Genomic DNA, 72,089 nt, shown 5'->3' on the forward strand with positions numbered 1-72,089 from the left:
TTATGATAACGTAATGACTTCCAAAATAGATTTCTTCTCCATAATCTCAGTCATCTGTCTTTGTCCTTAGCTACTTCTTTTTACTCTTTCTTCCCTAATCTCATATTTCATCTTTGTAAAAAAATTATGGACAGAATTATCTCAGTTAAAAGAATTATTCTGATCAATTCTCTGTCCACACTTTGCCACTGGTATCATACTTAAGTCTATCAAGTTTTCATAATAAATACTATTAATTTTACCACAATGAACCAAATGACTTAAATCCCAAAGTTAATGTCAATTCAATCTGAATTTCCCATTTGTTACTTCATCAAAATGCAAGAAAATTGGCTTCAGGGAAAATGTTTTATTCTCATCCTTCTCTGCTCTTGCACTACTTCTGCAGACTACCTTCATTCGAATAAAAGAAAAGATTTTTCTAATGTACCTACATAATTTTTTTAACTTTTCCCTAGGGCTAAAATCCAGATTCTCCACCAAGTTCCCAACTCTTCTATTTTTTCATTTAGAAGACTTAAAAAATGTTTTAGTTTTCAGTACTGTAAAGAATAGCAGAAGTACTATTCAGTTGTTTTCTCTAAAGTCAATATAGATTAGGCAATGGTTAATTAGCTAATCAGCAGACTATCTCATGCTGGTAGTTCACCTTTTTTTTGATAGTCATAGAATCATAGAATCAGCTGGGTTGCTGTACCCCATAATATCTAAACAATATTATTATCTTATATTAATTAACTTTACACTAGCCGTGAACTATATGGGTGTGAGACTCTGAGGGCTGGCACTATTTTCTCTATTTTCCAGTATAGACATAGACACTGACACCAGTCTCTCTCATTAACAGACAAATGCAAAAAGTCTACAGAACTGCTGTTGTACATGATCCTACTGAACACTTGGAACAGCCTGCAGTTGTGAACACTTCTAACATCCTGTAACAATCTAAACATCTGAAGTATGACCAAGTAAAAAATAGATGACACCATAATGAGGCCTGAAGTCTGCCAAAGCAGAGAATTTGGGATCTGACAGGATGATCCTTAGGAGAGGACTATGCCTCATGGAAGAGAAGACAGAAAAATTGTCCAGGACTCTTTGCAGATATGAAAATTCCACCATGATCCAAAATTTGATTTTACAGTTGACTAGACATCTGAAAGATCCTTTGCAACAGGCTGCAGTTCAGAACTGTTACTCTCAATGACCTCTGCGTTGTTTGTAAAAGACGTCAGATATTGCTTTAACCTGTAATATTGCTTTCTTAACCTATTTCAGGAAAAAGGTACGTCTTTGCTTTAATGCAATGTAATGATTTTGTTATGAATATGCATCTTCATTCGTGATCCCACCAACATTTCCGATTGTAAATTGTAACTGTGAAGCGGCTCTCTTAGAGGTGACAATAGTTTTAGCCCATTGTTAAAAGAGACTCTTTTTTTGACAGTGGGTAACCCTGGATTTACCAACATAAGTCTATGATATCTCTTCTAATGTCTTTCTATATCTTTATGAACATTTCGACCTGTTAAGAAGCTTTATCCTAGCAGCATTAATTGTAGGGGTTTTCTAGCTAAATCTTGGAAAATAATTTTAAAACCTGAAAATCAGTAGTACACTCTCTTGAAAAGCCAGAAAACTCTTCTCAGAAGAAGAGTTTATTGCATTTATAAGTTTACAAGGGAAATATCATTGTGAACACCTGTGTTTAAACTTACCATGCCTTTACAGAACAATTTGATCATAGTGGTAACTGGGCATTATGTAAGATGTTTTTAACAATCTGGGGAGATTGGTTAAGGAGAGGAAAAAAATAGGGAACAAGTCAACTGTATTTCTCAGAGAAAGGCTAAGCCCTCCAACTGGAGGATAAAGGCAAAAAAAAGAATGTAGATCTGTAAGAAGAAGTGGGTTGAGATAGATGTTACAAAAGACATGGTTTTTGCAAAGAAACTAATTTTTTTTACACTGAGTGAGGATGATCTACAGGCATCTCATTGCAAATACTCGCATTTCTACAGTGTCCTATGGCCATTTATAATCAATGAAAGAGATTCAGGCACTCATTCTGTACAATTTGTTTCACAGTAAGTAATAAAAAACAGCTCAGATAACTCACACCATGATAGTGGAATACTACCTATGATTTAGACACTTCAAAAGCTTCAATTAAAGTGTTAAACTAACTGGGAAAAAAAAAAGATATTTTCATAACCAAATTATAAGAAAAACACATTTTTTCTATGTGAAATAGTTCAAAGAAAACTTGTTGATTTCAAACAAATGTTTTCTGTATTTTGCTCCATAACATCGAGCTTTCATGGTTTGTTTTTGCTTTTCAACTGAAAACCAATCTGTAACTAGAAGCTGATTTAGAACAGGTTTTTAAAGCCTGAGATCTTATTTTACATTGATAGTTTACTTTTTTCTATGTGTTGTGAGTTAACCTTGCTTATAACCTGGTATAATCCAAATTATACCCTGAAAGACAAACAGGCATTGTGCTGCTTCTGATGCATTTTAAATAGTTTAGATACATTGTAAGTGTTCACATACATTAGGAGAGAAATAAAGTAAGAGAATTTGTAGTGAATAGGTAGTGACCATGTTTCGGTGTAAACCAGTTTTCATGTTTTCCAGAAACTTTATAACTTTCTGACTTAAGCACTTTCATAAATGGAAAATTGGAAGTTCATGAACTTTGTTATTGTGAATGTAAATATAGACAGAGCTTAGAGGTTAGACTTGCCAATTAACAGGGAATTTCAAGGCAGAATTAATTCCTTTTGAATTAAGGAACACAAACCTTTCAAATTTAGGCGCACAAATAGTATGGTGGGAGTCTGAGCTATGTCTCATATAGTAAAAGTACTACACTAGTAAATGAAGCCATATTAACTTGGTCCAGACTATTTTAAAAATCATTTATTAGTGAGTCAGTGGCTATGATGTGTTCTTATATTTCTACCAAAAAAAAAAAGAGAGAGAAAAAAAAGCAGAAAATATTGCTATTTTGACAAGGTAACATACAATTGTTGTCAAGAAAACAATATCATCTGGTTGTAATATCAATATTATATAAGACATATGTTAAAATGAATAAAAGTAAAAAGTAAAATATCTTTACAAACATTATTCTTATGGTAGTATAAAATACAGAGTACAAAAGTAAACAGAAGGATTTGAATTTAAAACCTCAAGTCCTTCACATTTCAACTATTTCTGTGGTAGAAGCACTTTGTGACTGCTTTGATCTACAAGTTTTAGGTAAACAAAACTCTACAAAATTATTAAAACTAGGGTTATGTTTTTATTCCGATACATTTTCTATGTATCCACAGAAGTTAAAACTTCATTTACCACCACCCACACCATCGAATCCAAAAAAAGGAGGTCAGCTTTTTTACTCTCTTCTAACAGCGCAAACATTTACAGTCTACTTTATTGACTTGCTTCCATGCTCATAGTCTTCATTTGCCACTAAAAGTTTTTTTTTTTTGAAAGACTCAAGCTGTGAGCAGGTGTTGATCTTGCTGGGGAAAGAATTAAATATCACTTATGACAGTCAGGCACAGGAGCTGTTATTACCTTATTCTGTTGAAAGAAGGCAATAGCAAATTTTCTGACAGAGAAGCCAGAAAACTGGTTTGATAGCCCTCAAGGAGAAACTCTTTGAATCAGCTGAATATCAGAACACAATTTTCCTCAATTTAATGTTATACAAGAGTACATCACCCAGGGTGAGATCTGCTAAAGTACTCTATGTAAAGAATCTCTTGGAGAATCTCATTGGAAGTAGTAGAGATAGTCCAGGTATGAAGAGGGGAATATAGCTATGAAGAAGGGATTATAGGAAATATGAATCTAGTTGTGTGTTGCTGCACAGGAGTGAGTTTTAGGTAGCTAAAACTCATCAGGTTAAGATGGCTGTAACAGTCTTTGCCTTCTGATTAATTTTCTTTGATTGAAGGACCCAAATTTTCTTCAGCATCCACCCTTGTAGAGATACTTGTTCTTAGCAGAGGGGTCTCAGGTTTGCTGCATTCTACAACTGACAGCATTACTTAGTATTCAATATACCTCTATTGGTTTCTGCATTGTGTGAAGCTTAGATGAAAGGAAGTTGACTGCTCTCTGAAATGTTTAACAGAGGATTTCATACACAGTGATCCTACTCTAATGTCAGCTCAGGTGTTTTTTTGTTGCTGTCAGGATTTGTTTGTTGGATCCTTTGAAACTTCTGATTGAGTCTATCTTAAATTTAGCAGCTGTACTGTAGACAAATACACTGATTTTATTTTCAAATTTTAACTATAATATTTATCAGAACTGTGAAACAGAAACTGTGGTTACAAACTTGGAGGACAAGGTTACTTTCAGGTATGAAACGGAGTCTAGTTTTGTATTAATATTTACGTTCCTCAGACTGTACTAAAATATCTTGTAATAGAAAAAATGGTTTACAACAGACAATATAAAACTTGTCAACCTGCCTCTTGTAAAAGGCTTGACCCTACTGTTGGCAAAATTTTTGGAGTTCCAATGATATTTTTGCTCAAATAAAGTCTGCAGAATCATACAATCATAGAATATCCTGAGCTGGAAAGGAAACACAAGGATCATTGAGTCCAGCACTTAGCCCAGCACAGCACCATCCCCAAGATCATTCAAACGCTTCTTGAACTCTGTCAGGCTTGGTGCTGTGACCACTTTCCTGAGGAGTCTGTTCCAGTACCCAACCACCCTCTGGGACAAGAACCCCTTTCTAATATCCAACCTAAACCTTCCATGATACAACTTCAGGCCATTCCCTGGGTTCCTGTCACTGGTCACCACAGAGAAGAGATCACTGCCTGCCCCTTCACTTCCCCTCATAAGGAAGCTGTAGACGGCAGCAAGGTCTCCCCTCAGTCTCCTCTTCTCCAGGCTGAATAGACCAAGAGACCTCAGCTTCCCCTCTAGACCCTTCTCCATCTTTGTAAGTTTTTATTGAATGCTCTCTAATAGCTCTATATCTTTCTTATTTTGTGGCACTCAAAGCTGCAGGACTCAAGGTGAGGCTGAACCACAGAGCAGGACAATCACTTCCTTCAACTAGTTGGCAATGCTGTGCTTGGTGCACCATGGGACACAGTTGTCCCTCCTGACTACCAGGGCACTGCTGACTCATATTCAATTTGCCATTGACTGGGAATCACAGGTCCCTTTCTGTGGCACTGCCTTCCAGCATCTCATTCCCCAGTTTGCATGAATATTTAGGGTTGCCCTGTCCCAAGTGCAGAATCTGGCACTTGTTGAATTTCATACTTCACCCAGTCCTCTACTTTTCAAGGTCTCTCTGCAGGGCCTCCCTGCCTTCAAGGGAGTCAACAGTTTCATCGAATTAAGTATTGTTGGTAAACTTACTAAGTATGCCTTCAAGTCCTACGTCCAACTCATTTATGAAGACATTGAACAGAACTGGGTCTAAGATGGAGCCCTGAGGAACCCAGCTAGTAAGGGTTGCCAACCTGAAGTAACCCCTGAAGTAATCCCATTGTCTATTACCCTCTGTACTCGACCCATGAACCAATTGCTCACCAACCATATGATGTGTTTTTCCAGCTGTGCTGGACATTTTGTCCATAAGGATCCTGTGAGAGACAGTATCGAAAGTTTTACTGAAATCCAAAAGGATTACATGAAGTGGCTTCCCTGGATCAACTAGGTGGACTACCTTGCCATAGAAGGAAATTAAGTTTGACAAACCTGACTTTCCTCACATGAAGCCATGGTGTCTGTGACCGATGTCTTTCAGGTGTTTTTCAATACCTCTCAGAATAATCTTCACTATAATTTTACCAATCACTGAAGCTTCAGGTCTATAGTTCCCAGGGTCATTTTTCTTTCCTTCTTTTAAACTGGGACAACATTAACCATCTTCCAGGTCACTGGGACCTCTCCAGATATCTAAGACCATTCCAAAATCCTTGAGGCCTTAGTATAACATTAACCAGCTCTTTGAGTATCCTCTGATGAATCCCGTCAGGGCCCATAAATTTGTAGGGATCCAGACGGAGGACTAGATCCCACACAAATTCAGGGTCAACTTTAATTTTTTTCTCACAGTTATGGTCCTCCAGCTCAAGGCACTGGGACACCCTTAGCCCACCAGAAATAAGTCATAATACGCTATATATTACCCCAAAACACAATCCTGGTTGTAGCTTTTTATTCAAGTAAGAAAATACATTGTGTTCTATAGAGAGAAATTCAAATTTCTTTATAAAAAAAAATGTTTCAGCTGTCAAAAAAGATGTGTAGTACAATCTATCTTCTATCTTCTTTATGTAATTTTTGCATTACCTAAGACTGTTTCTTGAGGATCTCCCAAAGTTATTGCTCATGACTGTAACACAATAGTTCTCTGTTTTTCTTCCCTCTTGGCAGTAGAAATGTGACTCTCCACATCATTTTTTGGTTTGTTTTCATATATATTATGTTGTGGTGACAAGGTTTAGTCCAAGACAAACTTAGATTTGGTCTCATGGTTGTTGTCATTCAATTATCTTAGTGTGTGATTAAAGCACACACAAAAAATAATTTCTGTACTAATCTCTCAATCAAGATGTTTCTATCCTAAAATATGCTTTGTATCTGAAAGTTGGTGTCTAATTTTGACAGAACCACTTCTAAAGGCATCCAAAACTCTCTTGACCTAGAAAGCATCAGCTTTCAGTGTCCAACACTGAACTCCTCAGGTGTTTTCCAATTATTTTATTAACTTAGAATAAAAAACAGTCCTGTGAAAGGAATACTTGATCTTTCTGTTTCTCTCTTTATTCTTGCTAACAAATATGTTTCAGATAATTCTGTTAGATATAGAACTCAAATTTTGAAAACAAATTACAAGTAATGAAAAAATAAATTTTTTTGAACATTTGATACCATTTTGATTTGCTGATCAGAGTATCCATCAGATAAAAAAAGATAATACCTAATATACTTTCTTTTGTATTAATCAATCCCATTATTTGATTAAGTCTGAATCAATTTCTGATTTGATGTCCCAGCACTAATATATGGGTAGTTAACCTATCATACAATTAATTCAAACAAATGTGTAACATTTATGTTTAATTTAATTATATATAAATATAATTTTGGAAGGCAGAGAACTAGTTTTCTTTCTAGCAGCAAGTATGGTGCTTTTGTTTGGATTCATGATTAATACAGTCTTGATAACATAGCGATGTTTAAGCTACTGTTGAACAGTGTCATGTTTTTCTTTTTCTAGTCCTGCTCTGCCAGTAGAGCTGGTTGGGGGTTCACAAGAAGTTGTTAGGGGACACAGCCAGGACAGCTGCCCCCAACTGACCAAAGGGATATCCCACACCATATGGTGTCATGCTCAGCAACAAAAGTTGGGGGAAGTGGAAACATTCAGAGTGATGGTGTTTGTCTTCCCAAGTCACCGTTATGCATGATGGGACCCTGCTATCCTGGAAATGTCTGAATACCTGCCTGCCCATGGTTAATCAGTGAATGAATTCCTTGTTTTGCTTTGTTTCTGTGTCAGACTTTTGCTTTACCTATAAAACTGTCTTTACCTGAAGCTACAAGTTGTCTCACTTTTACCCTTCCAATTCTCTCCGCCACTCCATTAGGGTGGGAAGTGAGTGAGCAACAGGGTGTGGACCTAGTTGCCTACCAACACACCACTGACCTGTCAAAATTCTGCATACTAACAGAAAACTCAGTCATTCCTGCTCATGAAATACAATAATTTAAATTGTTTGCATTTGGCTAAGTCAATATAACCTTGTGCAGACATTTGATGGCCAAGAATAGCGCTATTTTGGTTCCAGTTACATTTTATTTCTCTCCTTGCCTATTCAATGTGTAGCCAACACAAAGATCCAAAAACCATACCCCAAATTTCATTAGATATCCTACCTAATAGGCATTTATTTCACCCACTGAAAAATACTGAGGCAATGCCAAGTATTCTAGCAATGCCAAAAAGGTGTCAGTGATGGTGGTTTATGGTAGGTCAGTTTTCACATTCTACTTAATTATTTTTTCTATACTTTGCTAAACATCTAAACTCTGATTTTTCTTGCTTAAGTATATTTTTTTCACATTTTACACTGTTATTAAAAAAATATTTTAGATAAAAGTTCATGAGATTAATGCAAAAATAAAAATAAAAATGGAGGAATATATAGGTTAGATGCAATTTTTCTGTATTTTGTAAGGTTTTGACTAATAATTAGGTAAGAATGGCTCCTAATCCTATGATTAGATCATGTCCTACCTAGGAAATATGTGGATATTTTTCTTTGTGATTTGACCTTCTGTCAATCTCTTGTGAGGAAAAGAATGCAAAAGTGGAAAGTGAATTGGTTTCTAATAGCAAACCTGGTGTTACCGGTAGATCTGTACAGCCTGATGTGCTTTTATGAGCATTTTATAAATCCAGGAACAGACTTTGTTCACTTTCTGAGGTATAAGGTGACAGCAGATAATGCACACAAAAAGCTGATCAGTTTAACCTATCCTTTGGTAATATTCTTGAGGTGAATATATCAGATGCTGATCCCTTGAATAGCATTATGTGTTAAATGGATATAATAAAGCAGTTACAATGAGAAAACAATTTACATGTTTCTTAACTCTGGTGGTTTTAAAATCTCAGTCTTGTCTTTGAATAGACTTCTGCAGTGTCCTTGAAAAACAAATTTCCTACTCAAATCAAGGAGAAGGATGTGCCAGTATGGTAATTTTGCTCCTACTGAGAAAAAGAATCTGTATCTCAGCTAAACAAGATTGATTTGCATTTTTTTCACGCAAAAAATGTTCATTATCGTATATTAATATTCATGATAGTCTTTTAGCATAATTATAAATTGTCTTATAGCTGTTATAATTTAGTCAATAATTACAAGTCTTCTTCCCTATAAAAATTACTCTAAATAATTGTTTTTTAAAATATGAAAATTACCAAATGGAATGCAAAATATATAGTAAAATATATCAACGATGTATTGAGCAAAATATGACTACATGATTAACGCATAAAAAGTGCATAGCATAGATCACAAAGTAAAAGTGTTATATGCTATACAGAACTTGCATGGGAAAATCTAACTATTTTTTCATATCTATGTTTTCAGAATTTGTGGTACAGACTTTCAAGGCACTTAATTCCAAATATATGTCAACATATATATGCAAACATATATATAAATACATAAATGCCTTTGCATGAATAAAATGAACTGAAATATTTTCATTCATATTTTCCATTGCCACCTTCAGGGCAAGCAAATTAACAAGCAAACCTTTCTTTGCACAGATTTTATCAGAAGACTGTATAAGAGAGTTCCTATTTAGCATGACATTCTTTCCTAAAAACTTTACTTAAAGACTACCACTTCTCTTTCAGGAATTCCCTTTGTTTTGCTCACTTTTAGCCTTACGCCTTTCAACTTGCACTTACAGCAAAGGTACTGTAACTTTTGAAGGATCCTGTGTGAAAGGAGGTGAAGTTCATCTTAATGCAAATGTTGGAATATTTAGTTTAAATTTTTTTGGGCAAATAAGATACCATTTTAGTTTTCGGGATACCAGTTCAATAGTCAGCGCTTGTATGGGTCAGTACTTGTATATGTTTGCGTGTGTGTTTGTGAGTGTAGGTGTACTTACACATAGAATGAGGAAATGGAATGTAAATATTCTTACTCAACTGGAAAAGCTCTGAAAAGCATCATTTCCTCCTGCTCTCCAAGGAATCTTGGAAAATTTCTCCTTAATGTAAAAAACTAAGAATGTGAAACTATGCCCTTTCCATTACTACCACTTTTATGTTTGTTTACAATCCACTCTTCAGCATATAAACTCTGTAATGCAATGAAGAGTATTGAACAGGTATCAATTTCCATCTCCTGACAACCCTAAAACCAGTGGGTTATCTATAAAAACATACACCAAGGAAAGGGAATTTTAGTCCACGCTTTGGAAGAAATGGATGTTTGCCATATATTCTGTATGAATTCTCACTATTTTAGAAGGCCAAACATAGAGTTCCTAATGGCAATTAGGTAATTTATCATGACTTTGCTAAATGCCTTGGAATTTACTATGACTTGTCTTGTTAGTGCATTTTTCTGCCTTTGAAAATTTTTTGTGGAAATTTAAAAGCTCTGAAAATATCTTTTTGCCTCAAACAACTCATGGTAATGCAACTCATGGTAATGCCTTGATTTCTAATAATAGATTTATTCTCAAAATCTTTGACTGATTTAGTATCTGTATGGTTGATTGAATCCAAGAGAGTAAATTAAATGCCTCCAAACTTTCTAAAAGATATTTTGAATGCCACTTTTACAATATATTTTAGTGTTGCTGCCTTTTCAGGAGCCACAGACTAGGACATTGCAGCCGTTTATGATAATGAACTAATGAAAATTTTAATAACTTCATGTAACTACAAAAAAAATTTCAAAAAATGCACAAATTTCACAATAAAAATTTACTGGTTTAGGTACAAAACAAATGTATTGTTTATCTGCAAGCAAATTAAAAAGAGAGGAATGGATAGATATAGATATAAATGATATAGATACAGATATAGATATAGATATAGATAGATATAAATATAGATATCTTTGTAGTCTGGCTACAGAAATATATATGCTTGTTTCAACAAAATAATTTCTAAAATTGAAACAGAATTATTGCTGCTGTATGTCCTTTGAAATTTCTAAGCTTTTCAGAATTCTGGTATTTCAGGAAATTGAGATGATTTTCTATATATACACAGAATCATAGAATCAGCTGGGTTGGAAAGGACCTCCAAGATCAAGTCCAACCCTTGATCCAATTCCACCGTGATAGCATATATATAGATAACATTTATATACTCTCACACGATTCAGCAGAAGTATACACAGTTGTCATAAATAGCACTTGTAGGCTGTACAGCTTTTAAGGTACATCTTTAAAGGGAAACATTTTCATGTCACTAATACAGCTATGAGAACTCAAGGAAATTAGTTATTTGGCCTCATCTCCATTTAAACCAGATAACCTGGTATACAGGATTTTCTTTTCTTTTTTCTGTTGTGGAACATATGGAGAGAATTCTCACCATTTGATACTATGACTCTACCACTCAAAAGTAGCCACAGAAAGTGAGACAATTCAATTTCTGTTTTAATATCTTTACTAGCAAGATAAGACATATGAATGGTGCTAAAAGTAATGTATGAATTACTGTTGCTTAAATCTGTCTACTACAGCCCTTTCAGTGATAATGGGGTCCTGTAGATAGGTCTCTTGAGGCTTTCTCCTATCTAACTTCACAATGGCTAACATAATGATTTTCTGAAATCTTTAATAACAAGAATACTCCACTCAGATTTTTTAAGGAGACCTATTTTATGCTCTTATCTATTTTAATTAATATTAGGCTTTTTTTCTTTTTTTTTAATCTAAAACAAGAAATCAGCGTCTCTAGGAAAAGAATGTATATCTTATATTCAAGTATATTTTTCTGTGTTTCCCAACAAAGTTGTGGAAAAAAAAATCAGTACCAGAAAAGATTAGAAAAAGGTTTATCCCAAAATTCAGCTAGTGTAGTGGTTTGAACCTTGTTTTCCCCAGAGGCTAAGAGAAGTGGTAGACCCCAAGGGGTGGAAACCCCTGGAAGTTTTGAAGTTCTGCCCAATGGACGCTCCTGCAGAAATGTAAACATATCACAACCAGACCGGAAAAGAAGAGTTGTAGTTTGCTTGTTGTAGGAGAGGTGGCCATGTTGTAGAGCCACGAGGAAGGGGCTCTGAGCCCCTTGGGCCCTCTGGGGCCTCCCAGCCCCTGGCTGGGGGCTGCAGGGACCTGGAACAGCATAAAGCTGGGCTAGGTGCCTGTAGTATGCCGGGAGATGTTTTCTCCATGGGCACAGAGCAGCAGCCGACGCTGACCAGAGAAACAGTGGCAGAGAGCCAGAGAGATAAGACCTGAACTGAAGAAGCAGCAGAAGCAACATGCAGCACTGCAGAGGAGACTCCTGGAAGGAGAGTTGAGGAAAGGAGAGCCAGCAGCTGAGAGCTACAGAGTTCTTGGGGGTAAGACTGATACCAGATCCCCAAAACTCCTTTGAGACCTCCTGGAAGGAGGAAGATGATGGACTCTTACTTGAAAGAGCCTTGAAGTGCGACATGCACTGTAGAAAGGAGCTAGAGAGCTCCGAGAGGAATGCAGGGGGAGTTGACCTTGGCTCTCCCCCCCTCGCACTGCTGCCATGGTGGCAGCCTGAGAGACAGGGCACAGAGGCCCTGCAAGAGATACCAGACCGTCACGAAGACTCCCCTGTGTCTTCGTGATATGACGTGGTGAAACGACCTTGTCTGGGGTTACGAAGCCCACGGAAGACCCCTCGGTTGTGAGGCGATGGGGCCAAGGGAGCTTGGATACCTCCCTTGTGGACGCTGGCAGAAAGCCAGCTATCAGCTGCTGCATGAGATGAGAAGAAACCTGCTGCCTCAGAAGATGCTGCTGCTTAAGGACTGGAAGGGATCTGTCCTTCTTTCCCTCCTGGACTTTTATTTGGAGGGGAGAAGAGATCTGATCCATTGTAAATACATATGTCATGGTAGAGATAGTTTGTGATCATGTGTATAATGTGATATGGTATTTATTTGTACAGTCATTGTAATATATTCCCTTTCCCCCACTTTGAGTCTGGTGTGTTTTGTCTGGAAAAAACCCATCTCACATTAGGTTGAGATGTGGGAAGGGGAATGGAGCTAGGGAATTGGATGTTGGGGCTATCTCAAACCATGACAGCTAGTTATTATGTAGCAGAGTATAGTGCTATATACTACTGATCCCTAATCCTGAATTCACTGCTATAGATGAATACTATTTAAGATCTTTACCACCAGGACATTTTCGAAAATAGCAGAATATTAAGTAAGGAGATAGAGATGTTTACAGTTGGAAGGCTTGTGGAAAATAATGTCGCTTTTGAAAAAACAGTCCCATGGTAACTTGTTTCACTGTTCTTTAACCGTAAAATTAACATTCCATCCCATTTCCAGATGAAGTACAGCTGTGAACAGTTACTACCAAAACACGTATAATGATGACCTGAAACACATATAAATGAAAGTCCAAGCAGAGTAGATGGCTAATATTGTTGTTGACTATATGGCACTAAGTGTGAAATATGCATTATTTTACGTATTATGTTTACTAAGCTTTAGTAGATTCAATTTTATGCTATCTCCATTTTACTTTATGTGGAAAATCAAGTGAAAATGCACAGTATTGAACACTATAATGCATGACACTTCTCTTTCACTAATAGACATTATGGATTTTCAGGAATCTTTAAAAATTTTGTGATTATTTTTAAAGGAAACATAGATGATATTATTCAGAATGAAAAATATAGTAAGACATGATAAAGTTCAATTTCTTTTGGCTGCAGGAATCACTCAATGAGCCTCCAGACAGCCAGATCTGCTGAGAGAAGATGCAGCTCTCTAGGTCACAGGTTGCCAGGAGTGCCTGCGGCCTCTTTGTGAGGCTGGGGCTGACAGACAGTTGTTCTGCAGAACAACTCTGCCGTAGTTGAAGAGCTGTGTCACCAGGTGAAGGAGCTGTGGAAAGAAGCGAACAGGCTGCATAGTATTCTAGCGAAAAAGCAAGATATAGACGGATTATTTTCAGAGACACCACAGTCTTAAGACTGTCAGGAGTCTCCAACCACCACTGTAGTGGAGAAGGAGGTGGACTCAGAACCCTGCAGGGTAATTAGTCAAAGGACTATTAGTCGATGGTCTGTCGAAGATAAAGGCTGAGAAGCTCACCACTGCACGTACTGGGAGGAAGGTTCCTCCTCCTTCTCAAAAGGGAGAACTGGTACCATCCACAGTGGGTGTGAGGACCTGGAACTAGAAGGCCAGACAAACTGATGAGGTGGGCAAGGGTCCTTCTGGGGTAGTGGTACCTCCTGAAACAACATCATTGTATACCACATCAGGAAAAGAAGGGTAGTTGTAATAGGAGACTCCCTTCTAATCGGAATGAAGGGCCTGATATGCAGACTGGGCCCAACTCATGGGGAATTCTCCTGTCTGCCAGAGGCATAGGTAATGGGCATTACTGGAAAACTCTCCAGTCTGTAAGGCCCTCTGATTACTATCTATTATTCATTGTTCAAACTGGCAGTGACAAAATAACAGTCTGAGGCAATCAAAAGAGACTTCAGGGCCCTGGGAGGATTGGTAGAGGGATCGGGAGCAGAGGCAGTGATTTCTTTGGTCCTTCCAGTAACAAGGAATAATATTGATAGGAGTAGGCAGATCCATCAGGTCAATGAGTGGCTCTGAGGTTGTTATAATTGGAAAATTTTTTTTTTCCACTTGGATCACACGCAATCCTCTGGTGGTGGAAGGTCTCAGAAATGTGTTTGGGGGGAGGTGCTTTGAGGGTCTTTGATGATTTATGACCCCTATTCAGCTGACTCTCCAGTAAATATTCTGTGTGCACATGGTTCTCCTGGAGTGGGGGGGATTACTGTCTTTGGTGTGGAGAGATTTTGCCATCACAGACTCAAAACCCTTCTCCCACACCACCCACTGAGCCCAGTTAGGACTGATTCTTAACACACATACATTCTTCTTCCCTGAACCTTGTTTACTTCTCCTCAGACCCAAGATAATTAGACAGTAGTCTTATCTAAGGTCCCCTTTCACAGTCCAAATTCCAGTCAGGAAGTATATTGGGGAAGGAGGTGCTTCCATGGTCACAGATACGCAGTTGCTTCCTTGCAGTTTGACATAAAGGCTTTCTATGATGTTGACAATGTTTAAGACATTAGCAACATTTCAGTCCATCACACACCGCAATATAAAAAAGACATTAAGCTATTAGAAGCATTCAAAAGAGGGCAACAAAAATGGTGAAAAGCCTTGAGGGGAAGCCATATGAGAAACTGAGGTCACTTGGTCTGTTCAGCCTGGAGAAGAGGAGACTGCAGTCTACAACTTCCTTGTGAGAGGAAGAGGCGGGGCAGGCAGTGATCTCTTCTCTGTGGTGACCAGTGACAGGACCCCAGGGAATGGCCTGAAGTTGTGTCAGGGAAGGTTTAGGTTGGATGTTAGAAAAAGGTTTTTAACACAGGGAAGTGGTCACAGCACCAAGCCTGACAGAGTTCAAGAAGCCTTTGGATGATACTGTCAGGCATATGGTCTGACTCTTGGGGATAGGGACTCTTCCCTATACAGGGCTGAGACTTGGACTCAGTGATCCTTGTGGATTCCTTCCATAGAATCATATTCTGTGATTCTATTTCAGAAGTGTAGCAGATCTCCTCAATGCTGGACAAACTAAAGGAACAACTGATATCTTGATGTCAAAAGAGTCTAAGAAGTCTCCCTGGTAGTGACAGGAGTGAGGAAGTTTCTAATGCACTGCACTCAGAATTAAGATATTACCTAATCCTTTAGTAGTGCGTATGTGTGCATACTATATAAGGTACGAATGGCTTTCAGAGACAAAATTGTGCATTTCAAGATCATGAGGACTGTTCTGGAGGAACTGAGGAAGGTAGAGAAAAATTGATGAACATCTTGGGGCATATCTTTCAACTACTAGGAAAGCTGCCTTGGTACTGCAGAGAAACAGAAAGAGAAGGAAACAAGCTTGTCAGGGACATTGCATAATGTTTCAATTTACAAACCAGCATATTCAGCCTCATGTCAGCAAGAAACTGAGCTGATGAACATGGAAATGATTTCTAGATTAAGAACTGATAGAAATATATAAAATTATTTGCATTGTAGAGATGACAAATTAGAAACTACTCTCATTGCCTCTTCTGTAATGAAACAAGGGACAGTCAATGAAACCAAGGGTGGCAAGCTAAAGCTAAAAAAAAAAAAAGGTACCAAACTTTTACTAATTTTTTTCTTATGCTCTCATTTCCATCTCAGAAAATTAAAGAGTGGTATATACTGTTTCCCTTCCTCTGTACACTGGTTGTACAGAGAATTACTCACTAGTCTCAGGAAAATAATCTGAAATAATCATACTTGTATCAGATATGCTGTATTTACATAGTTAATTTTTTTCCTAAGAGTTTTAATGCCACTATCAGATAAATAAAAATATTTATGTTAATCAAGGCTATGGGAAAAATGAGTCCCAAACAGGCTTTGGATCAAAGAAATTTTATTAGCAGCTGGGCATAATTTCCCTTTTGGCATTGTACCTTTAAGCATTGAGACAGAAAATGTCTTTAACAAACCCACACGAATTAACAGTAGAATCACAGATATAAAGTTACAGATAAACCCCCCAGATTTCCTTCGCATGAATTCAGGAATTAAAATAAGATATCAATTAGACAACGATGGATCAGGGTTCACATTGTACTCAACAGAGAGAGATAAGCATTCCCCAAATCATCTTATCATGGTATATTTCTCTCTTTTGACTTTATTAATAGCTGAGGAAAGGCTACAAAGTACAGTTAAGCTTGCAAAATTAATTGAAATGAATCCAGACTTTAGCCCTGTTTTAAAAAACCTGGTTTATTCTCCTTCAGTAAGCATAATTACTGACATGTTGTCCATCTCAATGGTATAAAGCAAAACAAAGCACCCCTTTCTTCACTTTTTTTCGTCAACATGTTGCACCAGATTGCTGAATTTCCCAGATACCCATATATCAAACTACATAGATAAGAGAAAGAGCATTCCAATGTGTAATTTACTTCCTAACGAGCAAATTTTTTGCCATCATCACAGGCAATTATGTAAAAATGTTTCTGTCAGGCATCTTGAATGTTATCTTAAGAGTATGGAACTGAGGCTGCTACAAAGTATGAGTAAATATGATCATAGAATAGAATTTAAATTTTAGTTTAATTTTGAACTTTTTTGACATTACTTACTGCTTTGTTTGGTTTTTAAAATTTATTTTTAGATAAAGATTGTGTGAAAAAGGTGTCATTAAGAGCTAAGGAAAATATTACATGAGCTTTATAAGTTTGTAAGCAAGAGTAAGAAGAGCATAGTCTCTCATCTCAAGCTCTTAGAGATGCCAACTTAGTATACTAAACATACTCTAATAATACGCCATCTTTTTTCTGTAACTCAGAGAAAGCAGTCTTATTTGAAAATTTTGACTTAACACTTTGAATCATAAATATAGAGCAAGTACAATAACGATTTACACCACTATGGTGGTACGAATATATATTTGTTTGTATTTCCTTGTATGCTGCTATTTGATTTGAAAATTAGTCCTTTGTTTAAAAAAATATGCTGTAGTCTTTTTTCCGTTAGAGGTATTTTTTTCCTTAGATTTTCTGAAAATAATAGTTTCATTGTTATTGACAAGGAGCAATGTTATTGGCATGGCAAGATAGAATACATGCACAGAATTTTTTTCTCTTTTTCTACTGGCTTTGTTCCAATGGAAATCTTCAAATGCAGAATCTTGGTGGAAGCACATGCTATGCCAGTTTAAGTCTTTTTTGCCTTGCTTTTGTCAGAAATATATTTGGGTTTATTTCAGCTGTACTTTTAGAAGTATATTATACTACAATAGAAAGTGGAAAATTTTATTAAAGAAGGTTCTTTCTGGATGTCATTTCTAATATGCCTCCCCCTGAGTCTCTGACAGAGGTCACTTTTCAATAGAAGTCAAGTATGTCAGCTTTTAAAAGGAAATGCACAGAAAAGATAATCTTGACAAAGTAGTTATGTTCCAAGGTGCACTGATTGTTGACTGGTGTCTTAGTTTGTTGCTTTACTAGAAGACTGTAGGAGTATACATAAAAGAGGTAAATTAAATGTAGGTAAAATTTGCATGTTGTGTGATATATCCCAATTGTCCTTCCATTTGAGCTGGATTCTGAGCAAAAATAGTGCATGAGCTTCTACTGGATTCCCGACCTTTACATTGTATTAGAGTAACTGAAAGGAAGAGAAAAAATACTGCATTATGAAAGGATGATGCTGAACTATATATGAAAATAAAGTTATCTTACAGTTTTGAAATTGAGGAAACTAACACTGGATATAACTTTATACTTCACTGAAGTTACTACATATTAAATCATACTGTTTCCTTAAAAAAAAAAAAATTCCTTCATGAAGTTAGTTACTTCCAAACAGCTGTTAAACTACTGACTATTTAACACTTGGAATTATTTCAAGTCCTGCCAACTTCAGCTTTTGTTAGGTATAAATTACTGAAGAAGTGACATTATCAATAATAAATTTTCCAGACTCTTTTTCTTTCTTTTACAATTTTTTTACTTTTTTTTTATTTTATTCTTGTAATAATGTCTTTTTCTACAGAATTATGACTGATAACAGATCAGTGTTTACGGAGCCATTGTGCTGTCTACTCTTTTATATGGATCCGAATAACGGGTCATCTACCGTCACCACCTGCAACTCCTAGAACGCTTCCATCAACGTTGCCTCCGTACAATCCTAAACATCCACTGGTCAGATTATGTGACTAATACATCTGTTCTAGAACAAGCAGCTGTCACAAGTATTGAGGCCATGTTGCTGAGAACACAGCTGCACTGGGCAGGGCACGTCTCCAGGATGAAGGACCACCGCCTCCCTAAGATCTTGCTTTATGGTGAACTTGCCACTGGCTGCCGCATGAGACGAGCCCCGAAGAGAAGATACAAGGACTCCCTGAAACAACATCTCAGCCTTGGCCATATTGATCAACAGAACTGGTCTACTCTGGCCTCCAATTGGGAGGTCTGGAGACACACTATCTATAACGCTGCTGATGCTTTTGAGAAAGCACGCAGGATCACTCTCGAGGAGAAAAGACAATGCAGAAAGAATCATGTCTTGCAGAATATACCACCTAAGGAGTCTTTCTGCTGTGCCTTTTGCAACTGGACATGTCTATCTCATATTGGCCTTTTTAGCCACCAATGCGCTTGTAACAAACAAGGGTAGAGCTCTTTCCAAATCTTCGTTCACGAAGCCCAGCCATGATGATGATGATGACTGATAACAATATACTCTATTGAGAAAACTACATTTGTGGAAATATTTAAGATGAATACTGTCAGAGACTGAAGTGTTTGATGATTTATGCATTCTAGGAGACTTTTGCAGGCTTTTGACTTTCTGATGGGCAACTGGGCCCATCCCCCCTCCTCCAGCGCAGAAGATGTCAAGCCCCGAAAAGGCGGGAAGAGCCAAGCTTGCAGGCTTTTGACTGTTACACTGTACCTCTGATGGCCCATGGGAGCCCATCCCCCCCCCGCCAGTCGGGAAAGGGCAGGAACCAGGGGCAGACACAGCAGCTCTTGCGCAGGGCCCAGGGAGAGGTTGGAGGCTCGAGGTATGGCCCGTGACACTGACCATGGATATAATTCATAACTTCTTGGAGTGTGGGGGCTTCCCTCCTTCACCCCCAGCAGATCAAGGCCACCACTTCAACTGCCAGACATGGAAGCATCGCTGGACCCTGTGGGCGGTGATTATATACATCTGTCCACCCTCAGCTTTTCTTTCTCTTACTCTCCCTTGCTCTTATCCTGCCTTTCTCTCCCCTATGCATTTTTCTCCTCCCCAGAAAGGTTATGACAGCACCCAAAAATGTTAACTTACCTATTGATTCAAAATTGTTAAAATAAATCTTATCCATATATATTTTCATACACCGATTATTTAGTGTCGTTTCGCTTTAATCCACCCCAAAGGAATTATTGATTAAATCTGGGTTACCCCCTCCCCCCTCTTTTCCTGGGGCGGGTCGTAACAAATACTAATGAGATTTTTTATGTCAACAACTTATCACAGTCTTCATTGAGGGCAGCAAAGTTGTGTATATTACATACAGTTGTAGGGCATCATAATTTTTAAGTCTTCTTCCCTGACAATACTTTTTAATTTGGATCACAGTGTCTTGTCTGTGAAAATACTGATCTCTCCAAACACTTAGTAAGGAGTATTAACATTGTCAACTAAGTCTTTTCTCAGTATGTATCAACTGTCACAAGAAATCATTTTCAGTTCATATTTTGATATTGGTTTCAAGTTTAAATACAAGTAGTTCTGAAAGCACTATGCACAGTATTGTGAGTTTCAAATGGCACAATCGTTTTCCAGGGAAGAATTTTTTTTGTTGAGTATTTCACTATATCAGTTTTCTCTCTTTGTGTATTATTGTTTTCCCTGTCTTCATTAATTCTTTAAAAATACCAGCTTTAGGCTGTTCTCTCATATTTTACATTGGGTCCGGATTATCTTAGATCAAATTATTCTTTCTTTATGTAAAAGGAACACAGGAAACTTAGTTTGAGTACAATAACAAATGCCCAACAATAAGAGAAATTGATGAATAGTAAGTAAATAAATAAATGAATAAATAAATAAATAAGCAAGCAAAGCCCCAAGTGTAAGTAACCAGCTAAATCAACATAATCTAAGCTTCTTCTGGTGAAAAATTCTAATAAGAAGCAGCCTACATCAAGATTACCTGTAACACATTGGAGTGGCTAAAGAATGTAGTTCTTGTTATTGTTGCTACATTATACCACCTTCTCCCTTCTTTTCAAGAGACAACATGCTTTTTTTTTTATGAACACAGAAACTGTTGAACTTTATTATTGTTAATGAATGCTTCAGCATTTTGTACAGAGTATAAACAAAGGATAGTTGATACTAAGTAATAATAAATATATATGTACCATTAAATTACAATTTAAGCCTTCTGATACTTCTGTTGTTTTAAGGACCGACAATTTTCACTGCTGTTTGTAGCCAACAGTTGCATATTTGGAGTTTATCATTCCTTCCCTTCTTTAAACAAGTCAATCTCTACCCGTCTTTCATTATCATTCATGTTTTGTAGGTCACTAGTCCTTCTGCACTTTTTCCAGTTAACCCATTACCACTAAATATTAAGTATTTGAGCAGACTAGTTCTACTATCCACTTTAAGCTTCCATTGTAACTCAATTAGAAGCCTGTTAAAGTAGTAGAATTTAGGAACCTTAAGCTCACTCTTTACAGGGAGGTTTCAGGAGTCAGTTAATAATACCAAAGTTATTTATTTGAAGTTTGAAGGTCTGACTACTTCTCCAAATGCAATAGCATGGCACCATGTAGGATCCCAAAAATATAATACCAGCAGAGAAGGAGCTGATGAGATTATGCAGCAGGTCATGAACAGCAGGAGCTGGGAGAAACTCCTTGCTCTGAGGACACTCCATCACAAGACCTATTAATATTTAGATGTATTGATTGGCCTGTCTTCTCCAGCAAGATATGGAAAGAGTTTGTGATGATGTTATCAGACCATGTAGAAACCCCTTTGTCCTTTTCCCCCTATGTGGTCCTAGCTAAGGGAAAATATTAACCAACTGTGTAACTGCAGCAGAAAATTGTGCAATCCTCTAGTTAGCATGATCCATCCTCTAATTAACATAGCTTGTCCTCCTCATTAACATGTCCAACCCCAAAGGTCCTTAAATTGTGTTCTCACGTTCAATAAAGTATTCCAGTTTATACCCCATAATGGGATCTTTTAGTTTTTGGACCCTCACTGCACCATTCATCAAATACTAGCACAATGAAGATATAGAATGCCACAGTTTCTGGTTTATGATTTTTTTGGAGTCTGTTCACATTTTATTTGCTGTTGTCTTAAAACACAAGGCAATAGCAAACTTCTTATATATGTAATAGGAGCTGTTGATGCATATGTGAGACACATTCAATAACCCTCCATTTTATCTGATGTTTTAAACAAAATAGAAAGCATAAATCCTAGGATAATTTTCATCCCAGCTCCCTCCATTTATCTCTAGCTCTATTCTCTGCTACCTACTACGTCTACTGCTGTTCTCTAATCAGTGTTTTTAAGCAGCCTTTCTCTTTTTGGATGGATAAGAGCAGATGAGCATAAGCCACATTGTCAACCTAAAATTTTACATGAGTAGAATAACATTAGGAAAATGATATTGCTTACTTTTTCCTTTTGTCAGGATTTTTATGGGACTCTAATATAACATTTTTCCCTTTCAGGGCGAGTAAGACTGAAGATGGATTCTGGAGCATAAAATACACCTGTAACATATATATTGAAGAAATGGACATATAGTTCAAGATTTCAGACCCAAGGGACAATAAAACCGATTTTATTTGTCATATATCATTCATCAAGTACCTTATGCTCACTAATCAGGATTTACTGCCTGAGTCAGAAGACGAAACAATGTGTTTGCTATTATTACAAGATATCTGCAAGTTTCATGGTTTCCCTCTTTAAACAATTACTTAGAATAGTTTGTTCCTGAAGATCATGACAGACAACTTTTTTTCTGTATTGTCATACATTTTATTCTGTTAAACATGTAAAATATTATCTTAGTCACTCTTAAAGATAACATTAAAAAACAACTCTAGATTTTTACAGATAAAGAACAGGAATTAAAATAAGAATGTGTGAACAAAGCACCAATAAACCAAGACTGGTGTTTCAATATCTACTTTTTTTTCAGTTAGTGTCCTTGTAGGAATTCCTTCAGGCGTTTTTCTTCCCTGAAATTTCTTTAGTAAGTTAGTTCTATTTTAAATCTTTAGGAAATATGCTGATTTTTAACACTTTTGCTGCTTAGCACTAAGTAGTTTTGATTTTTTAAAGTGGAATTTTGCAAGTGAGTAACACATATGTCCTGACTGCTTGCAATTTGAGTTTGAAAGAAGGGTGTTATGCCTTCAGAGAAAGTAAAAAGTTTCTGAGAATTTTTTGAGGATTTTTTTCAGAAAGATCCCAAGTATTACTTCAGTATTTTTTGTTAGGAAAAATTCTGGTTAGTGTCCTTCTGCACAGCATCTGATCATTCAACAAGATAATGAAGACCTTCTGACACCATATAAGTGTTTAATCTTCCAGCAATGTCAGTGCTGCCATTGTTGATGTTGAGTTAGAGATAGGTACAGATGTAGATATAAAACCAGAGAATTCTTCCTAGATGCTGTGCAACTGGAAGAGTACACTGTTCGATCTTCTGGCACATATATCATTATGTGCCAAACAGTGCAATTGTAGAGTCTGCTTATATTCAAAATATGTAATATATAGTTAAATAGTTGTGCATCCTCATTTTTATGGTAACCTGATTCTAATATTCATTTTACATTAAAGACTACACATAATTCCAAGATAAGTCTTTTGAAAAGAAAATATTTTGCCTTCATAGGGAGTACAGAACATTTGGTCAAATGAAGAATATAGAAGGTAAATTTGAAAACCACAATAAGAGCAGTCATTCTCACGACTAAACATGGAATGGTCCCTGTTGAGAACTTGATTCTATTCCTTTTTCTTTAGGAGTCCTGTGTAACATTGAAGAAGTCAGTGGAAGTAAATCTTTCACCCATGAGAAGTCTCAGCTTAGTCTAGTCTAATTTGTAGTTAAGAATTCTAACAGACCTCCAGAAGGTGTTAATTTTGAACAATGAATCGAGTATGAATTGCTGTGAAAAAATCATGTCTGTAACTTGAAAAACTGAATGCTGAGGTTAGTGGCAATTAACCCAATTCATTGTATAGGTTGTTCATTAAAACTCAAATGGAATATCTTCAAGGAAACAATCTAGTCTTAGTAATATTCCTCTGACAGGGAAAGTCCAGCAGAACCCTTCTTACTTAGTAACAATACATTTGTCTTTGATAGGCTATCTCAGAATCACAGTAACCCTGCCTTTAATGTTCATGGCTTCTCACTAGTATGTGTTCTAAAGAGTTGTAGGAACACTGGTTTTTTGGTGTAACTTAGGTAGTGCATACATACTTTTCCACAGAGCATTGGCGATTTTGATTTATAAGAAGAATGAAATTGAAGGGAGGAACGAAATTGAGTTTAGGGAAAAGTCAGATGTCAAAATCCTTTATGAAACAGAATTACTATGACTATTTGTCATTAAATTCAAGTGGAAACTACTAATTTCACTTTCTTGGTACCTCTATAAAACTATTCATAATGTCTCTTCTCCTTGTAGGATCTGTTATGCATATAAAAAGTCATCAATATTCTTAAAGCATTCTAATTACATAGATAGGGTGACAAGCACCATAGATAAGTCCTGTGATAACATGAATATTTGATTGTTCAGAACAGAGCTAGAATAATATGGAACAAGCAAAGAAAATAAAATGTAAGTATTGAATAGCTGCTTATGAGGGAAAATCCAACGTCTTTTGTATTGACTGAGGCCAAGGTCCATTAGGGAAAAAACCTGATAATTAATAGGCTAGTTTGCAGTAAACCTATTGTGACATTAATACTTAAAACAAGATTGTGTGATCCCAGGTGTGCAGTTGTGATGAAACGATAAGGCACTAGCTTCTCCAAATGGTTTAATTGAAAATAAAACCTCAAACTTCTCAAATTCTCAAAATTCTTTCTAGACTTTTCTGAGGTTAAGAAATATACCTTTTGCAAAAGATTCATGGGAACAAAAGAAATTTTGCTTCCAATCGAAAAAAGGCACCTTGATAATGCATTCTAGGAGTCCACTGGAAAATACCAAGAAATTGAAACATTATTTTTTATTTAAGTGTTTATTCAAGACAAGAATTTCACAGCATAGCCAATTAAAAGTAGGCAGTTCAAAGTTCATTGAGTCTGTCTTTGCATAGACTAATCAAACACAGACAAACTAGATGGTCTGTTGATCAAGAATCAACAAATATTCAACACCAAAGCCTCAAAACCTGGAGGTAAATATAGGAGGTAAAACCTCACATTCAGCCTATTAAATTTCCTAATATATTTTTCCTACCAGCACCATTGAAAGTCACCCTTCTCTTTATTTTCCAGCTGAGAAAGAGAAGTACCACAAATAAAGTTTCTTCAGTCACAAAAGGAATTTTTGCATGTTTTGTCCTCACTGACTATGGTCAATTTTAGTCTAAGTAGAATTTGTAATACTAGCCAAGTTACATTCATTCCTTGTACAATTCAGGAGGATAATTTAGTTCCTCTTAAAAAACATTCATAAATCCATCACAAAGGTGACCTAAACCAGGTGATAATTAAAAACTATGGACAGGAAGAATGCAAAATAGATTATTTAAAGAAAAGCAGAAAGTCATTGGCTCGATGGTTTGACCATGTTACCTTTAGGTTAAAAATAAAGTGTTCCTGAGTTTTTGCTCCCAGAATTAGTCATGGAATTTATACTGGAGAGTGAGTTCACATAAAGTAAAAAAAGTTGGAAAGAAATGGAGTCTTGGAGTCTGTTCCAGAGTCTCTGGAAGGTGTCATTGGGTTAGGCTAGAATAATTCCATAAACTTCAGTTTTGTAGGGAATGTTCCAACGGGCAGTAATATGGCCCACCATATATTATGTCCCCCTTTTCTCCAACTTCATGTCCATTTTTCACATGTTAATAAATACTTTTGATGAGAGACATAATTAACTGCTGCAAATTCTAGAGAACATGAAGAAATGCTTCAGTGTATTCTCTTCCTTTGGTGTTATGGTATTTGCCTCCAGTTGATGACTGAGAAAAAAAATCTTTCTATTTTCCTTCTATATAAGAAGATAGATTCTAAGAAATTTAACTTAAAACATAGATGTTCACCATATAGACTCCAAAAGTTAGAAACAACACAGGGAAATGTATAATTTTCATACTCTGTGGAATAAGCAGTCCTGCTGAAGTAAAAAATTCTAGCATTCCTGAGAACTAGTTTTATGAACTACTCCTGTTCATGTTTCATATCTGCCTAAGTTAATACATTTCGGGGGGGGGGGGGGAACCCAAACGCTAAAAATGGTGTCACTTGCTATATAAGCATTTTTTTCAAAGATACATATATTTCCTCTATGCAGTGCTATAAATAATGATTAACTGAATAAATGTGAAACATTTTTAGCACTTGTTTTTTCTGCATCTCTTTTATGCACCCAAGCACAATAACAATCTCAACCTTCTGATTTGCTACATAACTTTTTTTTCTTTTTTAAAGAAGATAAATCAATCATCAAAAAGTGAACCCTTTCAAAAGCAAACCTCCTTGTTTTCCTTTTGTAGGGACTGTTTCATAAACATGGAGATTGAATAACATCTTGTCAAGACAGGACTGTGTGACATGAATATTTTAAGAAACGCGTATTAGTTACATAAAAGTGTTCCCATGTTGCCTTCAAATGGCCACTTGTACCACTTTTCACATCACTTAAAAGGATGTGAAAAGCAACACTGTGAACGTACTTCATAGATAAATCTATCCTTATGTACTGTGATTTGACTGCTGTAATTCCCCTGTGGAAATAGGATAAATGCAAACAAAACAATGTGCATGTTTTTGTTTCCTCCAAGCAGATAATTTCTTATTAATTGCCACTCAGAATGCTATTTTGCATAATTTATATTCTGAATATCCAGCAGAGGAAGAAGAAATTAATAAATAGAGGACTTCTGTTTTCATGCTAAATGGCACCTCCAGAACAGATTCCAGCACAAAGTAAAATAACAATAAGGCGGGGTTTGCAACTTTCCTAAGAAGCATCCAGGAGAGAATGTGATGCTGCTCATACTTTCTTTAATCAAGCAGGTTAACTTATATTTTACAGTCTGATTTCATGAATGAATACTTTTCCCAAATACCATTAAAAGACAGATGATTTTTATAGGGGGTAGGAAAAAATACCCACAAAACAAAAACCAAATAATTCACTCACGTATGTAGAAAGAATATTAATAAGGACAGAAAAAGAGACTGATAATTCTGCTTAATAATTGCAGTTTCAATTATTTATATGCTGTTCTGTTCTGTTGTGCTTCTTATAATAGTAGCTGGAAGTCTTTTATTAACCAATATTTTCTAAGACTTTTGAGAAAAATCATAAAATATACTATATTATAATATAGTACCTCAAATTAAAATATACTGCAGTTTCATTTGTTTGTTGTGGTTTTTACACAAAATAGCTTAAAAAAAGTAGATGAACTTTATACAGACAGCACAGGAGCCAAAGACATATGTAAGGTGCCTGGAGAAGAGGAAATTTTTATTTATTGCATAGCTTGAAAAGAAAAAGGCAATAGAAGAGAAGTCATGGGATGCATGACTTCAGAGAAGATCCCTGAACTAAGCTATTGGCAACACAAATCAAGCAGCCTTGGTGACATTTTAGGAAAACATTATGCAGTGGTAGATTTTGTACTGCTGGAGGAGTTTAGACTTTTGGAAGTTACCCATGCATTTTGCAATGAGACCTTCTCACCTACAAATATCCAACAGTTTAGAAGCATTGGCACTTGGTATTTCTGCATAGTGGAAGCATCCTATCATCCATTCAGCATAATTCATGTGTATTCAGAATTGTACAAATGTTACTATTTTTAAATATAAAATATCTAGATCCTTTTAACAGTGTGACTGAAGAAGATCCATAAACAAGATATAGCTATATATTTATCAAATAAAAATAGAAATACAGCTGAAAAAGCAAACACTTTGAAGCTCATGCAGATTACTTCTCTTCTGCTCTCGTATTTTATTCATTTAAAGCACAGTCACATGTCAAAATCAGCATGGCCAACTTAATTTAATCTTTGATCGTGGAATCAGATGGAATCTGTGAAAAAGTTCTTGGAGCTAAAGATAGGCTATGGTGCTGCGCCAAAGCAGAGTGTTTGGTGTATCGCACTTAGATAAGCCAGATATGAGCCCCACTTCCCACCTGGATCATGAGAATTATTAAGGTTCTTCACCTGTTATGTGATCCAGCATATTCCTCCATCACTGCAGAATGCAGTGTTCTAAAAGCAGTACCCATCCCTCACATGAACTTATACAGGACAGCTGCATGCTTCAAAACAAAAATGATACTTTCCTGCTGTGGAAATAAAAGGGTTTCTTTCCATCTCCCTGTTGTGTTTCCAAACTGGAGAAAAAAATTTTTAAACTGGTAATTTAAACTCAGACAAGCATTGTTCAGTAGTCTTTTCACTAAAGTAAGTCAGAAAAGTGCAATTGTTTGTTGCACCATATGTTGAGAGACCAGTAGAAATGCTTTGACAATAGTAAGTGCTTGTCTTCTCTTTGATGGCGTTTTAAAAACATCTCTTAAACAAATTTTAAAAACCTCTTTCTGGTAAAACATAACCTGTGGGTTGTATTGCCCTCAATGTCAGAAAATGCCATATTGCTTTAAGACCACAAAAGTGTAAGTCAAGTAAAACCATCTTAAATTTTGAAAAATCTTTGCTTTCTCGTATGTAAAATTTGAAAGAAAAGGTGTTGAAGAGCCATCTAGCATGCTGTCCATAAGGATATGCAAATTTAATTGGAGAAAATGCCTGGTCTTATGTTGCATATAGTTGCCAATATCCTAAGTTACTTGTCCATTCTTTTCCCCAATATTTGTTTTTGTTTCTTGCTCTTAGAGTATTTCCTACAAGCTCTTGCATGTGAAACTATCAGTAATAGGTTTTGCCACCTGTTTTTTGTTTATAGAATTTAAAGTCTATTATATTTTTTGAACTGGAAGACACAGTTGGAACTCTTAAAATTAAATCTTTTTTATCCATGTTACCATAAATAACATTTCAAACCTTAAATAAAAAGTAAGAAAGTAAAAGAAATTCAAGTCTCAAAAAAATTCAGCTAAAATCTCTCAAGATGGAGGCTCAGATAGGTCCTGTGTTTTAATTTGCTGTTTCTGAAATCTGATCCAAGAGCATGAAGAGATTAGTTATATGTATATTTTTTATTATTTTACAGCTGTACTGGGCAGGGCACGTCTCAAGGATGAAGGACCACCGCCTCCCTAAGATCTTGCTTTATGGTGAACTTACCACCAGCTGCCGCATGAGAGGAGCCCCGAAGAGAAGATACAAGGACTCTCTGAAACAACATCTCAGCCTTGGCCATATTGATCAACATAACTGGTCTACTCTGGCCTCCAATTGGGAGGTCTGGAGACACACCATCTATAACGCTGCTGATGCCTTTGAGAAAGCACGCAGGATCACTCTCGAGGAGAAAAGACAATGCAGAAAGAATCGTGCCTTGCAGAATATACCACCTAAGGAGTCTTTCCGCTGTGCCTTTTGCAACTGGACGTGCCTATCTCATATTGGCCTTTTTAGCCACCAGTGCGCTTGTAACAATCGTGGGGAGAGCCCTCCCCAAATCTTCATTCACGAAGCCTAGCCATGAATGATTATATATATCTATAAAATTTTAAGGGACAAAATTTAAGGGACAGCAAACTTTAAAGAACAGCATACTTTAAGGGAGAGCAGAAGAAATGTTAAGGGACAAACTTTAAGGAACAGCATAAGAAATAACTAGAATATATATCGGAACTCAAAGAGAAAGCAATTTAAAATTTCTACTTATGCATTGTTTTGTTTGGTTTTTTTATTCTTTGTTTTAAATATGGATCAAAACCAAAATAGGGCAAATCAAAGTGCATGGAAATTTTCATCTAACTTGGAGCTTAAACAGTCCTCTATCCACTGGGATATATTCTATTGAGGATGAAAATAACTACTTTCATCTCATTTTCCTAAAGAGATGAAGTTAATGCCATCATCCTACATACAATCTACCTGCCGTTATCTGTAGTATCCATCAGCAAACTTGACTAAAGGAAGGTTTTATGGTTACATTCTTTATAAAAATGAGAAAGGAGTCAAAAATGAGAAGAAAGAGTGCACATGAGTGCACATAAATGACTGATCGAGTGAAAAGCTTCAGAATGAGGTCGTGTTCTTAGAAATCAGAGAATCCAAAGAGGAAAAAGACTTCACAAATGGGGGACAACTTCAGTAGACCTGTGCACAATATTAAAGAACAAAATCAGCCAATGACAGAGCCAGAATTAGACCTCAGTGGGTTGAAAGCTTAAGAAGTTCCTTGGTTTTTATGAATACAAATTTTGAAAGTCAAACTTCAGGTCTTACTGACTAGAATGGTGGAGAAATAAGTCCATGATGCCACAGAAAAGATTTTTGCATTGATAAAAATAATCATTTAATAAAAAATGTTTAATGTAATTATAATTTGAGCCCTCCTTTAGAGAAAATTATCTCTAATTTGGAAAATCCAGAATTACAGAAATGGAGTGTGGAATTTAATGTATGTTTGGTTTTATTTTTTTTCACAATGATTTTAGACTCTGATCAGTGATGTAGTTGTTCTGAAATTATTAATGAAATTTTATTTGAACTACATTTTTATCCTCCTTCTCTACTCACACTCACTGGAAAAAATAATGTGAGAGTCAGTATTTTCTTAATTGACCCTCAGGCTGGCAAGGTAATGACCACACGTACAGTACAGTTTTGAAAAGTCTGCAATATGAGTTAGCACTAAAAAGTTTGTTACAGGTTGTCAAATAGTCAGTTATGGTTAAGAAATTTATGTACCCAAATCAGACTTGCAGTTCCTTCTAAAATCTTCAAAGGCAGTTGCTTATTTTCCCTGATTCTACAAAATAACTAAATATCTCCTGTTCTAGATCGTTTTAGAGCTGACCTTGGTGATGCTATGCATGATATTCATGCTTAGTGCAAGAGGAAAACAAATGACAGAAAACTATTGAGAATTATATTGCTTTAATCAAAGGATTTTAAATTCTGCTGGGAATAGATCTCGCTATTCCCAAGGTAAGAGCTGCCCTTGAATATTATTAATTCATAGGTCTAGTTTTCAGATGTTGGAGAAGGCAAATTTACTTTAGTCTTTCTGATTTAAACAGCTAAGACTTCCTTATAAATGAGATCTGACCCAAATAATTCCCCTTTTGTGACAAACAAATAATAGGAAATGAACAAACTAATCTCCATAGTGATATTTAGCTGCTAAAATAAGGTTATGGCTAAGTTGTTCTTCTTTCTGGGCAATCAAAGCTTAGCATGTTATGGTTTATGTTGTTTCCTCTGTCTTATTTTTCCCCAATTAAAATGTAAGATTGTTAAATCTTAACAGTTGTCTCAAAGATTAGTTTTTTATGTCTTTTCGTTTTTCTTTAAGTATTTTAATTTATTAATGATCCATGCCCATCCTATGTGATCTTTATGTCTATGCAAAACACCTTGACTTTGCTTCTAGAGGGAAATACTAATAAGTTCATAATTCAAGTAGAACCAATACTAAAAGCTAACTATTTTTCATTGTATTGCTTTTAGTGTAAAACTCATGGCCTATTCTGTGTCATCTTGTTTTCAGGCACAAAACTAAAATAATTGTATAGTGCATTCCATGAGTAGGTAAAAGGGAGAAATTCCTCTGTAGCCTCATGCTGAACACAGTGATAGTTATTCAGTAGTTATGGAACAGGGAAGAAAAAATAAAGGCTACATTATTGGCTCATCTACGGTTTACCTGCTTAGACTCGTAATATTATGCTACTGCACCTCAAATTGGAGGTGCATAGTGTGTTCTGGGCTTACCAACCCTTGAAAGTATCTAATGAAATTTCAGAATCTGCAGATTGTTTTCAACAATAAATGAGGCTAAATATGTTGACTTTACCACTTCCTCACTATATACAAATCATAATTACAAAAATAAAAAGAAAAATAAGACAAAGCTCTGAACACAGGTACACAAACTTGGTTTGGTTTGCAATTTGAGAACAAATATTTTACTTCACAGTCTACACATCTTTCAGCAAAACTGCAGACAGCTCACTGTTACTATCAAAAAGTTTAGGTTAATCAATCCTAACTTAAGACATTTAGAAATAAAATATTGTTTCAAAGTCTGTGTTCTAGACACTTAACATTTACTTGAAAGATGTTTTCATAGGATATTTTTGTTCACTCTTAAACAGGCAAGCGAGGTTAAGTAAATTACCCCTTGGAAATGCTTTTGTATTAAGGTCGTTTAAGGTGACCATTTCAGATATAAACGCACAACCTTTGGACACCTAATGTTAAACTAGATTATTCACCTCCTTGTATTACAGGGACAGAATGAAAAGTGTCATCAAATGAATACAGTATTGTTTTCCAAAATTCAGTCATAAGTAATCTTAGCATACACTATTTTATGATATTTAACTTTAGCAAAGTGTATAGCAAGCACATTTATGCGTTCAGTATGCATAGCTACTGTGATCTCCTGATATAATGGAGGCAGGAGGATAAGAACCACAGATAGTGTGACTCCAGTACCTAGGGATTTATCTTTTCACCAGTTGGTAGACAAAAACTATAGATTACAGAATGTTATTCACTTTAGCTGTCCACAGAATATTTCTTGTTAAACTGATAAATGCCACAAACCTGATTGTGTTGCATTGGTCTGGAAATTATAAATATTATTCTCTCTCTTAGACATGTTAAGACATAGAACTATGAATAATAGCTAACTAGAATGTAGATAATTGCTATTATATGGCAATTTTCTATGACTCCATTCTATTTTCAATTTTCAGGTACTGCACTGGTTGTAAATAAAGATAAATTTTATAGTTTTATAATTTTTGATTTCATATTTCTCTGTGTTGTTTTCCCCGGAAAATTCAGTACTACAGAGCTCTTAGATTTCCTTCATGTGAGTTATTTGCCTCAGCGTCTTGAGACTTACATCTTAGAAGAAACCAAATTGGACTGTGAAAATCCTTATTTCCATTGGGATTTTTATTTTTAGGTTTTTTTTACTTTTCCTCCATCTGCCTTTGAGCAATTTTCTGTGCTTCAAGCATGAACAAGCAATATTAATCCAATTTCTAGTTTCTGTGAGGCACATTAAGTTACAGCAAATGCACCTCAGCTCACCTCTTTAGGAACTATGCATTTATTGAACTGTTTCATTGTCTCACTGCCATAAAATCTGTGCAAAAACCAGACCTATATACTATGAAAAATATGGATTTGTCTGAAGTGGATGTAGATATGAAAAGGAAAAATAAAAAAGTAGAAACCATATTTCTTTCTGATAAAGGAAGCATTCTACTCAGATTTCCAAACTAGGAATCACTTAAAATGATCATGATTTTAGGTTTATAATTCAGTCAGCGTTCAATTTACTCACCAGGTAAGGTGCAACAGCAGTAGAGTTAGCACTTGCTCTCAAAAACACTTCGAAGACTATGAAGAAAAAAAGGCAAACAATCAGTTTATCTCTTCCCCTTTCCCAGCTTTCAGTCAGTTGTAGCAGAAAGAAATGGGAGTGTCAGCATTTTCCTCCTTCTCATTCACAGGGGAAGATATTATCTTCTGTACTCAGGAGGAGAACCAAGGTTGGCCAAAACATTTCTCACTTTAGCTTGCTTCTCTTAACTGAGATTGACATTCTCTTTCTCTTATATTGTTGTTCCTTCAATAGTTTGCATCAATTTTTACTTATCGGTAGTAAATATTATGTAGAAATAGCTTGAGATACCACTTCAGCTTACTTGAATTTCATAGCTCTTACTAGTTATTGTTTATTTTTGTAAATATATATATATACTGCATATATATATAGTATATAAAGTTATATAGATATATATATAGAGAGAGAGATATACACAGTTTTAAAGTTATAAATTCAAACCAGGAGGGAATAATTTGCAGGTCACTGTTGCTTGACACATTTGCTACATTTACTATTACACCAGATAGTCTTTCTTCTTATTTTCTTCTTAAATCAAGTCTTTAAGTGTGTTATTGGGTTTCACACCTACTTGGGAAAAAGAAAAACAAACCAAAGCAGTAACAATATCTAATTGGAAAAAGTTCAAAATCCAACATTGCATTGTTATCTGGGTATAGCCTTCAGTATGTGAAGATTCTCCTTCCCTTCTCTTTAGAAAAATAAAATGCAGAAGAATACCCTTATAAAATGAATTGTTGTTCAGGTTTTTTTGTTTGTTTCTTTTTTTTCCTTACCAGTTCCTCTAAGGAAACATCTATTACAATTTCATGTCTTTCTCTTCCTATCCTATGACTCGTCCTGAAGAAAATTGCAAAAATGCAAAACAAATGGGAATCTTTATCCATAAGTCAAAGAGCTCTTCTGTTGGTATTCATTCACTAAGACATCAAGTAGTTTTATTGGTGAATTACAAAAAAATTTAATATGATATTTAACACTTAGAAGAGGTCACTTGTTTAGCATATACAAAACAGAGCTTCTCACGTTATCAGAAACAGAGTGGCCAGTAGGACAAGGTCAGTGTCTGTCTCCCTGTACTCAGCACTGGTGGAGCCACACCTCGAATCTCTGTTCAGCTTTGGGCCCCTCACTACAGGTAAGACATTGAGGTCCTGGAGGAAATCCAGAGAAGGGCAACTGCCATGGCTGGAAGGAGAAGGGAATGGGGACACAACACTGCACAGAGGGTTCTGACGCAGTAGAAGGTCAGGGTGCAATGGCCACTTTATTGAAGGAGAGCAAGGATTTATATAGGGTTTGGGTAAGGGGAGGTCTGATAACTGGGGCGGAGCATGGGATTGACATCTCAGGAGAACACAGGATTGGGGAATGAGGGAAAGATGGGAGAAACTTGGAAGTATCTGGGGGAAGGGGACCAATGGGAGCTCACTCCGCACTGTGGCACCCATCAGCCAATCAGCGTGGGATGAGTGGGAAAGCAGGAGAGGACAAGGTGGTAAACAACTTTTAGCAGGAAAATGTGAGGGCAAGTCCAGACAAGCCCTGAACAATTCAAACCAAGGGGATTAACACAGAAGCATATGTGGGGGTTCATTATACATGGTATAAAACTGGGGAATAACATCAAAGTCCATAGGTAGTTGTCTTCTTTCAGGCTCCATATAGGTCTCTCCAGGCTTTAAATCTCTCCCAGTCACTCTGATGTTCCTCCACAGGCAACAAAGCTACTAAAAAGGTTAGAGAACAAGCCTTTATGAGGAGCTACTGAGGCAACTGGGTTTGTTTAACCCGAAGCAAAGGAGGCTGAGGGGAGACCTTATTGCTCTCTACAACAAGTAGTAGCAAAGTGGGGGTCGGTCTCTTCTCCAGAGTAACAAGCAACAGAACAAGAGTAAATGGCCTCAAGTTGCACCAGGGGAGGTTTAAATTCAATATCTGGGAAAAATTCTTCACCAAGAGGGTTGTCAAGCATTGGAACAGGCTGCCCAGGGAGGTGGTTGAGTCACCATCCCTGGAAGTATTTAAAAGAGTATTTAAAAGACATGGCACTTAGGAACATGATTTATTTGTGGCAGAGTGACGTTTACTGTTGGACTCAATAATCTTAAGGGTGTTTTCCAACATGAATGATTCTATGATTATATGTTATCCAGAGTTTTTAATGGAATATTGACATTATTTTCTTTGACACACATGAAAATAAAAAAAATGAGTGATAAAAGACATTTAGTGAAATGTTCTAAATATTTTTCCTGTTCTCGTAGTGTATTTCTACAAAACTGTGATGACACCAAAATCTATACATTTCAAATACTAGAGAAAAAGACAGAAAATTCTCAACCTTTAAAAATTTCAGTAAAGAAAGCACACATGCAACCAAAGTATTTGAGAGGTCTGTTCTGTTTTTTTCACAGGAACATAAATATGTTTCTTACACAAAATTCTTACAAGCTAGGGTTTGGTTTAGTTCTTTTAGTGGAATTTTCAGTAAATTGATGGTACAATCAGAAGAAAATTTAACTTCATCATACATTTTACAAATACAATTTTCTGCATTCTATTAATTGTTTCAAAACCAAAAACATATGTAAGACAATAGTTTAAGAAGAACTGCATGTTTCTTCAAATCAAATTCTATACTCTGTGACTCAAAATATGAATCTCAACTGACAACACGCAAAAGAAAGGAGACTCTACAAATATATTTTCTTGTTAAGTGCAAGAGGGCAGAAACTAAACCTACCTGGTTTCTCACCACTTCCCTTGAGAAAGGAAAAGACAAAATCATGTCTTGACATAATATACAATTAGAGGGATATCTGTTTATGGAAAGTTGCTTGTCTAGCTGCAGATACATATGTATAAAAAACCACCAAAAAACCTGCTTTTGTAATTTTAATATTGAAGATGTTGATTACTGAACCTTGAAAGAAGAAACTGCTCTTTTTTCCTTTATATGATTGAAATTTCAAGATTGTCCTAATTTGTCTTCTTACTTTCTATTTTGTCTAAAAGGTGTAATAGTTTTTTAGACTAGATCATGTATTGCATATGCCAAACTCACACACAAATATCCAGGGGCATTTATTAGAAATGCTCTAGAAAATGAATGAACAGGAAGAACAGGCATATGTTTTCATCTGACTCTTTCTGCTGTTACTGTCACTGCTTCTCAGAGAAGGTGACAAGGTCAGTAGTTAGAAACTGCAAGGGGTGGCATAAGACATTACTGAAAGGCAGAAAAAATCTGGATGAAATTGTTTAAGGAATGGTGTTGCTTGTTATCACTGCAGCTCTGGTATTTGTATACCTCTGTAAATATGTTACCTTCTATTTTACTGAAATGAAGGTGTGCCTGCTCTTCAGATTTCTTACACACAACAAAGTTATGAGCAATGGCTGTAATGAACTGAGTAGAATCATTTACAAAGGCAGCTTCTGGGCTTAATAAAGTACCAATTTTTCTCTCTATATCAACTGTCTGTGTAATTTCTTTTTAAAAACTTGATCAGTCTCCAGTACTAGAACATCATGTTATAAGGAATTAACCTTCACAACATTCATGTAGAGAAAGTATATATTATTCACACTCCACTCAGGGGTTTTGACTGTCTCCTCTGACTGTTAAAGGAAAAGCTATATTTACATTATCAAATAGTGTTGCTCAGTAGAAGCAGATAACAGTTGGGCATTCAACAACCACATCATCTCCCTTCTGAGAAGACGGGAAGGGTTCCTTAGGATTAGCTCTAATAAAACCCATGGGCTAAGTGCTGTTACTGGTTGAACAGATTCTAATTTGTGCTCCTGTAGCACATCTTCCACTTCAGTTTCCTCTGAGAGACATTTTGTCAGATTAGCTCTGTGAATCACAGCATAGTGGGAAAGGACAAATAGGAGATTCATTTTAAAAATGCAATTCTGGTATGAGCTTACATGCTAATGTGACTGCAATTGGTGTCAACCAAACCATGGTTTGAGGTAAATGGGTAATTCAGGCCCCACTAGACACAAAAAGTGGAATGTTATTTTAAGCAGATTCAATCATGTGAGGAAGAGACCATGAGGAAATTAATAAGCCTGCTTTTCACCAGACTTTCATAGCTTCAATTTGAAAAGTGTACCAAATACTGACTGAATGTTCTTATGATAATAAATTAGAGGTATACATGATAAAGTTCAAGCAGTATTTATTTTAAAATTATGGTATTTTTTCTTCCACGTCATTCTAATTTTAATGTTATTAATTCAGTGTTTAATTCTATGCATACAAATGATTAGTTTACATATTAAGAGGAAGGAAGAAGGAAATAATTTAAATTGCTGAGAATGGAATTGGTTTCTGTGTTCACGGTATTATGATATCTTGTCAAGCTACAAAATGACAATTTTTTGATAGCCGTGAATTAAGATTTTTTAAAAAAACTTTGAATCTATATCTCAGAGAATGAACAAAAACTCACCAGTGGGTAACTTACTGGAGGTCTGAAGAATAGCCAGGGATTAAGTTCTACGGTTTTTTGATATCTAATTGTATTATCCACTAACAGAGCATTTCAGATACCTAAATTTCCCTCAGTGTGGCCGGTTTCATATTCAAGTCAATGACAGAGCTCCCACTGGAGAGTCAGAATCAGCTTAACAAAGAATAGAAAGACATTTTTTTGAGAAAGTCTACCTCTATGAGTAATTCTGGTATTTGATGCCTTTCTTCAGTTATTTGACAAAAATGAGATATTCACAGCTGTTTGAACCTTGTAAAATATTATATATTAGATTATAGGAGATCTATCTGATTTGTACTTCTTACAGTTAAAGAAAGGGTAAATATTATTGACCGTGGCAAAGAAAATGTCTCATATTCTAAGGCCAACAACGGTCAACAAGGTGGACAATACCTTATTTCTAAATATGAACTATTTCCTATTTTTAGTAACTATGAAAAACCAGAAGTGTTTTCTGTAGTCAAAACCATGCTACATTTCATTAACAAAAATAATCCAGCAGGCTCAAGAAAAATTTATATGTTATTTTCCATTTGAATTAATTTCAAATTATTATTAGTTGGTACATGCATATGCCTTGCAAGTTTTTCTATACCTTTGGCAGTAGCATAATATTTATCAAAAGCACTTGGTGAAATGTCTGCACTATTTACTATATTGAATATTTAATTATTTCTCTGAAAAGCTAAAAACTGTAGTACATATTTTCCGTCTATATGGACTGAAGCTTTCAAAAAATGGCTGATGATTGTTGACCTAAACTATAAGGACATTTTCTTGTTGTTTTTCACCTATGGTAAACTAATTCTTTCATGGTTCTATATAACATTAAAGGGGGCTGATTTTCTTGTTTGTTTCCTCAGCATCAAATACCACTGAATGGAACTGTTAACAGCACTAACATCACAGGTAAACTCCCATGTCTTCAAGTATTCAACAAGAACACAAACAAAATAGTCAGCGGCATAAAATTAAACAATAGCAAGTTCTGTTCAACACAAACACACCTGTTTTGGACCAAAAAAACCCCTCATGCCAGTCACGTTCTCCAACCCGGCCGTGACTGGCAGCATGGACTCAGAAGAATAGGACACTTCCTTGCCAAATTGGTCAAGGTGTCCGAGTCCTAGCTGCTAGACTGTGGCTTACTGTATAATGATTCTACCTTGGGCTGAGTCTTCATACTTTGGTACAGTGTTAGAAGTTCAGTTATATGTTTCAGCTTCTGTAGGATTATTTTCTGTTTCAATTTTCCAGTTATTGCTTTCAAAGAATTTTTGCAACAAGCAAAATTGTTTTCAGATAATGTTTCCATGTATTGTTTTTCATTTCTCTGTTTATTGCTTTCAAACTTAGATGTTCTGCATAAGCTGCCACAGACATCTTTGATCAGTCAAGTCAGGGCCAAACCGTATGATCTTCTCTACATCCACTTGGGTCACTATCACCTTTTGGCATCCTGCCTTAAATGCCTTATGAGGACATAAAGCTCTTGTGATTTCACCTATGTTTCTCTGTTTCTTTGCTAGAAAAAAGGAATTTCTTTGCTTTGTCTGAGCTTTCAGTAAGACTCCTCCATAAGAATTACCTGGGCTTGGATTGTTTTCCTAGGTGTGCTGGTTTCATCTGGGAGAGAGTTAATTTTCTTCACAGATGCTAGTTTGGAACTATGTTTTAGATTTGTGCTGAACACAGGGTTGATAATATAGAGATGTTTTTGTTATTGATGTGTTGTGCTCACACAGAACCAAGGCTTTTTCTGCTTTTCACGCTGCTACGCTGGTGAGGAAGTTGGGCGTAAATGGGAGGCTGGGAGGAGACACAGCCAGGACAGATGACCCAAAATGACCAGTGGGATATTCCATACCACATGATATCGTGCTCAGTATATACAGTGGGTGGAAAAAGGAACAGGGGAGACATTTAGAGTGATAGCATTTGTCTTCCCAAGTAACTGTTATGCATGATGGGACCTTGCTCTACTGGGGATGGTTGAACACCTGCCTGCCCATGGGAAACAGTAAATCAATTCTTTGTTTTGCTTTGCTTGTGTGCATGGTTTTTGCTTTCCCTATTAAACTGCCTTTATTTCAACCCCTGAGTTTTCTAGCTTTTATCCTTTCAGTTCTCTCCCCAGTCCTGCTGGGGCAGGGTGAGTGGTTGTGTAGGGTTTGATTGCCATCTAGAGTGAAACAACAACACCAGGGCATACCAAAATAATCTACTGACCTAGAGTTGGGCAGATATAGTCACGGTCTTACATACCTGAGTGTTTCTTTTAGGTAGGTTTCACCCCTGAAAATATAAATGGTTGTTCTGACAGAAACTATTTTCAAACACTGTCGGAAAATTTAGTCAGATCTCTGACTGTTGTAAAAGTCAAATAAATATAGAAAAAATATTTTTCTTAATATTTCATTCAAAAAAAATTATGCAAACTCTTTCATGAACTGATTAAACTAAAAAAAAATCCCAAACACTGCAAACCCTAGCACTTCCCTCCAAAAACCCTGTGTTTTTATGATGTTCATCTAATGAATAAGCTATTCAATAATTTCATTACCACAACAATTTCAGGTGTTTATATACATTTTATTTGTTTTGTGTGTGCCGATAATAATTACTTTCTTTTCATTCATATTAGAATCATAGGATAATTCAGATTGGGACCTGAGGACTACAGAGTCCAGTTGTCAGCTGTAAGCAGGACCATCTGTGACATCAGACCAGGATATTCAGGACCTTGTACACTGTTTTTTTTTTTCTCAAAAACCTTGAAAGATCCAATGACAGAGAGTACTGAACTTCTCTGGGCAACCTGCTCCACTGGCCTAAAGGGGAAAATGCTTTTTTTCTTATAACCAATCTTAACCTTTCTGGTTTCAGCATCAGGCTCATTCTCCAGTGTCCATACCATCTTGGTGACAATTTGCTGAATTTTCCTATTTTTTGATGTCTTTTTTGTGTTATGGACCCCAAACTGGATGTAGTAGCAAGATGACGTCTAAGGAGTGCTGAGTAGAGTGGGATAATCATTTCCCTTGATCTATTGGTTGTACCCCCATTAGTAAAGCCCAGGATTCTGCTGACTGTCTTTGCTGTCAAGGTATACTGCTGGCAGAAGTTTAGCTCGTTGTTCCTCCAAATCCCCAGTACCTTTTCTCCATAAGGGCTCCCCAGTCATCATTTCTCAACTTGTATCATTGCTCAGGGACTCTTATACCCAAGGGAAAGGACTTTGCCTTTGTCCTTGTTGAATTTCATGTCCCTGCCAGCTCATTCCCCCAACTTTTCTATTAGTCTTGGAATGACAGTGCTGCCCTCAAGAATATTGACTGGTTTCAGTATTTATTAATTTGAATATGCCTTCCTGTTAGACATGAGTTAACACCAAGACTCTTTCAAATGAGGCACTGCCCTTGGACAATGGAATTAAAAGCTTTTGGCTTTGTAGAACATACCCAACTTGACCTATCCTAAAAACATATTTACCATTTGTTTCACATCATCCTTCTGACTGACCACCAGAATATGGATTTTTTAAGTCTTTTAATTCCATCCATGAACTCTTAACTCAGACATTTCTGTTATGGTTAATCCTTTATGATATGACTTGCCACAGTTTTCAGGGTGAGTAAGAAGGATGATCTTCATTATTAACAGGCTTGCCAGTCTCATTTCCATGCCTGGTAAAATGATGAAAAAGATTATTTTGAGAGTTATTGAAAACCACTCAAGAGACAATGCAATCATTGATAATAGCCAGCATGGATTCACAGGGGTTAGCCCTTAAATTGGTTTTGCTTAACCAATTTAATTCCCTTTTATGACAAGGTCCCTCCTCTAGTTGATCAAGGTAAGCAATAAGATGTGGATTTTTTTTTATTTTAGCGAACTTTTGATAGTGTTTCTCATAGTATTCTTCAGGACAAGTGTCCAACATACAGCTAGGCAAGTCTATAATACTTTTGGTGAGCAATTGGCTGATGCGTGTGCCCTAGTTAGGACAGCTGAGACCAGTTCATCACTGGATAGGTGTAACCCAAAACTGTGTATTCTATAGCCTTCCACGCCATTTCCCAGAAACTGTTATCAATGAACCATTTACACCATCTGCCCATAGAGCCTGACTCCTCAGGCTATAAACTAGGTACTAAGAGGCCTGCGAGATAGGAGTTGCTCTTGTCCTCACACCCATTAAGGAACCCCCCACCCTGAGGGAGGTACTGAGCATTCCTGCCTGAACTGTAAGATATATAATCTTGGAGTCTTGGGACCTTTGGAACCACTCGTGGGATCCAGAGGAAGACTGCAGATCACCGCTCTCAACCAGACTGAGACCACCACTCTCGGCTGGACTGCAACCACCACTTTTCTACCAGACTGCAATCACCACTCTTGACCAGACTGCAACAGCACTCTCACCAACAAGTTTTCCCCTCTCCTTTTCCTTTGGACTCAGGAGGCCCAAAGAACACCCTCTGTTCATACCCCAGGGTGCTGAGTTATATATTTGGGTTTTGTGGGTTAAAACCAATTGTTTGTCTGTATAATCGTACTTATTGTATTATTTTATTAAATTGTTATTCTGATTTATAATCTCTCTTTTGAGTTGAGTTCATTTCCCCTGCTGGTTTACCTTTAAACCAGCACAGCGTGGGGGTCTTATATAGAGCTGGCAGCCAGTCTTCAGTGGGGTGCCCCAAGGCTCAGTTTAAGCCTAGTGCTCTTTAATATTTTTACAAATATTCTGGATGCAGGAATTGAATGCATTTTATGCATATTAATTTGAATGAATTAATTTTGCCAACAATATCAAATGTGGAGGTGCTGTGGACTCCTTCAAGGCAGAGAGGCCTTTCAGAGAGATCTGGATAGAGGTAGAGTTTGGAAGGAAGGAGGAGTCTGGGAAAGGTGGTTTTAAGATTATTTTACTTCTCACTCTTTTGTTCTTATCCTGTTAGTAATAAATTTAGGTAATGTCCCCACTTTGAGTCTGTTATGCCCATGATGGTGATCAGTAACTGACCTCTCCCAGCTCTTAATTCATAAATCCTTTGCTGGTTTTTTTTCTCTCCTCTGTCTAGTTGCAGAGGGGAGGGAGAGAGTGGCTTTAGTGGGTACTTGGCATCCAGCCAGGATCAACCCATTACAACAGACAAATAGGGGAGCAGAACTATGGCAAGAAATATGGAGTTGTGTGTGTTTTTAGGTAGTCCTGCAAGAAGCAGGGAGTTGGATGTAATGATCTTTATGAATCCCTTGCAATTTGAAATATTCTATGATTCTGTGACTCTTTGAATAAAGTATCTGTTGCTTCAGTGCTTGAAGCTATGGAGTTTGTTTCTCTGAGACTGTTATCTGAAGTTTTTTCTTTCTTATCATCAGTACATTTCACAGGAAAACTCTTGTTTTAGTTTCAAGATCACTAAAATATTATATAAAATAATATCCTTAGTCAATTATTGTGGAACTTTGTTCCTCAGATGCTCACTTCATGTAAGCAGGAAACCTCATATTTCTCTAGAGTGCTTCTTACATACTGTGTTAATCAAAAGTTTGCTGGAATAGATCATATTTGTAATAAACTTTCAAACAGTTACTTGAAATAATTTTTCAGAAATTCAGGAGTGAATGGTACTACAAATGAAAAATAAGAGTAGAGTACAAATATGATATTAAAGTCCCAGACAGTCCCATTACCTGGAACACCTATTTTTTTGTTTGTTTTGTGTACAGCAATATTCAGCACAGATCTTTACAGTCAGACAATTATTAACATGTTTTAAATAGCAGTAAGAGTAATTTATTTTACATGTGGTTTCATGTTGTTAAAAACTGAATGTTTTACGTTCTGTAAAATCATGAAGTCTAGAAAATCTCCTTAATAATACTGATAACAATAAAAAGTATCTAATTTTGATGGATTGTTCCTGCATTGGAGTAACAATTATTTAAATTTGCAGAGTGCAACTATGCTTTAGCTGTCATAACTAGTCTGTTAACTACATTCAGCAGTTCTTTCCTTTTACACTGTTACTCTTCTCAAAAAATACTTGTTCAGATTTATTGAGATAAATTGCAGTCATTATGTTGAAATTATTCCCTTAATTAAATGCTTTATAATGAAGACACTATATGTTCTATGTGGGATTAAAAAGAAAAAAAGTGTGGATCAATGTATGATGTTAACACAAAGACAAGTTAACATAAATTGAGAAGGTCATCCAGTGAAAAGCCCCAATAATCAGTCTTAAGTATTCCAATGGTCTGTTAATGTAACTTTTGCTAGCACCTGTGATCAAATGCTACTTAGTTTTCCTTGGCAGTCTTTCATGAGTCCTTTGCTGCTTTTGCAAAGGCTAATCTAAGATTGCCTACAGATGAAATGGCTGCTTTACTAAAACAATGATCTGGGAGAGGTAAAAACAGAGATCAGATTTATAAGAGATACTCTGTTTCCAGTGAAATACATTGCATTGTGATTCCCTCTGGAATACGCTACCCTACTGTTATCTTAAAACTCTTCCTCTCTGGTGGGCAGAAGAGTCAAATACAGCCCGACCTTTACCAATTCATGCACACTTTTCCTGGGCTACTTGAGTCAGTTAACAAATTCTTTAAATCATCCTGAGAAATACTATGGATGCATCTGGTGCTCTACTCTGCCATCATTAGCTCACCATATAACTAGAGCTCCAGATACAACAGATTAAAATAATAGAGGCTTCCCAGCTATGACTTCTGTCTTTTGTGTGTCTACATGATTGATGAGAAAGCTATTAAAAGTTAGGCACGGCAAATGCCTTTAGACCTCTGTCTCTGAGACAGAAGTATATACAGATTACCAGCCTCTGATTTCCTAGAAGAATGCTGTTACAGAAAGGGAACCCTGTAAAGGGAGTAGCACCATTTCCTCTGTAGTCAGATTCCAAAACTGAACATAGTTTGTAATGTGCTTTACATAAGCAGGGGAAGACATGATTACACAAATGTTGAATAAACGATAGCAGTAATGGTTACATAGCCATTCTATGATTCTACGATTCTAACTCCCTGGTTAGATTATCGCCATGCAGGGAACTAGCAAAAAAGTTGTGTTTTTCAATAAAGAATCTGTCAATTGCTTTTAATCTAACTCTGTGTTATTACAAATTATTCAGCTTCTATGTTTGAAGAAAGTAGAAAGAAATATTGAGTGTTCACTGGGCATGTCGGGCATGGAAGTTGTATGGAAGAAATTAGTTCTTTATATCACCTGGAAGCCTAGAGAGTGACTGATGGACAGGGCTTACAATGCCACAGAGCAACACATGCTAATTGGACTTCTTTATTGTGAAAACAAAGTTCTGGTCAAATTTGTTTCACCATGACTTTACCTATTTGTTGTAGATGTTGAGTAATTTATGTTCTAAAATTAGATTATGAAGAGAATATTCACCATAGAATTTTGAATAGTAAAAGACACTAAGCATCAAATGAAAAATTTGGCATTCAGTGAAATAAATATAAGCTTAAATTTTAAACAATTTCCCAGGAAACACCCACAAAAAATGAAATATTTCATTATGTAACAGAAGCATAAATATAATAGAATTATAGAAAATGTGCTAAATAATGTCTTGTTTATACAGATATGGATGTATATACATAGATATACATTGATAATTGATACACTGCTATAGCTCAAATAATAAAATACAACAGGAAGTTACAAAGGTTATAGAACAAATTTCTGATTGGGAAATATTAAATTTTCTATACTAGAGATTGCTTTAAAAATATATAATACTTAAGTACTCAAGGAGCAAATGGAAGAAATATATGTAAAATAAGTTCAAAAAATGTGACATCCTAAATTTGGCTCTTCTCCATTTTTACACATCACAAAAACATAGCTTTACTTTATTTTGACATCTTTTGTTCTTCAGGAAGGAAAAAGGGGAACAGAGTTGTGGGAAGGGCTCCTGAACAAAGTGAAAACCCTTAAAGCTGTGTGTATTACTTAGCTGAGTATTTGCATACTTGGAATTACTGAAGAGAATATTTAAAAAATAGATTAATAGCTTTAACTTACTGTTTTGGAATAAGTGCTTATGTGAAGTATCTGGAACAAAATACCATATGCTTCAGCTATAGCTTTTCTTCAGCAGAATTTCAGTATAGGGAAGAAGGCTATAAAGTATGATATTCTTAACTCATGTCTCTAATTCTGACTTTTCCTTAATTTAATCAGCTTATAGAAAGGAGTTAGAAGAAATGTAAGTAACAGAAGAAAAAGAGGAAGTCCAAAGGGTTTTTATTTTTGTTGTTGCACTTATTTTTAAGAAGTTGTGTTCTTTGCTTCATTTAATAAGAGAGCGTTAATGTGATCTAAAAGATATGTACTGTAAATAAAAAATGCATTTTATAGATATTAATACTTGTTTCTAATAAAATAAAAAATAAATAAAAAAATATTAAATTACATCAGCTAAAAAGTATTAATAAGTACACTGATGTACTCACATATTTTAATGGTTCCTAAAATTGATTCCTGATGAACCAGAATATGTCACTCTACCTTTTTAGCTACTTAGGTATATTGTCAAGAATATAAGTTTCAATCACACTTCATCTTTACTAATAAAGATATCTAAGTATTTAAGCATATAGGCTAAAAAAAAATCTAGGCTTCTTCCACAGTCACTGAAGGAAAAGGTCCTTAAAAGGCTGCTTCACCCTAAGGTTTTTTTTCAGCTACCTTAAAATAAGGTAAAGTACCTTCTGCAGGTTCAGCTCTCTCCCCTGACTGGAGAGTTAGAACTGAATGGCTACATTTGTGAGCCTGGAAGAGACAAAGATGAATTGTATCCTTGATCTGTTGGACTTTAACACGTAGTTCTCATCTGTTTGTTTCAAACCTTGTACTGTATAATTTGTATTAGATCCAAACCCATAAATTTAAGGTGATATTTTAATAGTTTAACCAGTATTTGCATAAAGTAGTAGTATATTAATATTTGCATAAAGTAGTAGTATATTAATATTTACTCCAAGGGTATTACTGCTTCTTTCTACTTTTCACCATCTGCATTTACTCCATAGTAATAAATGTAGCATTTTTGATAGGTGAACACTTATTAAATATTTCATAATATCATTAAGAACTGAATGAGTCAATATTTTTTGCCTAATCTAGTACATTTTAATGACATTAATTTAAGGCTTCTTAACTAGTCCTTTTACAACATTACAGACAGACTCTACCTCATCTTGGCAGATGAACAATAAAACATGTCTTTTTCTGGTTATTTTATGTCCACAAGAGTTAATTATGAAAATTTTATTGGTATAGCAAACATGATGCTTATTTTAGGATTTCCTTTATTATCTGTTAACAAATCATCTGATAATCATCTCTGATCTATACAATATAGTAAAGGATTTTTATGACTCCATTACTTTCCTCTGAAGAAAGAGATAAATTCTTATTTTCTTATCTTTTTTTTTTAAATAAAACTATGGAATACTGTTCTTAATTATAAGATGTCATTGATTTTATGATATTGCTTTTATAGACATACTTCTTTACATCTCTTACTAGGTTAGCCAGACAGACCAAACTACCTGAAATGTTTGACAATCACAATTAATCCAATTCTATATCCTAATGCTGGTGTTCAAGATTTTATTAAAATGAGACTGAATTTTCAGAACTGTAAAGTAGATATAGCTTGAAACTTAATGATGAGTATATAGGTACTTGCAGGTTTATCTTGTTCTTGATTCTAAGAATAAAATAAGTATTAGCCTCAACTACAGTATAAGATACTCCTTTTAATGCACATGGTTTCCAATTCAGTAACTACTGCTAATTAAAATAAAAGTACTTATTGCTCACAATGTATAAAAGTGAGAAAGGAGCTTATTAATTTGAACTATTAAGTCTTAGGTAATAGACCTTTGAATATTTAAGCAGCTATCATCTATCTGATCAAAGAAGGTACATTTTTAGAATATTGCTTTTTACATCTAGAGACTGGATCTTATAAGAATCCCAGTAATCAATTTTTTTCCTAGAACTACAACCCATTATAATTATGACTCTGGAGGTCTTGGTTTGAAAAAAAAATACTTTATTCTTTAAGAAGAAATATTAGTGTGGTCTTTCACTTTATCCAATATCACAGAATCACAGAATATGCCAAATTGGAAAGGACACACAGGATCCAACTCCTGGCCCTGCACCCAATCCCAAGAATCACACGATGTGCCTGAAAGTATTGTCCAAACACTTCTTGCATGGTTACATGCAGACATGAAATACAGCTATCTCCTCTAGTTGGCTCCAGTCACTCATTTTTTCTTTTAGCTGGATCCAGACACTTGCTCTCCTCTGCTAGCTGGCATTCAAAACTTCAAACTCCTTGCCCCTACTCAGGCCTCTTGTCCTACTTGTTGGCTAGGCTGACTGCAAATTTTCTAGTGGCTCATATGCCCAGGCTGAAAATGGAGAGACCACACCTGTAGAAAATTGTTAGAATTAGGATTTATTACAAAGCTGAGTCAGACCATGGTGATAAGGTATGAGGCTTAGTGCAGCAAGGAGTTAGGAAGTCAGCTCTGCAATGTGAACAGGTCTATGAAATTGTACAAAATAGCAGAAATGGATAAAGTAAGGGCTTTTAATCAGAATGTGACACAATTTCAAAAGGAATTGAAGCTACTGTGCAACAATTTAAAAATATCATACATTAGTCTGTTTATTAAGAAGTTTGTCTTACCAAGATATTGTTCCTTTAATGTATTAAGGAAAAGCACTCAAATTAGAAACAACAATATAAACCAGTGCCTGAATAAATAAAAGCTTACCAAAATCATTAACAAGAATTGGTATTCTTAGCTTTGTCAGCTTACTGAATCATAGTTGACAATTACATCCAAGTCAGGGAAGTGGCAAGAATACAGACACTGTTACATGCAAAAGAGAAGAGACTAGATACCTGGAAACAAGCACTTACTGTTAGCCTAAGTAAAATCCTAATAAATCAGTCTCATCAGAATTCTACACTTGTCATTTTTCCTGTTAAAGTAGTACTGACACTTACCATACCAATTAATGGAGAAAAATCTCATTAGTATCAGAGCCAAAATAGTTGTACAAAAAGTCTCATAAGCATCAACTCCATTTTTTTGAGTGTTATATTTCCCCTCCCCAGGTCATTTGGAATGCTAAATTTAATGACAACAGTCTCTTGCAAGCAGGGAGCTGGTGGGTGTCACTGAAGCTTCAGCATCCTTATTTGCTCAATGGGGTGAATGCAGACCAAGTGAAGATCCCTGTCCTTTATTCTTACGTACATGTGGGCTTGCATTTACACACTCAGTGGTCACAGTCTGCTCACCTCTCTGAGTTTCCCAACTAAATTGTGAAGGCCCAAACGTTTCATGGAATTCTGTAGTACAAAGACTGTAGCTTTTACTAAGTGGGTGAATAAATATCTGATTTTGTGGGTGACAGTGTTTGGGTTTCTTTTATCAAGACTGCCATCAGAATATTAACTTTATATAACTCATTATGAAGGACTGAATGATTTAGGTGAGAAATGTATAGATTTTAAGAATCATTTCATAAAATATGTTTTTTTAATTTTAAAATTAAAAAGAAATGTTCTGCCTTAAGAAAAGTGTTTGGGCATATTCATCATTGTCCATAGTTTCCTGGTAATAAACTCTCAGGATGTAGCACGTTAGGGTAGCTGACATACAGGGCACTGTTGTTAAGAGTTCAGTCTAACAGTAGGGGAATTGTATGATTCAACCTGAGAAGAGATAAAGGTAAAAAGACTGACATTTGAGAAGTATAATCAGAGAGACTGAGAAGTGGGAAGAACTGCAGCTAGGCTGTAACTCTGATCTCTCTCTAAAAAAGTTTAAAAATCCTTTGTCTATAGAAAGTCATTCAGTCTGTCAAGTCTTCAGGGATTAACGTACAAAATTAAATTTACCTTTTTTTTTAACAAAAAGGTTTCAACCCTTCTTCGTGTCTGGACAGTCAAATGTCAGCATGGCACTAAATGTTCTTTTTGTATTACAAAGTGAATTGGAGCTCTTTAAAGAAGCTGCTAAACTTTCAGTTTGGTTTGACAGAATAGTTATATCATTAAATGAGCCAAGAAGATTTTATAGCTACTAAATATGATTCTGAGTTTTTACTTGTTAGCTTGCAACCCACAGATACTTTAGACACATTTTTCTGATTTCCTAATTCATTCATTAGTATCAGTATATTTTTCACATTATCTTTCAATAATTTCTGTTTAAACAAAATTACAAAATAAAGGTTAGTTAGATTTGCAAGAAATGAAGCAAGACCATGCTGTGAATGCTGTGGCATTCAGCTAGTCAGTGCAGCACAACTTAGTGTATTTCATTATTTGATACTTGTCCATATTAAAGCATTATATTTTAGGGAAACTCCCCACTCCCCACAGAAACCTTTTTTTTTAAATAACCGTGATGTCAGATGCATTATAGACCTTATTGGACTCTTCATATGGCCAATCATTTTTATACTAAAAAAAAAAGAAAGTACTCTCATTTTCTCTTTTTTTTTTTTTTTATTTTCTTCTTCAGTGTTTAAAATCTCTACCGAGAGCTCTCAACAAGTTTCCTTCTTCTAGCAGGTGCCTTATGTTCAGTGATCATTCTTGCTTAACGTTTATGCAAGACACAAGCTTTGATTTGCTTCAGCTTCTGATCGTCATCATCATGGTTAGGCTTTGTGAACGAAGATTTGGGAAAGGCTCTATCCACGCTTGTTACAAGCACGCTGGTGGCTAATAAGGCCAATACGAGATAGGCATGTCTGATTGCAGATAGTGCATGACAAACGAGCTTCATAGATTTTTTTTTTTTTTTTTTTTGCTTAAACTGATTGGAAAAGCTCTACTTTTCCCCTCTTCCTTCTCCCATCTACAGACAATCCTTTCTAAGATAAAACAGAGCAATGTTTTCCAGGTGTGTGTTTATATAGAAATAAAATGTACAATTAAAACAGAATGTAGTGGCTATATTTAGTATATTTTGTCTACTACAAAATACCTTAATGCCTATGCAATTAAAGACAAAAGTATCATTCGTCCTCTGAAGAACAGAAAATTCTTCTTGTCTACTTATTGCACCTCCAAACCAGGTTATCTGCACTTCTTTCCTCCCTCTAGTTTCTTAGAGAAGATATGACTTGTTCTGCCACAGTGCATATTATAGCACTGTCTTGAACTTACATAATGGTACTTTTGTAATTAAAATATTACTTCAGCTGTCACATGATCTGCTTTGTACCTTGGTATATTGCATTTTCTCTGAATTGTATACCTTTACTCAGAGTTATAGATACTTATGTTTTCATTCTGTCTGAGAAACTCTGATTCTTTCAAAAATACTTATAGAACTTGACAATGGCCTTCTACTGCTTGGACTTTTTTTCCAGTTCAAGTATCCTCTTAATATCCTGTGTACCAAAGATAAGTGTCTTATATATTTTAAAGGAAAAAAAAAAGAGAAGTAAGACTAAACCAAGAGGAGATATTACATTGTCATAAATATGGGCTCCATTCTCTAAGATTTTGTTGATACACGATGCATAGAAAAATATTTACCATCATCATTTCCATGAGCGTTTTAATATTTTCTTAGGGTCCAAACTATCATTTATATTCTATGGTATAGTTATTTCTTAATTTAAATCTAAAATAAGTGTCCATAATCTGCTGAATGTGTATGGTCTCCACTAAGATTCTCACAAGGTGATGGAGTCTATTTCATTTTTTCCTTTGTTCTTATATGACCAGCATTATATCAGTTCATCTTAGCTGTCAGTGATGCAACTCCATACATTGCTTCTGCTGATTATTTAGCTTCTCAATTCCCCTTTTTAGAACTAAGATACTCCAGTCAACAAGGCCATTTAGAATGTTTGGCTTATTTTTCTTTCTTTTTAACACAATGAATTTTTGTTTTGCTTGGAAAATGATTAATTTATTTATTACATACCTTCTCATAAAATGTTGTTTTATAACATGCTCTATCTTCTTGGTTTGCAGACGAATGACACTCAATTAGCTCAAACAGAAAAATCCTCTCCTCTCCGAACCTTTCCTCTCCTCTATTCCATTCCATGCTAATATAACATAGGCACAAAAATTAATCCTTAGTGATCAAATTGGAAATATATCTGTTCAGTAAAGGTTTTATTCAGTTGACGTGTCAGGTTTTTTTCTTTGTGGATATGTTTGGGGTTTTTTCCTTTTATTAACAATATCTTCTGTCTTTGATCAGTTTGTAATTGACATATTATTAAAGTTTCTTTATCAAAATGTCAAAAATATCAAAATGTGTTATCAAAAAAAGTTTATATTTTATTATCAAACTGACATTAAACAGAAATTTTTGTTATCAACTGCTCTTTCCACATAACATGGGAGTGGGAGAGGAGGGGAGAGGGGTAAGCTTTTTACTCATAATTTTCATAATTTAAGATCATAACCTTTTCATGAGAAAAAAATTGCAAAAGTGATTTTCTCTTTTATAAATTTATTTCACAGATTATTTGATAGCTGTTGATCATTTAATTTTAAATTTTAATACAAACAGGAACTAATCCACTAATCCTTACTGAATACAACTGTAGGCTCCTTAAATACCTTATCAGAACAGTAGTTGATCAGGCAGTCATAATGTATTCAGAAACATATATTCCTACACCCAATTATAATGGTTTATTTATTTTTGAATATTCAAATGCTTAGCATTGGTATTTCTATTTCTATCAAAATGAATTATAAAGCACAAATCTCATTCATTTGAATGGAATTCTTAAACCAGCACAATATTATGCATAACATTTGTCGAACATTATAGCTGGATAATTTTCTGAAGAATAACACATTATGTTCAAGAATATTTAAATGCCAAAAAAAGTAAGTCATGTAAGCAGCTCACAGCAATAATGACAAAAATAAAATATAACGTTTTACAGTGAATTTTCAAGTAAATGTACTGCATTTGATTAATTTGGGTTTCAAAAAACCTCATCAAAATTATCTGATTCTGAGGAATGAAAGACTGACATAAAATCAATAAGCATTCAGAGAATGTAAAGACCTCAACAATATTCTAAAAAGAAAACAGTTGGACTGTTTAGCATATGCATGCTTTGAATACTCATTTAAAACAAGGAATTTGAATCATAAATATAGTTTTTAGAATTCATGCTTTTTCTGGGGTTCTTGAATTTGACTGGGCAGATAGTAGGTACTCAGCTCATTGCTAAATAACATTTCAGGAAAGAACAGAGATTTCTTTGACTGTAAGATCCCTTGTTGTGAGACATGCCACAAACCAGTATCGTGACATTTTCAGCCTCTAGTGTCTCCAGGCACAATTGATTTGCAGAAAAATAGATCATCACAAACTACTATATCTAATACAGACTGCTAAAAACCAAGGGGACACATTACAGTGTGTCATAATTGTATAAGACACAGGTGTAGACAGGAAAAGGAAAAAGAAGGGAAGAATCAGATATACCAGTCTTATGTCTGACATACTCAAAGTGACATGGTATTTTTGGGGTGTTGGTTGAGTGCTATGTTCAGTCTGAGGTAGGGATTTATATCTGTAAAGTCAAGCTTATTTAAATGTAGGATACCTCACCCAATACCCATTCATAGCAATTTAGAGGTTCAAAGGATGAGAATTCATCTCACAGAAACTTAATATCTACAGTTGTTTTTTTCCATTTCATCTGGTCTATTCCATCTCACTTCCTACCTCACACAAATAGTGGAACTTTAGAATGTAAAGTTTGCATCTTCCTACAGATGACTCAGAGGGTTTTTTTCAAATATCTATTTTGATTTTGCAGTTTAGAGGAGAACATACATAGTTTAGCTTTGTGCAGGTAATGAGTCAGCTTAGAAAAATTTTATCTCTTATGTCTTCGTTGGGTAAAAAGTATTACTCCATTTCTGTCCACATAAATGATCTGTATAAGCATTACTCACTTAAGGTATGTAAAAGTGGTAAAGAACCGAAGACTTAATATACAGAAATTTGAAGAAGCATAACAGACATTATCTCTTAGGTCCCTGACTTCACTGCAATATGGAGTTCCCCCTTGAGATCTGGGGTACAGTGCTTCTACTACATAGGGACAGACCTGAAGTTGCGAAACAATCCTTTAGTTCCTATGTTGTCTGCTTCACCAGTTGAGAATGTGATCTCCCCCAAAATTGCATTTATAGACTTTCTAAAAATCAGATAATTCTTTCTATATGTATGTGTGATCCTGGACATTAATTACAAAAACTACATTCACATGGTGTGTTGGGTTTCCATGGCCAGGTTTTGGTAGCGGGGGGTTATAGTGGTGGATTCTGTGAGAAGTGTTCACCATGTCTGGCAGAGCCAATGCCAGCCTACTCCAGGACAGATCTACCACTGGCCAAGGCCAAGCCAATTAGGAATGACAGTAATGCCTCTGTGATAACATATTTAAGAAGGAAAAAAAAGGTTTTTGGGCAGATGTAATTGTGGCCAGGGAAGAGCTGAGTGAGAACATGTGAGAGAAACAACCCTACTTCTAACAAGGTCATGGGAGAAGAAGGGGCAAATGGCGCTCCAGGCACTGGAGCTGAGGTTCTCTTGCAGCCCATGGTGCAGACCATGGTGAGGATGGCTGCCCCCTGCAGCACATGGAGGACCACGGGGATGCAGAGATCCACCTGAGGCCCACGGAGGAGGCCCATGCTGGAGCAGGTGGATTCCTGAAAGGAGGCTGTGAACCCATGGAAAACCTGTGCTGGAGCAGGGTCCTGGCAGGGACCTGTGGACTTGCAGAGACAGTTGCCCACGCTGGAGCAGGTTTCCTGGTAGAACTTATGACCCTGTGGGGTGCCCAACCTGGAGCAGCCTGTGCCTAAAGGAATCCACCCTGTGAAAAAGTGACCCATGTTGGAGGAGTTCATGGAGAACTGTTCACTGTGGGATGGATTCATGTTGGGGAAGTTCAAGGAAAACTGTCTCCTGTGGGAGGGTCTCAACACTGGACTCCTCTCCCTAGACAGCATCAGGAACAATGTGTGATGAACTGACCAAAACCCCCATTACACATCTCCCTGTACCACTGCAGGGGAGGAGATCGAGCTTGGGTAGCAGTGAGGGGTGGAGAGAAGGTGTTCCTTAAGACTTATTTTACTTCTCATCATCCTGCTCTGATTTTGTTGGTAATGAATTCTAATAATATCCCCAAACTGAGTCTGTTTTGCCTGTGACAGTAATTAGTGAGTGATCTCTCCCTGTCCTTGAACTTTTTCACCCATGAACTTTTTGTTATATTTTCTCTCCCTTGTCCAGCTGTGGAGGGGAGTGATAGTGTGGCTTTGGTGGGTGCCTGACATCCAGTCAAGATCAACCTACTACACATGGTAAAACATTTTTGAATCATTCTACTGTTATAGCTTGACATTCCAAAGCACTTGCTTTTACTAAAATAGTGATAACAAAAATACGACAGAATTAAAGGCACTTAGTATGACTTCTTTTGAAAATTCTTGCTTAAAACCAAAAAAAAGATACTAAATTGCTAAGAAAATTTCTGAATTCCATTCATGGACAACACTATAAATTAAAAATTATCTTTTAAATATTTGACAATTTATTCTCTAAAATACTAGATTTTGTGATATTACCCTATTTCAAACACAATTATACGTCATTTAATAACTTAACACAAACCAAAACTAGTTACAATAAAAATAAAATGTATTAGTATTCCCCTAAATTATTGTCATTGATATTCCATTGCCACTGGGTTAAATCAGTTCTTAACCATTGTCATTAGATTAAAGCTGTTCTTAAAAAGATGTCCTGAAAAAATGGCACCTGAATTATTGAATATCTTTTCTTCCTCTTTCTCCTTTGGTAATGCATATCGTATAATACGTGTATAGAATCCGTCAAACATAAAGTAAGCTGTGTAACCTGAAAAGTACTAGAATGTAAAAAGATATAGAATTTTTTCCCATTGTTGGTGGCATTCCTTCAGACTTGTCTGCCAGAGGGTCTGTGAGCCATAAAGATTTTTACCCCTCGCATAGTGCATCGTGCAATGAATCTGTAGACAACATTCAGTGCTCTAAATTGTCTCTCCATATGTAAGGCTTATCAATTCAAATGGGACTTAAACAGCTAACATATTTTGAGGTTGCAACATATTCTAAATATTACCAAACCACAAGAGATGAACACTCTTGTTCTTTTCGAGATGACTTACTACAGGAAACAATTCATGGCCATATCAGCAGAATGAACAAGGTGGACAGGAACTGCTCGTTCACAGGAATTGTTTTTTATGTTTAAACACAAAGGGAACATCAGAAGGACACATAAGATGAGAAAAGGAATACTTTTCTTTTTCCTGCACATGCACAATGTGTGGTTAGGCTGGGGAGCTCTTTCATAAAAGTTGACATAATTCAAAGGAATGCTGGGCTACCCTGTGGAAAAGGAACAATTATGGGTTACATAGGCACTTAGATGAGTTATAACTTTTTGAAAGCTGAAGATTATTAGAGGGAAATACGTGCTTTCCCTTTTCTTTATGTCCTTTCTGATAGATTGACATTTGGCCGTTATCAAAGATGTTGATCTAACCCAGTACTTTTGACCTCATGTTTTTATGTTCAAAAAGAAATGTACAGGTCAAGAACTGGAAATATCCTAGGCATTATTAGGATCTGAAGACCTCTGCAGAGTGTTAGAGGAGAATGCTTGCTGAACAGGCTAGGAATCCAACTGAGGTGATGAAAGCAAAAGCTATGAAATTTTAGGTTTTACACCAAGAGAGTTTAAGGAAACTTCCCTAAACAGCAATGTCTTATAATTTATTTCCTTCATATAGGGTAAAAATAGATGAAATATTATTACACACAAGATTTTATTTGAAAGTGTCTTATTTCTGACTAAAAGATTGGCACACTGAGTGACAAGATCTCCAGAGAAAAGCATTGACATGCATGCTATCAAAATTAATCTTCTACATGTACTTGAGACAAAAGTACCATGTTACCAAAACGTAATATTAGTTTTCATGTTTATAACTTCTAAATTTTCGGTATTTGTTTTTAATCTACAAGGTTCAATTCAGCATTTTCTGAAAACTTGTAATAAAAAGTGTATTCTTCATTCCCTGGGAATACTTCATACATGCAAAACCACTGTTAAGATCAGAATTCATTGCCTATCTTCAAAATTTGAAAATTCTTCTTGTTATTCTGCATTATTTTTCCACTTCTATTTCTATATTGGGAGAATTGGGTTTGATTCTATGTCTTATACAAAATCTTATGGGAACTTGTTCTCCTTTATGAAGTTCCTGAGACAAGTTTCAATGCTCATAGGATGAAAGAAAGAAATCATTTGTTTTCTACGAAATATAATTCAACAGATTGAAGGATTTACCCCTAATCTATACTATATTTGAACTGTACCTTACTAGTATATCTGTCTTTTGAGTAAGTACTAAAATTTTATCTAGCACACATTCTGAATTCCATTTTCCCCATCCCTCCTGTCCCTACTTCCCTCCCTTTCTTCCTCCCTTTCTTCCTCCCTTCCTTCCTCCTTCCCTCCCGCTGTCTGTACATCCCTCCATGACACCCATACTTCCTTTCTAGAAATCCAAACAGCTGCTATTCATAGGAAGAACCACAAGTTTGTGTAGTGGGTTGACCCTAGCCGGATACCAGGCATCCGCTAAAGCCACTCTCTCCCTCCCCTCTGCAACTGGACAGAGGAGAGAAAAAAAATAGCCAAGGATTCATGAGTTGAGATAACAGCTGGGAGAGGTCACTTACTGATTACCTTCACAGGTAAAACAGACTCAAAGTGGGGATATTATTTAACTTTATTACTAACAGGATAAGAGTAGAACAGTGAGAAATAAAACAGTCTTAAAAACACCTTCCCCCCACCCCTCCTTCCATGTTCTCCCTCCTCCCCCCCAGTGGTACAGGGGGATGGGGAATGGAGGTTACGATCAGTTGTTGTTTCTACCGCTGCTCAGGGAGAGGAGTCCTTCCCCTGCTCTCGTGGGGTCTCTCCCATGGAACATAGTCCTTGAGGGACCTCTGCAGCGTGAGTCCATCCCTTGGGCAACAGTTCTTCCCAAACTGCTCTCCCATGGGTCACTTCTCCATGGGGTGCTGTACCAGCTGTGACCCCCCCCACAGGGCCCATAAGTCCTAACCAGGAAAAAACCTGCTCCATTGTGGGCTTCCCTCTCCACAGGCTGCAGGTCTCCAGCAGGACCCTGCTCCATCCTGGGCCTCCCATGGGGGTCAGAGCCTCCTTCATGCATCCCTGCTCCAGTGTGGGCTTCTCATGGGCTGCAGGTGGGTCTCTGCACCCCAGTGGTCCTCCATGGGCTGCAGGGGCACAGGTGCTTCACCATGGTCTGCACCATGGGCTGCAGGGGCCTCAGCTCCGGTGCCTGGAGCACCTCCTGCCCCTCTTTCTGCACTGACCTTGGTGTCTGCATTGTTGTTCCCATGTTCACTCCACTCTTCCCTGACTGGACTTCCTGCTGTGCCACAATCTGCTGTCCTTAAATATGTTATCACAGAGGTGTTACTATTATTCCTAATTGGCTTGGCCTTGGTCAGCAGCAGGAAGTCTGTCCTGGAGCCGGCTGGCATTGGCTCCACTGGACAGAGGAAGCTTCTGGAAGCTTCTAATGAAAGCCATCCCTGCAGCCCCCCCGCTACCAAAACCCAACCACAGAAACCCACTACAGTTTGTATAAAAAAAAATAGTTTATAGAAATTCTAAACACCATGCTCCCTCTCCTTTTTCAGTTCAGCCAAAGTAGAATGTTACAAGTGCTAAGGACATTTATCAAGAAAATCTGCAGTTGATGCACTTTTATATCTTTTTCTGTTTGAGCTCAGTCAGGGAATAGGATTTGCTCAGAAAATAGTAAAGCCCAATAAATCAAGATAGACTCTTTTGCTATGTATTTCAGTATTTAATCCACTATCAGCATATATATACACCATAAAATTTTTTCTCCTTTGACTGGTCCAACAGCAGAATTTGCACAAAGCACAGAGCATAAGTTTTACTGTACTGACATTCTCCAGAAGATTATGTGTTCGGGGTTTTGCAGCCTGATAAAACAAAGGAGTTCATGGAGAAAACATTTCCAGTAAAGAGTACAGAAACTGCAAATTTAATAATTTTAATCACCAAAATAAATATTTTGTTATTTATATTAGTTAATAAGCTAATGATTATAAAATCTGAGTGTGTATTCATGTATATATGAACAGAATTTTTAGCTCTGTTTTTAGCAACATGCGGGAAGTTAATAAATATTCATGAGCATATAAAACAAAACAGGTACAAGGACTACAACTATGAAAAGTCTTTGGTATTTATGCCAGTTTATAAATGCGGTCAAAATTATCTTCTTTGGAGCTGATTCCAAGAGAGTATTTACAAAACACATTCAATATACTCTGCTAGAACAGATAATGAAATTTATTTGTTAAAAATAGACCATTACTACTGGTCACAAGTAATGCAGTCAGCTTGAAAAGATGTAAAACTTTCAGAGAAATTGTTATAAATTGGATTAAACATATTTTGGCATCCAGGAAAAACAGCCAAACTTATGTCCCAGAGACCAACTTGTATTAAATTATACATGCAGAGTTGTGAAATCACAACTAAGTAAATAAAGAACTTTTCTGTTGCCTTTGTTGTATAGGATATATCTTTCATAGGATGCAATGACTTTCTGATGCTCTTGAGGAACAGAAAGAAATTGTATTCTACCGCCTTGTTATTTGTGTCTGACTTTTTTTCCAAGCAGCTATCTCTTTACACTTTGTGAGGAAAGAAGCTAAACTCAGGAGTAATCAGATTATGCAATGGTTCATATTTTTCTTTGCTTCTTTCATGATTCTGAAGACCAAAATGCTTACTAGACTCTAGCTTCTGTTGTTCTCATAAAGTATGAGGGGAAAAAAAAAGTGATGTTCAATTTGGTGTCTTAATAAAAAAACTAAAAACAAACAAACAAAAAACAACAACAAAAACCACCAAAAACCCCACAAACAAACAAAACCAAAACAAACCAAACAAAAACAAAACCAAACAAAAACAAAACCAAAAACAAAACCAAAAACAAAACCAAAAACAAAACAAAAAAAAAAGAAAAACAAAACAAAACAAAAAACCAAACAAAAACAAAACAAACAAAAACAAACAAACAAAACAAAGACAAAACAAAACCAAAACAAACAAAAAACCAACCAAACAAAAAAAAAACAACTTGGACTTTCCAAGAAGTTTTTGGTGGTTTTGAGGCAGCTGCACAATGCAACTGATGATAAGAGAATTCTAGCATACACCTTACTCTGAAAATTCATTTCCACCAGGGATACATTAAGATGCCTGTCTTGTTTGTACTATTTTATATAATGGTGCATTTTGTAATATTTAAATGCATAGTTGGATTGGTCCTGAAAACTTTTAAAACTTCTGTTTTTTTCACTGTTACAGTATGAGTACATTACTGTCTTTCAGTGCTCAAATATAAGATTTACTCGTGAACATTTTGATCTTTCAAAAGACAAATCCCCTATACTATTGTTCTCTCTCAGGTTTAAAATTCTGCACAGGCACTACATAAGTTTTCTCAGTAGTTGAAATGGGTAGTGCAGTTATATTAGTATTTAAGTAAAGTATCCTGTGGTTTTGCCAGAAATGATTAGCATGTCAATGTGATAATTAATAATTAAAAATTCAAATTGTCATATTTAATGCCTTTCATGTATCCATAATTGTCATTGACTTTTTCAGGACCTTAGTTTTAATTAAAAATAAAGAACAATGAAAGTATGTAGCATTTTCAGATAAAATATTAATTAGTTTGTTGTGAATTACAATGTCCAGTGGGAAATAAAGAATTTGCTAAGCTGCCCTAATTGCCCTACAAAGTATCTGTAAAAAAAATTGAGTTTCATAAAAGACATTCCAGTTATTTGACAAAAAATGCAGCATCTACTGAATTAGTTTATTCAATGTAGCAATTTTTAGCAGTCTAGCAGAAAGTAATGGGATCATTAAAACTAAATTCCTCTCTCCTGTCTGCACAATAGAGCACTTATTATCTATTCTGCTCTTCTTCCTTGCAGAGAACTCTTGTTGCTGGCAATGGTGTTTTTACACATGCAGGAAGATCAGAATAGCCCTACAAATCTGTTCTGTTCACATGAAAGAGAAAAATTTAGTCAGAAGACTCTAACAAAAGCTCAGAACCAAATTTTTCTTTTAGCCATTGAATGGAGTCCCATCTGATACCTGTGGGAAATTCACATATAGATTGAGAATAAACAGTTGGGACTATATGTCCCTAATTTCCATGGAAAAAAATTCATTTTTGCCTGCCTCAGACCTTTTTAATGTAGCCCATTCTTGTAATAACCTAAGGTTTCCCTGATTCTACTTTCCCTTGATGCTTTGTGATGCTATACCCTTGGCTCAACTTTTTACCATAAAACACTAAACCAGTGAAATACTGTCCTAATTTCTCAGATGATGTGAATGTGTCTAAACTGAGTATCTCTGAAATATACCCCTGTTCCAAAGGACACCACTGACAAACTTCTGCACATGAGACCTGGAATCACATATCTCTCCCTTCATGCTCACATTTTTACTAAGAAACATGGTGTAGGAGCAGAGAAAAACCTGTGGTGCTTGGACATATTGTGATGTAGTTTAAATAGAGACTGTGTTTCCTGGTAGAAGCACCGAGACAAGCATGCACAAAAATCTTACAAATCAACCTTCTTACCATAAAAATACACTCACATGCTGTGATAAATATCTTGTATTCCTGGTTATCTAATTTTTTTTTTGTCTTAAGAAGTCATGCTTTGTAACTGTTTTGTACTGTGAAAAAATAAACAGATTTTAAAATGAGGAATTTTCTGTTCTGACGGCTTCCTATGTGATAGAGTCTCACAAATACAAATACAAATACAACAAGGTAGTTCCACTAAGAATTTTTTTTTGGTCTGCTTAAACTTTTTAATTTTGAGGGATTGTTTGCTTTCTAAAATCCTAGGTAGCATTTATGCAACAAAAAATATATGCAGCAAATCCTGTGTAGTGGAGAAAACAGACCTATTTTATTTTAACAACTGACCTCCTAGAGAAACCGAGTCTGTCCCGGTAGAAATCATTCCTGAAATTTCGCACAGGCTGTAAAAAGGAGTAAAATGATATAGTCATTCCCACTTGCAATTCACTGTCTGTAATAGTACATGTGTACTGTCATGATGGTAATGAGTTTAAAAAAATACATTGAAAATAATACAGATTCCAAGGGAATTGAGACATTCTTATACGTTCTGTGTAAATGTTAAATTGTTATTTTACCTAATAACTGGTTATAAGCTGAAAACTTCAGATATACAATGTGCAATGTTACTTATCCCAGAAGAAAGTACACTTTGGTGGGAAAGCCAACACTGCAAAGAAACTGATTCAGAAAAGCTGTTATTATTATAGCCATTGCATTGTTAAACATAATAAGCAAGAATTTTAGAAGAAAATAAGTGAAGCGAAAATGTCCTATAAGTTAAAGAAACAGAGACTGAATGTTCACAACTGAAATTAGTCTTGTGGTACTTCATTTTTTAAATTGAAGCAATAAAGATGCTGGAAGTTATTAATCCAAGATAACTGAGTGTCTAATTTAAGTGTTCAGAATTTCTCTTATATATTCCGCTCCAGTTTGGTGTAAGCACTCAGTGTGAGGTTTGGCATAAATTTGGTGTTTGAAATATCACTTTCTAGTAATTCAGAACATGGTTTTTCTTTCTCTGAATATACACATTGATTTCATGAGGAACATATAGAATTAGGTCTTCTCTTTGGTGTCCACCTAATCTGAAATATTTTTAACTATTTCTACTATTTACAGTTTTCTCTATTGATGTGTTAATACACTGGCTGTGTCAACAAACTGTTTTTCCCTTTTCTCTCTCTCTCCCTCTCTCTACCTCTCTCTCTCTCTCTTTCTCTCTTTCTCTAGACCCCAAAAAACCAAAAGATCATAACGACTATAAACCTCAATAAAACTAGAAAAAAACCAAAGAAATGCACAAAAAGACAATCCTCTGAAAAAACATAGATATATTTATAGACTTGCTTCTCGCAGAGACTAATATAAACAATTTCACATTAATAGAAAGTGCATGAAAAGAAAAACAGAATTATGCATAGGATGATGTCTCTAGCATTCTCTGTGTAATAAAGAAAGAAATAATACATATCCTTACAATAATTTTCTGTATGTTGACTCAAAAAAAGAATTTACATGAACCCCCTTCAAACTAGTATCTATTTAAGTGAACTGGAATATCAGTTTATAGAACACCAGTCTAAAACATACTTAAAGATAAGACTTGTAGGTGTGTAATTTTAGATGCAATCAGATTCCATTCCCTTACTCATATGCATCTACTTATATTTACAACTTTAATGTGTTGTCTGAATCTAGATTCCATCCATGAAATTTGACACCATCACCACTGCGTTACTTAATAGATATTTAGCAGGCTGAATGAAAATTCTGAATAATGGACCTAAGCAGCAAGTTGCATTAGACAAGGTGAATGAAATGTGACTTTTTTCTTTCCTTCTCCCCTTTTTTGTGGCAATTCTGAAATAGAGAATGTGATCATATAATTAAGGACTATTGTATAAAGCATATGCACAAGACTCCCAAATTAACGTATCATCTGACCTTAATGCCAGCATTTTCTACTTGCATGCGCTTAATTATTTACCAGTCTCAGATAATCTGAATGAGTATACTACAAAATATGGGACATTTTTGTAGATTATGACAAAATCATTTGGGTCTTCTCTGACTGAATTCAATTTGCAACTAAGTAACAAAGGTCAGATATCAAAATAAAGACCCCAAGCAGCTTATGTGGGATAAGGAAACACAGCTAATATGTACATATAATAATTTGTTGACAGTGTAAATAAAACATTAGTAGGAATATAATCATATCATTATTATGAATCGAGTTGCCATTATACTAACACATACCCTCTCAAGTATTCTATCAGTGCTACTTCCCAATAATAATAGTTTAAACTGATACACACAAGCTTTCCAGTATTCCTATTTCTGATTTTGCCAACCCGTGCTGTGCTGCTCTTGGTCCTTGAGAAGTCAGATGTTGAAAGAGTTGCAGCAAATTTTCAATATGACAAATTCTTTGCCAAGAAAAGTACAATGTTAATGGTCCAGGTTTCTTTCTCCTTCTCCTAGAATTCACTAAGGACGACTCTAAAATACTTTCTAATACTCCGTATGCCTTGCTCTTTCTTCCTACATGATCTTTTTTCTCTTTGTTATCTCCATACCCTTTTTACCTGGCACATTAAGTTGCTTTCCTTTGATGGTCAGTAAATGGTGATCCATGACCTGCATGTAGTTCTGGGCTTTCTGGATTCACCCTGTGCCTGCATTTTAAAGACTGCTCTCATGTATTATATTCCATGGCTCTCATGTATTATATTCCATTCCATTTCATTCTGCACTGAATTGCTATTTGTTAGTAATATTAGTAAAAGTTATGGTAATAGTGGTTTAACAACAAAATTGCACAAAGCTAAACAACAACTAAAAATAATAGTATAACAGTCATCTGTCTGTGAGACTGTAGCTTTATCTAAGCTAAAACAAAAGTTCCTGGCAGATCAAGGCATGTCCATACAAAGTAAGCCTCACTTTAACCATGCAGAGATAATACAAAGCCTGAGGTCTGTTACTGGGAATGGAAGTACTGTAATCACAGGTCTAAAGTGTTATAGTCTACATTGGTGACACTTTTCCATGTACAGACGAAAACTTTTTTCCAGGAAGGGTCCTCCTAGAAATTGTATTTTTAGTTAATGAAGAGAAAATTATTGAAACAATAAAATTGCATTAATTTGGCAGTTTTCTTTTCTAAATACTTAAAAAAAAATCAAAAAAAAATCCCAGTAAATAGAGACTTCACTGTTCAAGTATAACTACTCCAGAAAATTAATGGTTTATCCCAGATAATGTTGCAATGATTTACCCTATTCTATTTAGATAAAACTCTTAATAAAATTGTATTCAGTGAGTTGGCTTGGGGAAGGAGTGATGGATAGGTGATAAGAATTAAAGTCATGTTTGCAAGGTTTATGAAGTTTTTTTAAGAATTAGAACTTAATGTGACTTTTAATAATTTAACAAATTCCATGACATTTCAAGTCATCAAGAAAAATTATTTTTCTTAATTCTGGTGCAGATTGGTTTATTTCTGCACAGTATAAAACTGTTATCACAATGTGTGCAATTGCATTTGTAAGAGGTATTATTATCTGAGTATCTGCTTTGACAAATATTTTTGACAGCTATGTCAACTCCAGTGGATAAATGCACAATGCAAATGATTGTTTGATGGTGTGTTCCTAGGTCTTCATTTGAAAATTTTTGCAGCAATATTGCTTTAGTAGAAAAAATGTAAATTGGTTTAATTGTGTGACTTGTCTCAAATTCCTTGATGGTCTAATGCTCTCTGAAAGTTCCTCATGCTTTATATTAAAATAAAAACAACAAACAAAAACCAAAACCCACAACATAAATAGAAAACCAACCCACCAAGAACAAACCAACCAACCAAATAAATAAATAAAAAAAGCAGAAAAATATACTTTAAAAATATTTTATTGTTTGAAAAAGTGTATTGATTTTACTTTTTGTTCATTTTTGCATTTCCATTGTACAGTTCTTCCAGGAAAGCATACACAATTACTTTTCTTCAGGATTTATTCAGGTACCTAAACTCAGGGTCTTTTGCTGCTAAAACCATGCCTAGGTGTTCCATAAGAAGTTGGCGGGTGTACAAGGACACTGTATTTGTTACAGGGCAGCAGCTACAGACCTGTCAAGATACTAAAGGATTTCTCATATGGCATGAGTTACCTGGGTTTTGACAGCTGAATCATTTTCTAGATTCTGCATTGACTAACAACTCATATGTAGCACATTCATTGACCTTTGAGATATTTCAAGGTACCCAGTATATCTACCTTGGACCAGTACATATGGCACACAGATGGCTTATTCCAATAAACACCTCTCATATACTGTCTGATCCTCTAAGTGCTAGTAAACCAAGCTGCTTTGCTCACATGGAAACCTATAGGAAAACTTAAGTGTCTTAATGTGGAGTTTATTCATGCCTTATAATTGTACTTTTTTTTTCTATTCAGAATTGCAGAGGAATTTTTCCTTTAGGATATTTTTGAATTGAGGAAAACTTATCTCTTTGTTAGAAGTACAGTGTAACATACCATAATTTGTACATTCTTAGTCATCATAGTACATCCCAAGAAACTGTTCTAGAGTTTGGTGAGCCAGTCTTCAAGCACATTAGACTAAAGTTTTTGTGTCTATTCAGAAATACTCTAAGATAAATATTCAAAATTCTAGTGAAATGAAGCTATCTGCTGACCATTGCACAGGTCAAAACCTCTTGGGAACAGAAATTGTCTTCATTTGTTTGCAGGTTTTTTACTATGTTTAGCCCATGTTGCTTTGTAGCACATGCAGCTTCATGTGGGGGCCTTTGGGCGTTAAAACAGAATAAATAATAAGAAAGCCTGTGCCACAAAATCGCAGAAGGGGAGAGGTGCTCTTTTCTTTTTTCCTTTTTTTTCCCTAAAAAGCCATAAAAAGATTTCCTCACTTCAAAATGAGTTGAAGTCTTTAATTGTAGAGGCACACCAAAGAGTACAAAAAAGGGAAAGTGTAGCAATCCAAGTGCAAATATGAACTACAAGGGAAAAATAATAACACAGAAAGGTTAACTAATGATGTTAACAATAAGTATTTTTAGACACTTTTGTTAAGATCATTATAAAACCTGTCATTTTTGTGCCTTAATAATTTACCTACTTTTTTCTTCAACGTATTTTTATATCTAAATAGGTACTTTTAGCCTTGTGCAGGTATGATAATGTTGCATCACTTTTTTCATTCAATCTACAGCATGGATGTTATCATTGTAATATAAATGTATTTTGTATGAACAAATCTTCACTTTTATATATAGAAATCAACAACTCCATTTAATATGAGTTTAAGGACAATCAAAACTTTGGCACACTAAGTAAAAGCTTTCGTGCTTAATATATATGTTCAAGCCTTACTAATGTTATATAAAAGCACAGGTTTCTTCAGGAGATTATCAAAGTGAACCAACTGCAGTATTATTTCGTGTGCCAAAAATGCTTCTGTCAATGTATTGATTAGGGTGATGTGGAGGCAAAAGTGGGGGGGGGGGGGAAGAGAATTACAGTCTTATAACTATAGCTAGTCTGTATATGGAAATGCACCAGTATCACAGCTTCATTTATCCTAAGAAAGGAAATAGTTGGTTGAGGTTGAGATTTCTTGATCCTTGGAGATGTTATGAACTTAACTGCCAAAGGCCCTAAGCAACCCTCTCTAACCTGCTCTGAGTGGGAAGTTGGAATAGTCAATCTTCGAGATCTCCTGAGGCCTGTTTGAAACAAAGATTTTGTGATAAACAAAGGTTTCTAGTGTAATATTAGATTAAGTTTGGGAAAGACTTCCAAGATCAACAAGTTCAATCCTAATATGAGAACTTCCAAGTTATCCAAGGCATCTTCACATAGACAGTAGACATGGTAAATGGCTTCCAAGAAACATAAACCATTCTGCAGTGTAAACAAAATAGGACAAAACAAGTTTTAAAAAGCAGTGTAGAAACTTAGTGTTTTCTGATCTTTAGCTTTCAGTAACAACTTCTGAGGTTGTTACTGTATGTGGGCCAACTATAAAAGAATAAGAGTTATCATTTATTATTGATAGATAATAATCATACCATGGGTGATAACATGATGTCTTTTCCAAATGTTGTGCTTTCTGCTTTAAGTGACAGCATGTATCCTTTAAAGAATAGATGACAGATTTATTCTTTTTAGCATCCCACAGAGAAAAACTGTAATAATTTTTTAAGACTTCAAAGTAATTGTTAGAAGTATGTGGAACATCTTGCTAATGTGTTCTAGATATGCTGATAAACTCTCACAACTACATTACATTTCTAAACTATATCTTACTATATGTAAGATATTCTCAGCAGGTTGTGTATTTCAATATTACCATCCATCAAATCAGTCTATCTTTGCTAAAAGCTGCAGAAAGTAAAGTGTCAAACCTACATGATCAAGCCTTTGTTTTGGAGGAAAGATAAGTGTTAAATGACCCAGAACTGCTTTTCAGAGAAGCCAGGAGAACAGAAGGACAATACAAAGAAAAACAGGTTTTTTTAAGGATGAATAAAGAAATATATCTACTGTTTTTGTTTTTTTTTCATTAAGGGATATGTTTATTATGCAATAATCTGCTTAGTAGCCCATTAAAGAACAATATCCAGATTTTACTTCTATTCTTCATACTTAGCAGCTTCAGTATATCTGAAATGTTCAAATACCATCATATCACCTCTCTTAAGAATAAGAGGTAGCACCTTCTCCTCAGTCATGCTTTCAGTAGAAACCCTAATGTTATCCCTCATCTCAGAAAAATACAATGACTCTGGGGAACCACTAAGCTGTAACTATAAAACATAGCTAAAGGGGATATTTAACAGAATAGCTTCCTGCCTAGTAGCAGATAAAAAACCTCTCATAATCTGAGCAGAAATCAATGCTGTAGACCAAGGGCATATAATTACATCATACATGGTTGCCTGGAGACCAGCCCCTTGTACTTGGTATGTTCCTTTTTCTTATACGTACCTCTTTACCAGAAAGATAATCAATGCTTGGAAAGACTTCAGAAGAACGTGTCTGAAGAACTGACACATGAGCATAAGTCTTAAATAAATTCAGTATATAAGGCTTGTCTTGAAGACTAAAAAAAAAAATTACAGTATTTGTACTGAAGACTGAGGAAGCATCTTAACCAGGCATAAAGAAAATAAAACCAAATAAATAAATAAATTTTAAACAACGTAGTTATATAAATGAGCTTCCATAGTGAGATATAATTTCGCTGCTGTTAAAATCTTGAATTTTCCTTATTGATGTCTTGCTCAAGTACTCAGTGTTTAGGTGATCACCAGATTTTGACACAGGAAGAAATTCTCAATGCATTGATTTTTGAGAAACTGTTAAGGATTATTGTCCTTTCCCCTTTGGCATGGAGAACATCAAATTTCATACTGCTGAAAGTAGAATACTTGCAGCACTTTTGATGTTTCTTGCTCAGTTTTCACAGAACTTCACAACTGTGACTTTTAGTCTTTCTGCAAGTGTATATAGATATATTTCCTCAGTTTCAGGAACTGCAAAGTGCTTTGTGAGCTGTGGTAGGCTTTGCAGTGGATACTTTAGGCACACTTCAGATCAAATTTTGAGTGGGTGTATATTGTTGCAACGGACAAAATTCAATTATAAATTGACACCTTATTCTGTATATTTCAAAACACTTTCTAGCAAAATCATTATTCTTCTTTTTCAGTGTAACGGTTCTGCAAGTTTTTTCATCGTGGATGTTACTCTCATTCTAGAAAATTGATCATTGTATTTCTAATTTTTGTTACAAAAAATAGAATTTAATTCATACGGGTTTTTGTGTCTTCAACTATGAGTTTCAGCATGTTACTTTTGTTTTTCAAGTTTCTTTTTATCATTGAATTTCATAGAATCATAGAATATTCTGAGACGGAAGGGAAACACAAGGATTATCAAAGTCCAGCTCCTGGTTCTGCCCAGGACCATCCCCAAGAATCACACCATGCGCCTGAGAGCTTTGTCCAAACTCTGTCAGGATTGGTGATGTGATAATTTTCCTGGGGAACCTTGGCTGAACAAGTCAATTAACCTCAGCCACTCCTCATATGGCTTCCTCTCAAGGCCCTTCAGCATGTTTGTTGCCCTCCTTTGGATGTTCTCTAACAGCTTAATATCTTTCTTACATTGTGGTGCCCAAACTGCACACAATATCCAGTGTGAGGCCGCCTCAGTGCAGAGCAGAGCAGGACAATCCTCTCCCTCAGCCAGCTGGTGATGCTTTACCTGATGCCCCCCCAGGACACAGTTGGCCCTCCTGGCTGGCAGGGCATTGCTGACTCATATTCAACTGGCCATCAACCAGGATCCCCAGGTCCTTTTCCACAGCACTGCTCTCCAGCATACTGTAATATAGACTGATACTAAATGCATAGATTTGGGAGCTCTTAGAAAAATAATAATGACAGAAGATTGCCATAGAGTTCAGAAATCTGTAAAAACAGTCATTGGTTAAGATATTCAGGCATTGGAGGAAAACCCAGACATATTAGTTGTAAATCTGTAACATAGTGTGAGAAAGTTTGATATTTCGTTTAATACTGTAACATAAAGTGCAGAGAAGGTAGTTCTTTGTATAAAGAGGTAAAAAGCTGTGTTTATTTCCTCCAGTTTTATATGGCTTTTTAAAAAATGATTTATACTCTATCTTTAATAAGATTAATCTAAACTCCTATCAAATTTGAATATTAACTTATTTTGGGGAATCTTTCCTTGGAATGATGAAATAATTCTTCAAGCTTAGTAAATCAAAAAGTATGCAAACATTGACATAAAAGACTCTGACATGTTACGAATTAAAAAAAAAAAGGATTTAGGTAACTGGCTATGCACTGAGAAGTTCCAAAATATTTCCTTCTCGTGAGAATTCTTTCATGATATTTCTGAAGCAACATGTATTTTCAGAAGCTACTTTTTTTGCACATTCTATGTTGATGCATAAAGATATAGAAACTCTACAAATAAAAGTTCTCATTCTGATGCAATCTCATCTGAAATTCTTTGAGATGACATAGAAGCACTAGTTTGAACCCATGGAAATAGCAAACAGCTTCCAGCAAGTGCAAAGCAGTAAACTGATTATTATAATCACGTCTTAGGGTTTCAGGAGAAGCTATGCAGTCTGTGTATTCTGATATGATGTCTTTTGAAACACTGGATATTTGGACTGGCCCATCAAAATAACATGTGAACAACTATGACTGTACATCACATCAAATTATTAACTATTTTGTTCTATTAATATTGTTCAATCACATCAAATTATTGTCGTGTTCACCATGACGATATTAAGGCTTTTATCATACAGCTAAGAAAGAAAAGCTTTTAATTAATAAAATACATCAAAGAAATGTTTCTTGAACTTACTGTAAGAACAAGTACTGGAAATATGCCCAGCTCTTTTTTTTTTTCACTTAATACTTTGTACATGTAGACAGAATTTGAATTCTTCTGGGGTTGGAATATTTTTTTAAAGAAACGACAAGAAGTAAATAAAGATCTCCTGTAGCATCATAGATAGAGGAAGACTTATTGAGGCACACAGCAGCAGAACCAGTTCCCTTTGTCTAGAAAAGATGGGACAGTGCCAGCAAACAGTTCTATTCTTGTATGAATCAGTGAGATGTATTTTGAGAAAACTCCATTGCAAAGATAAATATTAAAGCGCTAGGGAAAAAAACAAAACAAAACACAAAACCAAAGCCAACAGAAAAACAACACAACAGATACAACAGTCAAGAAAGTATGTTTCCATGGAAATATACAGATATTGAGAGAAAAAATATCCCCCTCAAAAAAACCCAACAAAAAACAAACCACACAAAAAAACACCAACCAACGAAACAAACAAAAAACCCCCCAATGTTAAGAATTAAGAACTTAATAAGAAATTGGGACCGAGTTATCTATTACTTTTAAAAAATAATTTGAGGATAAACCATAGAACATTAAAAATAATTTTGATGCACATTTGATCATCTTTTGAATATAATAGAGAATTTTATTTCCTAGGGATTATTTATGAAGTCTATAGAAAAATAATAGCACTCTCTGTTAAATTTGGCAATTTTTCTAGAGTAATTTTTTCAGAACTGTCATTCGTTGTGAATCCTCTGACTTCTATGAAGGTCTGTAAAATTTTTCATTAAAACTTTGTATGTGGGTATGTTAAAGAATTTTCACTATCACTGTTTTGAAGATGTTGACTTGTGGATTAGACTTGACAGCAGAACTCACACAAAATTCATAGAGAATTTAGATATAAGGAAAAGTTACATTTGATCAAGATTCAATGGAAAATTGGCCCAGGTCTGATTTTCTATCGTTTTGTCATTCTGTCTCCTGCAGTGCCACTTGCAGACAGATATCAAAAATAAAGTGCAGTCCTGATACAGGTAATTCCTTCACTACTTTGCTGCTCACAAATGTGAAGAATTTCATTCAAAGCACTGTATCCTTTACAGAAACAGA

This window comes from Pipra filicauda, unplaced genomic scaffold, assembly GCF_003945595.2.
Source record: "Pipra filicauda isolate LSUMZ 115617 unplaced genomic scaffold, ASM394559v2 scaffold24_size8852520_pilon, whole genome shotgun sequence".
In the NCBI taxonomy this organism is placed as follows: domain Eukaryota; kingdom Metazoa; phylum Chordata; class Aves; order Passeriformes; family Pipridae; genus Pipra; species Pipra filicauda.